This window comes from Felis catus, chromosome B1 (assembly GCF_018350175.1).
Source record: "Felis catus isolate Fca126 chromosome B1, F.catus_Fca126_mat1.0, whole genome shotgun sequence".
Taxonomy (NCBI): Eukaryota; Metazoa; Chordata; class Mammalia; order Carnivora; family Felidae; genus Felis; species Felis catus.
The window spans coordinates 10,001-80,549 of record NC_058371.1 but is presented as its reverse complement, the minus strand read 5'-3'; the positions used below and the strand labels follow the sequence as shown (position 1 = coordinate 80,549).

General features: G+C 42.9%; 2 long non-coding RNA genes across 3 annotated transcripts; both read right to left on the bottom strand.

Annotated features, from left to right (window-relative positions):
• Positions 1-13,763: 13,763 nt before the first annotated feature.
• On the bottom strand, positions 13,764-14,793 carry LOC123385194. The gene is made up of 3 exons (XR_006597388.1): positions 14,704-14,793; positions 14,223-14,379; positions 13,764-13,821 (listed from the first exon to the last, which is right to left on the bottom strand). It is a non-coding gene; the product is annotated as an uncharacterized LOC123385194 (long non-coding RNA).
• Positions 14,794-45,226: 30,433 nt separating this feature from the next.
• Positions 45,227-53,857, bottom strand: LOC123385193. Of its 2 annotated transcripts, XR_006597386.1 has the most exons (6): positions 53,838-53,857; positions 49,698-49,802; positions 47,880-47,980; positions 46,857-47,653; positions 46,635-46,729; positions 45,227-45,499 (listed from the first exon to the last, which is right to left on the bottom strand). It is a non-coding gene; the product is annotated as an uncharacterized LOC123385193 (long non-coding RNA). The 2 variants fall into 2 exon arrangements; XR_006597385.1 differs by having other exon boundaries at positions 46,635-47,653.
• Positions 53,858-70,549: the final 16,692 nt, after the last annotated feature.

Below are 70,549 nucleotides of genomic sequence, written 5' to 3'. Positions count from 1 at the left end.
ACCCCAAATATCATAAATCTCACTGCCTTATATGACAACTATTTTGAAATTTGAAGAGGATTGTGTGAGGTGACAGAGTATGGTGATTATATGTCTTAAAAATGTGTCATATCTGCCTGCATACTTTCTCTGCCCACCCTGCGCTCTCCACTTTGTTTTTCTTAGTATCCCTTAATACTACTTTCACTGTTCTGTCTTGTTTCAGTGTTTGCTTCCAGGAGGACCTACTCTCATCCCCCATCGAATGCACACAGTGCGGTTCCTATACACACAGGTAACAAACTAGCAGAAATTGTGGTGATGGAGGATAGCAGCAAGATCACCCTTTTTGTAGAGGAGCCCCAGAGAGTTTTCTGCACTGATGGTACTTGCTATATCTAGATGCATGGGGTGCTTGTGCTCATTTATTTTAGAAATATTCGGTGACTCCTGGTGCTTGGGGTCAGGCAGAGAGGTACCTGACCCTAGCATATGCTGATTTCTAATGGTGAGTAAGGATCAGGGACCAGCAGTGACTGTGGGAGATGAGTGAGAAGGCCACACATGGAGTCAGATCCGTCCCCAGAATGCCATGTATCCACGGACAGCAACCTTGTGCAGGAGGGCTCTGAGGATCACATATTTCTTGATCAATCCTGTGAACTGCATAATCCTACTCCAGATTTCTCACTGAGGGATGGACAGGGCAGAGGCCAGCAGGTGGAAGACACCCTGATCATGGCTGGAGTGGAACAGTGGGCCTGGGGGATTGAGTCAGAGAAAGGAAAAGGAAGAAGGTAGAGACAAGGATTTTGAGAGATAAAGGGAAGTGTAGAGAAGGTAATGTTTTCTACTGACTTCACCGACATTTCTCTGTGAACAAAAGGAGATTCTTGTCTTGCAGGGAAGAGAAGAGGGGTGGCAAAAAGACAGAGTGACATTCTTAGCTCAAGTGCTCAGGATATCTGCCTTGCTCTTGAATACTTATCACAGGAATCCTGTGCATTCTGTCATAAGTGGAACTGCAGCTCATACCATTTAATGAAAATTAAAACGATGATGAAGACCTCATCATTAAAGTAGTGCAACAAAAGTATGCGAACATACAGAGAGATGCAATAGAAGCAAAAGTCAAAAGGTAGACCGACTGCAATATTTATCGGAATATAGACTATCGGGAAAGGAGGTACCCCAATGCAGGCTTTCAGACACCTGGGCAATATCTGAAAATGTGGAGAAAAAAGTGTCCTTACTTCAAAAGCAACATTAGCATTAGACACAAAGGGATTGTGATGGAAAGTTTAGGGAGAAACCATGTGATTTCATGGTGCTGTACCCATGGTACTATACCCTCAAGTCTCATCAAATTATACCCTTTAACTTGAGGCTGTTATATGTAATTATACCTCATTAGAGAGCATTTCAAAACATAAAATACTAGAGGCAAATGTGGGAAAGTTCCTTTTTAATCCTGAATTGCATGGGTGATATGAGTCTGTCTGCCCATGTCTCAAAAATCCAAAATAATAAGACATTTTAAAAATTAATAATAGTAGAATAAGAGGACCCTGAGCGCACCCTGCCCCATGTTTTCAACTACATAACATCCACATCCAAGTCCATGAACCAGAGAGATCCAAAGACTGGCAGATGAAACTCCACACCTAAATAGAGAGAAGCTGCATCAGAAAGGTTAGGAAGGTCAGAAAGGTAGAGGCTGGCTGCCTACAGAAGGGGCAGAAAAAGTGAGCCCTCACACCAGGGAGCTCACACAGGGAAGACTAATCTCCATAACATTGGGCATTAAAACCTAGAGGGGCTCAAGTCCCTTGTGTTCAGATCCTGGAGGTTTGGAGGTCAGCTGACCCAGCACTGGGTGATCCAGGGGGTGAGTGATAGCCAGGTCCCTGCCTGTGTAGAGAGGCAATCTAAACATGGCATTTTACACAATGCCAAGGCAACAGGAGACAGATATATTCATGCTTATTCCTGAGTGTGTTGGAGGACTTCTCCAACAATGAGGGCGCTCACAGGCACCATTCTTCTCTCCCAGCCTCCCAGAATAAGCATAGAAGCACCCACCAGAGGGTGAGGCTTCACAGACACTTGCTACCTAACCCGTTAGCAGTGTGCCAGTCCAAGGGTTCACTAGGGGACTCACCAAACCAAGACTGCTGGTCTCAGGGCAAACATTCTTAAAACCACAAGGGCACCATGTGGAACAGGCTGCATGCATTGCTGCCACAACACACTGTGCACATCTGCATCTCACCCAGATGTGCATATCCAGGCACCCTCATCCGTCTCACCCAGCCACATGACCCCATGCACAGATATGCTCTGTGCATATCCTCAAGCCCCTAGCTTCCACCTCTGGTCCACAGCCCCCAGCCACCAAAGGACTTTGGGAAATCTGGCATAGGACTAGTCGCCCTGTGTTATTTTTCTAACACTCCGGCCCTGCTCCCAAGTTACCCAGAGGGCATACCAGCCCACAGCTGGCCTGCCTGGGTCCCACTAACACCAATGAGAGCAAGCACAGCCTACAACAGGCATGCAATTAGTGCAGACAACTGAACTAAAAGGAAAAGTAACCCAGACACAACAGCAGGCCATGAGCAATACCCATACGATATCCTCCTAAAGGTCCAGGTCCTATAAATGGAGACGTGCACTACAGAGGTCTCCAGGACCTCTTCTTCCTAATGTCATTAGTTTCAAGAGCAGAAGGCACAGCTGACTTTCTTAACACAGAGAAATAGAGCCACAGAGACAGACAAAATGGACACACAGAGATGTTTATCCACAATGAAAGACCTAGCCAAAGCCACAGCCAGAGATCTAAGCCAAAGGTATATAAGTAACATACCTGATACAGAATTGAAAGCAATGATCACAAGGATACTCATTAGAGTTGTGAAATGAGTGGAAGCGTGAGACCCCTTACTAGAGATAAGAAATAATACAGTAGACATTGAGGACACAATAAAGGAGAAACACACTTGCTAGAACAAACAGAGGGATGGAAGAAGCAGCGGAACAAACTAGTGACCTCAAAGACTGAGTGATGGAAATTTATCACATTGAACCAAAGAGAGAGCACAGAATTCTGCAATGTGAGATGAGACTAACAGAACTCAGTGACTACAGCAAACATAATAATATTCATATTGTCAGAGTCCCAGAAGAAAGAGAAAAGGGGGCAGAAAATTCATTTGTGGAAACAATAGCTGAAAACTTCCCTATTTGGGGGTGGGAAACAAACATCCACATCCGGGAGACTAGAGAATTCACATCAAAATCAACAAAATCAGGCCAACACCCAGACATATTGTAAGCAAACTTGCAAATTACAGTGACAATAAAGAAAAACTCTTAAAAGCAGCAAGACAAAGAGACCTTCACTTAGAAGGGAAGACCCATAAGGCTAGCTACCAGATTTCTGAACAGATACTTGGGAAGCCATAAGCGAGTGACATCACATATTCAAAGTACTGAATGGAAATATCAGCAGCCAAGAATACCCTATCCAGCAAGTCTATCATTGCGAATGGAAGGAGACACAGACTTTCCCAAACAAAAACTAAAGGAGTTTGTACCACTAAACCAGTCCTGCAAGAAATATTAAGGGGGATTCTTTGAGTGGAAAGGAGAGACCAACAGTGACAGTATAGAGGTAGAAGACACAAATCAAGTAAAGCATGAATATTTCTGTAAAAAATCAGTTAAGGAACTCAGAGAAATAGTTTTGAAATATAATAACATCTACTAAAAACCTAGGGAGGAGAAAATAATGGGTCCCAAGGTAAATGACCATCAGCTCAATACAAACTGCTAAATGCAGAAGAGGTTAATATAAACACCCAACAGTAACCATATATCAAAAACCAGTCACAAATACGCTAAAAATAAAGATATGGAAATTAAAATACATCACTAAAGAAAATAAGCAAAACATGAAAGATAGACAAGAAAGAATCGAGGAAATCATTTGAAACCACAAGAAAACAAGTAATAAAATGGCAATACCTACATACATATCAATCATTTCTTTGAAAGTAAATGCAATTAATGCTCCAATCTAGAGACAGAGGCTGTAAGAATGGATGAAAAAACAAAAGCTGGAGTAGCAATACTTGTATCAGAAAAAATACACTTAAAAAAAAAGTACATAACAAGAGACAGAGGAGGACACTATATAACAGTAAAGGGTACAATCCAAAACGAAGATCTAACAACTGTAAATATATCCCACAATTAAGTGGGATTTATTCCCAAACTGCAAGGGTGGTTCAGTATTCGCAAATCCATCAATGTGATACAATATATCAACAGGAGGAAGGATAAGAACCATATGATCAGGGCACCTGGGTGGCTCGATTCTTTAACAGTCCAACATCAGCTCAGGCCATGACCCCATGATTCGTGAGTTCAAGTCCCACATTGGACTCTGTGCTGAAAGCTCAGAGCCAAGAGCCTCCATCGAATTCTGTGTGTCCCACTCTCTTTCTGCCCCTCCCTTGCTCACGCTCTCTCTCAAAATTAATAAACGTTAAAAGAACCATACGGTCATTTCAATACATGAAGAAAAAGCATCTGACATAGTACAACATCCATTCATGATTATAACCCCCTAAAATATGTTTACAGGGAACATACATCAATGTAATAAATGCTTTCTTTGAAAAACCCACAGCTATAATCAACCTTAATGGAGAAAAGCTGAGAGCTTTTCCTATAAGGTCAGGAAGAAGACAAGGATGTTTACTCTTACCACTTTTAATAAACATAGCACTGGAAGTCCAAGTCACAGCCAGTAGATAAATGAAACAAAACGAAACGAAACAAAACGAAACAAAACAAAACAAAGCAAAGTAAAATAAAATTAAAATAAAATAAAATAGCATAACATAAAATAAAATAACATAAAATAACATAAAATAAGATAAAATAAAAACAAATCCAAATCTGGAAGAAGTGAAACCTTCATACTTTGCAGATTACATGACACTATATATAGAAAACCCTATAGAGTCCACCCAATAACTGCTAGAACTCATAAATGAATTCAGCAATGTCACAGGATACAAAATCATTGTACAGAAATCTGTTGCAATTCTAGACAACAATACTGAAGCAGTAGAAAGAGAAATTAAGAAAACAGTCCCATTTACACTGTACACCAAATAATAAGGTATCTATGAATAAATCTAACCAAAGTGATGAGCGACATATACTCTGAAAACTATAAAACAGTGATGAAAGAAATACAAGATGACACAAAAATATGGAAGGACATTCCATACTTATGGGTCGGAAGTACATGGGTCCTTAACATAAGTAACTCCATGATGGGCCCACACCCACACTGGCTGCCCAAGTTGCTTACACCAACCCCACCTTCCTGTGCTTTGGCAAGACTGGCCTTCTAGGTCAGTCAAGCTTGCCTCAGTCCCAATGGAGCTGGCCCCTTCCCCAGAAGACTAGTGGAAGCCCATGACCACACCACCTCTTTTGACCAGACAGTTCTGCAGGGCTTCACTTTGAGTGGCAGTCGTTTCAAGTCTCATTTAACAAGCAGATCAGAGAAGACCTAGATAAGTCTCACCACATTCTGGCCAAGGACCATATATTGCCCATACAACTGGCCTGAAGGATAGTGCAGCCAGAACACAAAACAATACATGCAACACACATCACAGACACTCCCTGATGTGCGAGTCCCTGGACACTAGATGACCTCCTCTTCATAAAGCCATTCATCTCACAGGCAGGTAACATAATGAGCTTTGGTAACACAGAGAAGGCAAATAGCCAAAATGCCAAGACAAGAGGAATGCATCCCAAATGAAAGAACAAGATAAGGTCATGGGCAGAGAAATGGAAGGAACATTTCCAAACTCATTCTATGAGGCCAGCATGGCCTTGAGTCCAAACTGGACAAAGACCCCACTAAAAAGGAAAACTACAGACCAATTTCCCTGATGACACTGGATGCAAAAATTCTCAACAGAAAGTAGCAAACCGGATCCAAAAATACATAAAAAGAATTATTCAGCACAATGAGGTGGAATTTATTCCTGGGATGCACAACAGATTCAATACCTGAAAATCAACTGATGTGATACCTCACATTGATAAAAGAAAGGATAACAACCACATGAGCCTCTCAATAGATGCAGAATAAACGTTTGAACAAAATGCAGCAGCATCCTTTCTTGATGAAAAAACAAAAAACAACCCTCATGAAAGGAGGGATAGAAGGATCGTTCCTCAACATGAGAATGTCCAGATACAAAAGTTCCACAGCTAATATCATCTTCAATGGGGAAAAACTGGGAGCTTTCCCCCTAAGGTCAGGAACATGACAGGGATGTCCACTCTCAGCACTGTTATTCACCATTCTGTTGGAAGTCCTAGCCTCAGCAATCAGACAACAAAAAGAAATACAAGGTGTCCAAGTTGACAAGGAGGGGTCAAAATTTCCCTGCTCAAAGACATGATACTCTCCGTGGAAAATCCAAAAGACTCCACAAAAAACACTTCTGGGATGGAGACAAGAATTCAGGAAAGTCTCAGAATATAAAATCAATATACAGAAATTGATTGCATTTCTATACACCAATAATGCATCAACAGAAAGAGAAAGCAAGGAATTGATCTCATTTACAACTGCACTGAAAACCATAAAATACCCAGGATAAGCCTAACCAAAGAGGTAAATGATCAGTACACTTAAAACAATAGAGGGGTGCCTGGGTGGCTTAGTCGGTTAAGTGCCAACTTCGGTTCAGGACATGATCCCGCATTTGTGGGTTTGAGTCCCGTGACGGGCTCTGTGCTGACAGCTCGGAGCCTGGAGCCTGCTTCAGATTCTGTGTTTCCCTCTCTCTCTCTGCCCCTCCCCTGCTCATGCACTCTCGCTCGCTCACTCTCTCAAAATTAAATAAACATTAAAAAATTAAAAGAACAAACCATACAACGTCTATGAAAGAAGTTGAAGAAGACACAAAGAAATGGAAAAACATACCATGCTCATGGATTAGAAGAACAAATATTGTTAAAATGTCAATACTACCCAAAGCAATCGACAAATTCAATGCAATTCCTATCAAAATAACACCAGCATTCTTCACAGAGCTAGAAGAGTCCTAAAATTTGTATGGAACCAGGAAAGACCCCAAAGATCGAAAGTAATGTTGAAAAAGAAAAATCAAACCTGAAGACATTACAATTCTGGACTTTATGGTGCATCAGAAAGCTGCAATCATCAAGACAGTGTGGTATGGGCACAAAAACGGACATATAGATGAAAGGAAGAGAAAAGGGAACCCAGAAATGGACCCTCAAACATATGGCTGAGTAATCTTTGACAAACCAGGAAAGAATATCCAAAGGAAAAAAAGAGTCTCTTCAGCACATGGTACTGGGAAAAATGGACAGTGTGAAGAATGAACCTGGACTATGTTCTTAAACCTCAATCTCTGTCTCTCTCTCTGTCTCTCTCTCTGACACACACACACACACACACACACACACACACACACACACCTCAAAATGGATGAAAAATCTAAATGTAAGACAGGAGACCATCAAAATCCTAGAAGAGAAAGGAGGCAACAGACCTCTCTGATCCTGACTGCGGCAACATCTTGCTTGTCAAGTCTCCAGAAACAAGGGCAATAAAAACCAAAATGAACTATTGGGACCTCAAGATAAAAAGCTTCTGCACAGGAGAGGACACATCAACAAAACTAAAAGGCTACTGAATGGAATGGGAGAAGATATTTGCAGGTGACACATCAGATAAAGGGTTAGTATCCAAAATCTATAAAGAACTTATCACACTCAACACCTAAAAACCAAATAACTCAGTGAAGAAATGGGCAAAAGACTTGAAGAGACACTTTAACAAAGATGACATCCAGATTGGTCACACAGGAAAATTGCTCAACCTCACTCGTCATAAGTGAAATACAAATCAAAACCACGATGAGATATCCCCTCACACCTTATTAGAATGGCTAATAATTAACATCTCTGGGAATTATAGATGTTGGCAAGGATGCAGAGAAAAAGAATGCTTTTGCAACACTGGTGGGAATGCAAAGTGGTGTAGCCACTCTGGAAAGTAGTATGGAGATTCATTACAAAAACCAAAAATAGAACTACACTAGGACCCAGCAATTGCACAACTAGGTATTTATCCAAAGGATAAACTAACGCTGACTCGAAGTGGCACATGCACTCCAATGTTTACAGCGGCATTATCAACAATAGCTAAATTATGCAAAGAGCCCAAGTGACTATTGACAGATGAATGGATAAAGAAGATGTGGTATATTCATACAATGGAATATTACTCGGCGATCAAAGGAATGAAATCTTGCTATTTGCAACAACGTGGATGGAACCGGACTTGATTATGCTAACCAAAATATGTCTGAGAAAGACACACATCATATGATTTCTCTCGTCTGTGGAATTTAATACACTGATGTATGTAGTGAAAGGAAAGAAAAATAACATACAAACAGAAGGAGTCAACCGATAAGAGACTGTCAAATGGAGGGAAGGAGCTCAGGGCTCCTGGAGGGTTGCTGAATAGGGGTATGGGCTAAATGGGTGATGGGAATTGGAGGGGCACTTGGGATGAGTACTGGATATATTTTGTAACTGATGACTAAATTCTAATCCTGAAACTGTATTCCACTATAAGGTAACTATCTTGGGCTTAAATTTTTAAAAAAGAACGAATATAAAAAAGAAGTAAAGAAATGTGCTACCAGTCAAAAGAAAAGAATATTTAAATCAGACTCTATGAGTGGAAATGAAAGACCAAAGGTGTTACAGACAAGAAAGGATCAGAGAAAACATCAAGAAACAATGGCAAAACAACTAGTAGAATGGCACTAAATATATACCTATCGATAATTACTCTGAATGTAAATCGACTAAATTCTCCAATCAAAAGACAAGGACAGGGTGTCAGAATGGACAAAAAAAAAAAAAAAAAAAAAAAAAAGAGGACAAGAGGACAAGAAACAAAACAAACAACAACAGAAAAAACAAGGCCTATCTAGATGCTGTCTACAAAGCCTTATTTGGACTTAAGTCATCTGCAGATTTAAATTGAGGGAACGAGAAAACATTTATCATGCCAGTAATGTCAAAAGAAAGCCAGTAGCAATACTTTTATGAGGCAAAATAAACTTTAAAACCGAGAGTGTAGTTCCTCGAAAGGAAGAGAGAGAGAGGGAGAGCGAGAGGGAGTTTGGGACCCTTTGGGTCAATACCGAGTAGTAAAATTGCATGCACCCAATATTTATAGCAGCATTATCAACAGTAGCCAAACTATGGAGAAAACCCAAGTATCTATCAACTGATGAAGGTATAAAGAACTTGTGGTGTGTGTGTGTGTGTGTGTGTGTGTGTGTGTGTGTGTGTGTGTGTGTATGTATATGCATATGCATATGTGTATATGTGTATACTCATATATACATACATATATACATACGTATATACAATGAAATATAACTCAGCTTCAAAAAGAATGAAATCCTGCCATTTGCAATGATGTGGATGGGCCTAGAATGTATTATGCAAGTGAAATATGTCAATCAGAGAAGACAAATATATGATTTCACTCACGTGGAATTTAAGAAACAATACAGATGAAAACATGGGAAGGGGGCAGGAGAAGAGAAGAGTGGTAACAAGCCACATGAGTCTCTTAATGATAGAGAAAAAAAGTAAAGCTTGATGGAGGGAGATAGGTCGGCGCTGGGCTAGATGGGGGACGAGTATTAAAGAGAGCACTTGTTGTGATGAGCACTGGGTGTTGTATGTAAGGGATGAATCACTGAATTCTACTCCCGAATCCGAGAATGCAGTGTATGTCAACTAAGACTTAAATTAAAAAAAAAAAAAAAATAAAGCTGTAACAAGAGATGAAGACGGACACTATCTCATACTAAACGGGACAGCCAAACAAGAAGATCCAATGATTGTAAATTTTGATGCACCCAACATGCAATCATCAAGTATATAAAACATTTAACAACAACCATAAAGAAATTCATTTATAATAATATATCGATAGTAGAGGACTTTAACACATCACTCACATCAATGGACAGAAACTGTAAACAGAAAATCAACAAGGAAACAATACTTTTGAATGACACACTGGACCAGATGGGTTTAACAGATATATTCAGAACACTCCATACTAAAATGGCAAAGTACGAATTCTTTTCAAGCACACGTGGGGAATTCTCTAGAATTGATCACATTCTAGGTCACAAATCAGGCCTCGAGAGGTACCCAAAGACAGAGATCAGACCAAGCATCTTTTCTGACCACAAGCTAGGAAACTTGAAGTTAACCACACACACACACACACACACACACACACACACACACACACACACAAAGGGGGAAAGGCCACAAATAAAGGGAGGTTAAATAACATGCTACTAAATGAATGGGTCAAACAGGAAATCAATGAGAAAATACACTGAAACAAATGAAAATGAAAATGAAAATACACCTGTAAAAACCTTTGGAATGCGGCAGAAGCAGTCTAAGATGGAAGTATATAGCAATACAAGCCTACATTAAAGAGCAAGAAAATCTCAAACAATCCTAACTGACAACTAAAGGAATGAGAAAAAGAACAGCAGAAGGAAGGAAATAATAGAGATTAAGGCAGAAATAAGGGATATAGAAACCAAAAAGACACTAGACCAACTCAATGAAACCAGGGGCTGGTTCTTTGAAAACAGTAATCAACATGAAAACCTCCTAGGTAGACTTTTCACAAAGAAGAGAGAAAGGACTCAAGTAAATAAAATCACAAATAAGAAAGGAGAAATAACAGTCAACACCACAAAATACAGTTAGAAGATAATATTATGATAATATATGCAACAAAATGGACACTCTGAGAAAAGTGGACAAATTCCTAGAAACACACAAACTACCAAAACTGAAACAGGAAGATACATAAAATCTGAAAACAGAAAGAAATCAAATCAGTAACAACAACAACAAAAAATCTCTCCCCAACACATGAGTTCAGGGCCAGATGGCTTCACTGATGAATTCTACCATCCATTTAAGGAAGAGTTAATATATATTCTCCTCGATTATTACAAAAAATAAAAAAGAAGGAAAACCTACAAATTCATCTTATGAGGCCATCATTACCCTGATACCAAAACAAGATACAGCCTCCACTAAAACAGAAAACTGCCAGGGTGCCTGTGTGGCTCAGTCGGTTTACTGTCCAACTCTTAATTTTGGATTAGGACATTATCTTGCGGTGAGTGGGTTCGAGTCCCACGTGGGACCCTGCGTTGACAGTGTGGAGCATGGCTAGTATTCTCTCTCTCCCTGTCTCTCTGCCCCTCCCTCACTTGTATGTACTCGATCTCTCTAAGTAAATAAATACGCATTTTAAATATGTTAAAAAAATTTTAAATAAAACTGCAGACCAATAGCTTGATGAGTACGTATGCAGAAATTCTCATTAAAATACCTTCAAATTAAAGTCAACAATACGTTAATAGAATCATTTACCATAATCAAGTGGGATATATTCCTGGGCTGCAAGGCTGATTCCACATTCACAGATCAATCAACATGATGCACCACAGCAATAGAAGAAAGGATAAGAACAGTATGATGCTTTCCACAGATGCAGGAAAACCATTTGACAAAATGTCACATCCATCCATGATAAAAACCCTCAGCAAAGTAGATTTGGACTCAACCTACCTGCACATAATAAAGGTCATCTAGGAAAAACTCAAAAGTCACCTCATCCTCAATGGGGAAAAATTGAAAGTTTTTCCTCCAAGGTCAGGGACAAGACAGGGATGACCCCTCTCACCACTGTTATTCCACATAGTACAGGAAGTCCTAGGCATAGCAATCAGACAAAAAAAGAAATAAGAGGCAACCAAATCGGCAAGGAAGAAGTAGCACTTTTGCTATTTGGAGCTGACATGATGCTCTCTATAAAAAACATGAAAGACTCCCATAAAAATTGCTGGAATTGATATATGAATTCGACAAATCACAGTATACAGAAATCAATGTACATAAATCCATTGCATTTCTATAGACGAATAGTGAATTAACAGAAAGAGGAAGTAAGGGATCAATCCCATTGACAGCTTCACAAATACCACAAGATACCAGGAATATACCTAACCAAAGAGGTGGAAGACCGGTACTCTAAAGGCTATGAAACACTGATGAAAGAAATGGAAGAGGACACAAAGAAAAGGAAATACGTTTCATGTTCATGGATGGGAAGCACAAAATACTCTTAAAATGTCTATACTCCTCAAAACAATCTACACATGTAACGAAATCCCTATCACACTAACAAAAACATTTGTCACAGAACTAGAACAAATCATCCCAAAATTTGTATGGAATGACAAAGACCTCAAACATCAAAAACAAAATTGAAGAAGAAAACTAAAGCTGGAGGCATCACAATTCCAGACTTTAGGTTATATTACAAAGCTGTGCTGAACAGAATAGTATGGTACTGGCAAAAAAACACCATCAACAACAACAACAACAAAACACAGACGCAGAGATCAATAGGATGGAAACCCAGAAATGAACTCACACCTATATGGTCAATTAATTCTCAACAAAGCAGGAAAGAATATCCAATGGAAAAAAAAAGATAGTGTTGGGACACATGGGTGGCTCCAAAGCGTGTGATTGTGGTTTCAGCTCAGGTCATGATCTCAGGGCAGTGCAGAGCATGTGTGGGATTCTCTCTCCCCATTTCTCTCTTCCCCTCTTCTGCATTCTCTCTTTCTCTCAAAAATAAATACATAAACTTAAAAAAGTCTCTTCAACATATGGTTTTGGAAAAACTAGACAGCAACTTGCAAAACAAGACCAACAACGGACCACTTTCTTACAACATACACAAAAATAAATCCAACATGGATAAAGATCTATGTGTGAAACCTGAAACCATAAAAATCCCAGAGGATAATTAACACAGGCAGTATCTTATTTGACATTGGCTGTACAAACGTCTTTGTAGATATATCTCCCGAGTTAAGGGAAACATGAGCAAAAATAATGGGACTTCGTAAAAATAAAAAGCTTCCGTCACCAAGGAAATCATCAACAAAACTAAAACACCTACAGAATACTATTTGCAAATGACATCTGAGAAAGGGTTAGTGTCCAAAACATGTAAAGCTATACAGTACCCAAAAAATGAGAAATCCGATTAAAAATGGGCAGAAGACATGAATAGACATTTTCCCAAGGAAGACATACACATGGCCAAGAGACACATGAAAAGATGTTCAACAATGCTGATCTTCAGGAAAATACAATTCAAAAGTACAATGAGATAACACATCACATCTGTCAGAATGACTAAAATCAATGAAGAATTAAACAGCAGGTGTTGCCAAGGATGTGGGGAAAGAGAAACACTCTTGCACTGTGGGTAGGAATGCAAACTGGTGCAGCCACTCTGGAAAACATCATGGAGATTTGTCAAAAGAAAAAAACCTGGAAATAGAACTACGTTTTGATCCAGAAATTTCACTACGAGGTATTTACAGAAAGAATACAAAAATAATTCTTCAAAGGGATACATGCACCCTGATGTTTAAAGCAGCATTTTATACAACAACCAAATTACAGAACCTGCCCAAGCATCCATCAACTGATGAATACATTGAGATGTAGTAAATGGAATGTAATATTATTTACCTGTAAAAACATGAAATCTTGTCATTTGTGACGAAGTGGATGGAGCGAGAGAATGTTATGCTGGGTGAAATAAGCCTGTCAAAGAAAGAAAAATACCAGATGATTTCACTAACACATGGCAATAAAACAAAACAAATGGGGGGGAGGACACAGTGACAAACAAAGAGACTGTTTACTAGGAAAAAAACTGAGGGGTTCCACAGTGAGGTGGGGAATGGGTGAAACAGCTGCTGGGGATTAGGAAGTGCACCTGGGATGAGCACCGGGTGACGTGTGGAAGGGTTGCTCTATATTGGACACCTGAAACTAATATTTGTGTCTTTACCCCACCCGAATTTAAATTAATAGATAACATAAGGTTAATGATACCTACCTACCAGGTTTTCTGTAGCATTCAATCACTTCACTAGTTTGGAAAAATAACCATTAAATATTTTAAAGCATGTATGATGTGGGGGGACAGTTTATAACCTTACCTCGGTCTCTGGTTCCAGCAGGACTCGGGAAGTGGGTCCTAGCTCATTCTTCTAGGAGGTCGTGAGATGAGCATTTCATGTATTCACGTCCTAACAGAATGCAGCTCCCGTTCTTCTGAACTTCTGTCAGGGTTTCTTCCCGGAAACAAACCTGAATCTGGAACAAACCATCCACTGCATCTATGAGGTGATGTCATGAGACCCCGCAATCCAAGAGTCCTTTAGTAAAATACGTCTTGTTAAAATACTGTCCAGGAAGGGGAGGAATGAAACACGGGAACAGCCCAAAAAATGCAAGTGCCTGTGCAGCTTAGCAACCAGCTTGCCCAGGGAAGCCACCCAGCGTCCCCTCCTCAGCACTCAGTACAACAAGACAACTTCTCTCTGGCGACTCAGGAGAAGCCAACTTGCTGCAAAACTCCCAAGGTCTCCTCTGGGGTGGGTGGCAGAAAGCATTGTAAATGCCGCTCTGCTCTCCCACCTGAGGCAGCAGCACAGGCCCTGCCTCCTCTGGGAGCAACAGAAGCCCTTCCTGCTCTGAGGTGCCCTGGTCAGAAAAGCAGATGGTGCGTCCTCTGCTGGCCACCATGGGAATTCCTGCAATGTTGAAGACCCTGGTCGCTCAGCTGAGGGACCAAATGTGCTCTGGGCAACTAAGCCTGTTTTCTACACTGGAAAAGGTCTTAGTGACAGGGCCTAGGACACAAAGAATTCTTTTCCTTCTCCTTTCTTGTGAGTGAAGCATGAAACCGAATTTATTAACGTAATGACACATTTGTAATGTTTTAAGCAATGGTCCCAGAAAAATAGACCGCCAATTTAAACATGCTGAACAAAAGGTAATTGTGTTTACCACCTAAGTGTTTAGGTTAGATAAGGAATGGACACCTTGAAGAGAGATATACAGGCTTCCAGCTATGGAATGAATGAGTCCTAGGGATACAAGGGACAGCCAATGGAATAGAGTCAATCCTGTAATAATACTGTTGCATGCTTTCACATGATAGCTACACTTGTGCTTAAATATAACATAATTTATAGACATATGGAATGACTACAATGTATGACTAAAACTAATACAACAAATGTGTGAAAAATATTTCAATTAAAAGTCGACATCCTTTACGTTATCTTTAATTTCTCTCTCTTTGCCAATAAACTATCATTCTTGCGGCGCTTGGGTGGCTTACTTGATTAAGCATCTGACTTCCACTCAGGTCATGATCTTGCAGCCCATGAGTTTGAGCACTGCGTCAGGCTCTGTCGTGAGAGCTCAGAGCCTGGAGCCTGCCTCAGATTCGGTATCTCCCACCCTCTCTCTCATTCCCAGCTCGGGCTCTCTCAAAAAAGGAAAAAAGAAACATTAAAAATGAAAAATCATTCCTAATTTAGAATCTGTGAAATTCCATTTATTCCAGATTCTCTAACATGACTATCTTGATGTGGAGAGCTTATCTGAAAAGTCACTAATAATATCTTTGATGACACATATGTGACAAGGTCAGAATGCACCTTACAGGGAACTACACATCTGTTAAGAATTTACGGCATGTATCCGTGGCTAATATTTCCAATCCATCAGTCATGTAGGTCAGTTTCCTACAGGACCATTATGCCTTCAATTAGTAATTGCCATATCTTCAAAATTAACAGAAAGCTGGGACAAGAAAATGTCTTTGAATTTGATGTAAGAGAAGACTATGGTGTTTTAAAGGGTTCACCTTTCTTCTGGAATCCTCAGATTGGCTGTGGACAGGAGGATAGCAACATACGATTTTCATTCACACCGCTAGTTCCAGAGGGAGAATATGGACCTTATTGTCAAATATTTTTTTATCAATATCAGCAGTCCAACTCTGCCAGGTCCAGACTGCAGAACCTGGGGACAACACAATGCCTGATGCTTGGGTTCAGAACATGAGGAATGCCAGCTGGTGGTGGGGAGGGGGAAATCCAACAGGGCCTGGGGCAGTGAGGGAGATGAACCCGGACACCTCCCCACAGGGCGGGCTCTGGAGTTTAACTGCCAAAGAGCAGCACACTCTCCCTGAAGACACCCTTCTCCATGACAAAACATAACGCTGAGCCCCACAATTCCAGGAGAAATGAGGGATACACATTTTTTCAATTGCAGAGGCCTCTGCAGAGCTTGGCCCCTGGGATATTGGAGTCTTAGAGTCATGAAACTATGATGCCCATGATACCAGCCCTTTCTGCCCCAGCACTCAGAGCCACTTCATACATCCCCTCTCCCCTGGCCTATCTCGCCCTTTCCACATACCTGGACCAGGTCTCTACTTTTCTCCTTGTACTTCCTCTTTGTCTCTGTTTCTCTCTAACCACGTATCTCTCTGTTTCTTACTTTCACTCTCTAGGTCTTGCCCAATTCCCCTATCACTCATCCAGTTTCTCTCTCCTTACCTGTCTCTTTCTCCACCTCTCCCCAGGCTTCAGGCTATCGGCTCTGTGCATGCAGCCCTGTCCAGGAGCACAGGGCACTCCTAAATCTCCCTCTCTCCTGTCATGTTTTGTCCCAGGCCCTGATCAAAATGGAGGAGAATCCCCCATACAGCAGCTGCCCATATTGACATTTGCTAAAGCAATGCTGGCAGCATGTGGACAGCCAGAAATTTATCCTTGGTGGCTGAGTCATGACCCAAAAGCTTCTGGAGGGCTGGCTGCTTCCCTAAGCTGGGAGGAAAAAGGGGCTCGCAGTGTTCAGGGTCCCTGGGGGCAAATTAGTTTGGATTCGCCAAAGTACAAGGAGCCATATGCTTATACCCAACTCTCCTGGGTGGTGTCAAAAGAACCTACCACAGACCATTGACCTCTGCCCTCCCCATGCCTCAATATGGCAACAGGGGGAACTTTTTGGGACATCATGTGACTCGCCACAAAAATCATTCCATTTGCTCCATTGGAGGCCACCTGGATTGGTGCTAATGGGGGCAGCTGGTTAGGTGCACAAGGGCACAAGAGCTGAATTAATGCAGGGCCTCCTTACTGGTCTCCTGAATCCATTCCTCACCATCAGAATAGAGCCTTTCCTGGAGACAGATACCTGCCCTGCTCATCAGCACAAACCCCATCAACTAGCACGTGTGGCATGTACTCATGAACATCAATCTATAGATTAACAACCATCACCAGAGCTCCCTAAAGGATGTATCCAAATCCTCAGATGGAACTATTGGTCCCCTCCAGGCAATACAACCCCCCAAAATGATCTGTCTCTTCCACTAATACTATACATTCTACCAGTTGGTTAACTGCATATACAGGAACCCCAAAGAGTACACTTGATGGGGAATGAGTGTCAATTTTCCTGGAGGCAAATGCTGACACAGAAACACAACTGTGACAAGTGTATTAGGGGACATTAGGAAGGACAACGTGGAGGGGATGGGGTGGATGGGGAAAACATTCAGACCAAGGGGCAGATTAGACACCGTTTCTAAATATATAATAAACACAGCTGGGTTTTTTTTTCACTTGTGCAATTTTTTTAGTTCTTTATTTGTTTAGCTGACTTTTTTGACTTTTGACTTTTTATTTTATTTGATACTAATTTTATTGTCAAATTGGTTTCCATACAACACCCAGTACTCATCCCAGAAGGTGCTCTCCTCAACACCCATCACCCACCCTCCCTTCCATCCCACCCCCCATCAACCCTCAGTTTGTTCTCAGTTTTTAAAAGTCTCTTATGCTTTGGCACTCTCCCTCTCTAATCTTTTTTTTTTCTTCCCTTCCCCTATAGACATCTTTTAAGTTTCTCATAATCCACATAAGAGTGAAAACATATGGTATCTGTCACTCTCTGAATGACTTATTTCCCTTAACATAACACTCTCCACTTCCATCCACGTTGCTACAAAGGGCCATATTTCATTCTTTCCCATTTTCACGTAGTATTCCATTGTGTATATAAACCACAATTTCTTTATCCATTCATCAATTGATGGACATTTAGACTCTTTCCACAATTTGGCTATTGTTGAGAGTGCTGTTATAAACATTGGGGTACAAGGGCCCCTGTGCATCAGCACTCCTGTATCCCTTGGGTAAATTCCTAGCAGTGCTATTGCTGGGTCATAGGGTAGGTCTATTTTTAATTTTTTGAGGAACCTGCACACTGTATTCCAGAGCGGCTGCACCAATTTGCATTCCCACCAACAGTGCAAGAAGGTTCCCCTTTCTCCACATCCTCTCCAGCATCTATAGTCTCCTGATTTGTTCATTTTAGCCACTCTGACTGGTGTGAGGTGATATCTGCGTGTGGTTTTGATTTGTATTTCCCTGATGAGGAGCAACGTTGAGCTTATTTTCATGTGCCTGTTGGCCATTCAGAAGTCTTCTTTAGAGAAGTGTCTATTCATGTTTTCTGCCCATTTCTTCACTGGATTATTTGTTTTTTGGGTGTGGAGTTTGATGAGCTCTTTATAGATTTTGGATACTAGCCCTTTGTCCGATATGTCACTTGCAAATATCTTTTCCCATTCCGTTGGTTGCAATTTAGTTTTGTTGATTGCTTCCTTTGCTGTGCAGAAGCTTTTTATCTTCATGAGGTCCCAATAGTTCATTTTTGCTTTTAATTCCCTTGCCTTTGGGGATGTGTCAAGTAAGAAATTACTACGGCTGGGGTTAGCGAGGTCTTTTCCTGTTTTCTCCCCTAGGGTTTTGATGGTTTCCTGTCTCACATTCAGGTCCTTTATCCATTTTGAGTTTGTTTTTGTGAATGGTGTGAGAAAGTGGTCTAGTGTCAATCTTCTGCATGTTGCTGTCCAGTTCTCCCAGCACCATTTGTTAAAGAGACTGTCTTTTTTCCATTGGATGTTCTTTCCTGCTTTGTCAAAGATGAGTTGCCATACTTTTGTGGGTCTAGTTCTGGGGTTTCTATTCTATTCCATTGGTCTATGTGTCTGTTTTTGGGCCAATACCATGCTGTCTTGATGATCACAGCTTTGTAGTAGAGGCTAAAGTCTGGGATTGTGATGCCTCCTGCTTTGGTCTTCTTCTTCAAAATTACTTTGCCTCTTCGGGGTCTTTTGTAGTTCCATACAAATTTTAGGATTGCTTGTTCTAGTTTCGAGAAGAATGCTAGTGCAATTTTGATTGGGATTGCATTGAATGTGTAGATAGCTTTGGGTAGTATTGACGTTTTAACAATATTTATTCTTCCAATCCATGAGCATGGAATGTTTTTCCATTTCTTTATATCTTCTTCAATTACCTTCATAAGCTTTCTATAGTTTTCAGCATACAGATCTTTTACATCTTTGGTTAGGTTTATTCCTAGGCATTTTATGCTTCTTGGTGCAATTGTGAATGGAATCAGTTTCTTTATTTGTCTTTCTGTTGCTTAATTATGAGTGTATAAGAATGCAACTCATTTCTTTACATTGATTTTGTATCCTGCGACTTTGCTGAATTCATGTATCAGTTCTAGCACACTTTTGGTGGAGTCTATCGGGTTTTCCATGTATAATATCATGTCATCTGCAAAAAGTGAAAGCTTAACTTCATCTTTGGCAATTTTGATGCCTTTGATTTTCCTTTTGTTGTCTGATTGCTGTTGCTAGAACTTCCAACACTATGTTAAACAACAGCGGTGAGAGTGGACATCCCTGTCGTGTTCTTGATCGCAGGGAGAATGCTCTCAGTTTTTCCCCATTGAGGATGATATTAACTGTGGGCTTTTCATATATGGCTTTTATGATGTTCAAGTATGTTCCTTCTATCCCGACTTTCTTGGGGGTTTTTATTAAGAAAGCATGTTGAATTTTGTCAAATGCTTTTTTCTGCATTGATTGACAGGATCATATGGTTCTCATATTTGTTTTATTAATGTGATGTATCACATTGATTGATTTATGAATGTTGAACCAGCACTGCATCCCAGGAATGAATCCCACTTGATCATGGTGTATGATTCTTCTTATATGTTGTTGAATTCGATTTGCTAGTATCTCACTGAGAATTTTTGCATCCATATTCATCAGGGATATTGGCCTGTAGTTCTCTTTGTTTTACTGGGTCTCTGGTTTAGGAATCAAAGTAATACTGGCTTCATAGAATGAGTCTGGAAGTTTTCCTTCCCTTTCTATTTTTTGGAATAGCTTGAGAAGGATAGGTATTATTTCTGCTTTAAATGTCTGGTGGAATTCCCCTGGGAAGCCATCTGGTCCTGGACTCTTAATTGTTAGATTTTTGATAACCGATTCAATTTCTTCAGTGGTTATGGGTCTGTTCAAGCTTTCGATTTCTTCCTGTTTGAGTTTTGGGAGTGTATGGGTGTTTAGGAATTTGTCCATTTCTTCCAGGTTGTCCAGTTTGTTGGCATATAACTTTTCATAGTATTCCCTGATAATTGCTTGTATTTCTGAGGAGTTGGTTGTAATAATTCCATTTTCATTCATGATTTTATCTATTTGGGTCCTCTCCCTTTTCTTTTTGAGGAGCCTGGCTAGAGGCTTATCAATTTTGCTTATTTCCTCAAAAAACCAACTCTTCGTTTCATTGATCTGCTCTACAGTTTTTTTTTTTTTTTAGATTCTATATTGTGTATTTCTGCTCTGTCCTTCATTATTTCTCTTTTTCTGCTGGGTTTGGGATGACTTTGCTGTTCTGCTTCTATTTCCTTTAGGTGTGCTGTGAGATTTTGTATTTGGGATTTTTCTTGTTTCTTGAGATAGGCCTGGATTGCAATGTATTTTCCTCTCAGGACTGCCTTCGCTGCGTCCCAAAGCATTTGGATTGTTGTATTTTCATTTTCATTTGTTTCCATATATTTCTTAATTTCTTCTCTAATTGGCTGCTTGACCCATTCATTCTTTAGTAGGGTGTTCTTTAACCTCCATGCTTTTAGAGGTTTTCCAGACTTTTCCTGTGGTGGATTTCAAGCTTCATAGCATTGTGGTCTGAAAGTATGCATGGTATGATCTCAATTCTTGTATACTTATGAAGAGCTGTTTTGTGACCCAGTATGTGATCTATCTTGGAGAAGGTTCCATGTGCACTCGAAAAGAAAGTATATTCTGTTGCTTTGGGATGCACAGTTCTAAATGTATCTGTCAAGTCCATGTTTTGATGTATCATTCAGGGGCTTTGTTGCTTTATTGATCCTGTGTCTAGATGATCTACCCATTGTTGTAAGTGGGGTATTAAAGTCCCCTGCAATTACCACATTCTTATCAATAAAGTTGCTTATGTTTGTGACTGACTGCTTTATCCATTTGGGGGATCCCGTATTTGGTGCGTAGACATTTAAATTGTTAGTTCTTCCTGATGGATAGACCCTGTAATTATTATATAATCCCCTTCTTCATCTCTTGGTACCACCTTTAATTTAAAGTCTATTTTGTCTGATATAGGTATGGCTACTCCAGCTTTCTTTTGACTTCCAGTAGCATGGTAGATAGTTTTCCATCCCCTCACTTTCAATCTGAAGGTGTCCTCAGGTCTAAAATGAGTCTCTTGTAGGCAGGAAATAGATGGGTCTTGTTTTTTTATTCATTCTGATACCCTATGTCTTTTGGTTGGAGCATTTAGTCCACTTACATTCAGTGTTATGATAGAAAGATATGGGTTTAGAGTCATCATGATGTTTGTAGGTTTCATGCCTGTAGTGATGTCTCTGGTACCTTGTCTCACAGGATCCCCCTTAGGATCTCTTGTAGGGCTGGTTTACTAGTGATGAATTCCTTCAGTTTTTGTTTGTTTGGGAAGACCTTTATCTCTCCTTCTATATTAAATGACAGACTTTCTGGATAAAGGACTCTTGGCTGCATATTTTTTCTGTTCATCACATTGAAGATTTTCTGCCATTCCTTTCTGGCCTGCCAAGTTTCAGTAGATAAATCTGTCACTAATCTTATCGGTCTCCCTTTATATTTTAGAGCATGTTTATCCCTAGCTGCTTTGAGAATTTTCTCTTTATCCTAGTATTTTGCCAGTTTGACGATGATATGTCATGCAGAATATCAATTCAAGGTACGTCTGAAGGGAGTTCTCTGTGCCTATTGGATTTCAATGCCTTTTTCCTTCCCTAGTTCAGGGAACCTCTCAGCTATGATTTCTTCAAGTACACCTTCAGCACCTTTCCCTGTCCCTTCCACCTCTGGAATCCCAATTATGTGTATGTTATTACGTTTAATTGTGTCACTTCATTCTCTAATTCTTCCCTCATACTCCTGGATTTTTTATCTCTCTTTTTCTCAGCTTCCTCTTTTTCCATAATTTTGTCTTCTAATTCACCTATCCTCTCCTCTGTCTCTTCAATCTGAGCTGTGGTCACCTCTATTTTATTTTGCATCTCATTTATAGCATTTTTTAGCTCCTCCTGACTGTTTCTTAGTCCCTTGATCTCTGTAACAATGGATTCTCTGTTGTTCTCTATACTTTTTTCAAGCCCAGCGATTGATTTTATGACTATTATTTTAAATTCATTTTCCGTTACATTGCTTAAATCCTTTTTGATCAATTCGTTAGCTGTCGCTACTTCCTGGAGTTTCTTTTGAGGAGAATTCTTCTGTTGCATCATTTTGGATATTGCCTGGAGTGGCGCGGAACTGCAGGGCTCTTCCTGTGTGCTGTCTGTAGTGACTTGTGTTGGTTGGCGGGGCCGCAGTCAGACCTGATGTCTGCCCCCAGCCCACCACTGGGGCCACAGTCAGACTGGTGTGTGCCTTATCTTCCCCTCTCCCAGGGGCAGGACTCACTGTGGAGTGGTGTGGCCCCTGTCTGGGTTACTTGCACACTGCCAATCTTTTGGTGCTGCTCTGATGGGATCTGGCGTATTAGCCGGGGTGGATCTGCAAGGTGCACAGGGGCAGGAGGGGCAGACTCAGCTTGCTTTGCCTTCAGTGGTCCACTTCGGGAGGGGCACTGAGGCACCGGGAGGGAGGCAGACCCATTGGAGGGATGGATGCGCAGAGGCACCATGTTGGGTGTTTGTGCATTGCAAGCAAGCTCCATGCTGGGAACTGGTTCCCTTTGGGATATTGGCTGGGGGATGGGCGAGGGAGATGGTGCTGGCAAGTGCCTTTGTTCCCCGCCAAGCTGAGCTCTGTCCTCTGGGGCTCAACAACTCTCCCTCCCGTTGTCCTCTAGCCCTCCCAGTCTCGGAGTAGAAATGTTGACTTGTAACATTCCAGATGTTAAGTCCCACTGGCTGTCAGAACACACCCTGTCTGGCCCTTCTGCTTTTGCAAGCCAGATTCAGGGGCTCTGCCTTGGCAGGCGGGCTGCTCCTCCACCGCCCCGGCTACCTCCTGCCAGTCCGTGTCGTAGGCACCGCCTCTCCACCCTTCCTACCCTCTTCCGTGGGCCCCTCGTCTATACTTGGCTCTGGAGAGTCGGTTATGCTAGTCTTCTGGCAGTTTTCTGGGTTATTTAGGCAGGTGTGGGTGGAATCTAAGTGGTCAATAGGACACGGTGAGCCCAGCGTCCTCCTACGCTGCCATCTTCTGAAATCTGTCTCAACCACAGCTCCTTTGTAATTGTTCAGTGTCCTCTTCAAATTTCAAACTGATTGCCTCTATGTCAAAGTGATTTTGAGTTATTGCAAAGGGATCTTCTGTTCTCCTCTATGCTTTTTTTCTTCTACAATACATCTGTGGCCTTGGATGAGCACATATTTGTGTGGCTGCATTTGTGTGTCTCCCTGTAATGGAAGAGGATTATCTTCATCTCCATAAACGTCCATATTCTCTTATTTATCTTTTCCTTCTTTGTAAAGTATCACCTGAATTTTAATAGAAAACACACAGGGGTCTTTGTTGTATCTTGTGAAACAGGAATTGCCAATCTCTCAGCCTCAGGCATTATACACTTAGTTTCATGAAATTGAATGAACATCTGTTGATGATCTTCTGTGTGCAGATACATTCATTTCCACGATGAGAAGGGTGAGTGCCCTGTCATCCCATATATTTTACAAATTTCTTATGTGCTTAACCACCTCTTCATCGCACTGACCTCAGAGATCAACATTATCCATGCTTCTCAGATCATAAAGCTGATGCTCTGAGTTGAGGCTCTCCGCACTAAGAGCTGGCATTAGGTCTGAGACAACAGGAACAAATACAAAGCCTAAGGAAATTGTGAGGTAAGTTTTGGAGATGCAAACCTTCAGGCAGGGTGGTGAAAGCAGGTTCAGGGTTGCGGTGACAGGAGTTCAGCAGGGGCGTTTTCTGGTCAACCGTGAATTCCCCGCTAAGAGTCTGACTCAGGCTGAAGGCCAAGCAAGCCACACAGCTGATCTACAATTTTTGTCGCATTTAGTCTCACAGAGATACACAAACTTAGGCAGACAAGCCTCCCATAAGAACCAAGTTAAATTACAATTCTCCAGGGCATTCTTTCACACAGATCCAAAACATTCAGAAAACCAAGGGAAACAACAGTCTTTATTTAGATAATGAACTAGGTGCACTTTGGCCACAATGACATTTCAGATATGATACCTGCATGAACTGTTCTTGAACCCATGCAGCAGTTCTGTGTGGACCTCACGCTGTGCTCACTCTCCCTGCCCAGGTTGTGGACCCTGACAGAAATGACCTACAACTCCATCTCACTGAGTCCAACATGCTCCCCTCTGCACCATCTCAGCTCTTCCTCTAATTCATTCTCATGAGATTCCTGTCTCTGTTTCTTGTACTTGAGAACCCATTAGTGGAGCTCCCACTATTGTAGCTCAGAAGCTCCGTGTCATTTAATGCATGTTACTCTCTCCTCATTAGGACACTTGAAGCCCCTGAGGGGAGTGTGCCTCATCTCTCACAGAGCCAGGAACATGGACTCTGAACAAGGCATGTCTACACAACCGATATGCCTGCTTTTCTATGAAAAGACTCTCTCCTTCTCCAAAAGAGACACCTTCAGCCCAGCTCAGTAATGGAAAATGACAGAGCCCAACATATGTATGTCCTGAGAAACTTGAGGCATCTTAACAGTGTCCTTAGCCAGCAGCACCCTTGCATTGCAAAGCCTGTAAGGCCATCTCTACATCTTCTCAAAGACTCAACAAGAGAGAAGATGAACATGCTGAACATGTCAACTTATACTGTTCAGATCATCTTACAAATAGTCGAGGTGGAGGTCACTGAGGACACCAACGAGCTAGTGGTGGCTTATAGAGTCCATGAACAGTGATAAAGGGGATCTGTGGGGAAGGGCCTGCAGGGTGGACCTGGTAAAAGAGGAGGTCCTCTTTCATCCATAGGGACCTGCAGAACAGAAGTGACAGGTATGCTGGTATGACAGACAGAAGCAGAATGCCCACAGGAGCTGAAACACAATGAAGCAGGTGTCGGCACCTGGCCCCTTCTTCATTCACGGGTAGTAGAACACAGCACCAGTGTCAGAAAACTCTACCCTACCACAAGGTCCCACCTACAGCCTGAAGGTCCCAGGCAGACCTCCTACAAGGTCCCACTTACAGCCTAACTGTACCAGATGCCACAAGGAGAAATTACTATCTCCACACATCACTGGCCATGTTTACAAAAGCAAAGAGCCAAAGAATCCTATTCTAGAAGATTGATGGCAGTAATGCCAGTCTAATAAAGGAGCGTATTCCAGAGAGGCAGGCATCTGTGTCCTGGATCCCTCTGGTGTCCTCTTCCACCAGATCTGCAGATTTCTTTTTTGCACATTGAGAACAGAGAGAACATGAAGGAATGAAAGAAAAGCCCAGCACCACACAGAGAATAGGGCCACCCCAGGGTCCAAGCTCAACTTGCCATCCCATGCCTGTCCTAACTCTGCTTCCCTCCCTGACAAAGACATCTTCTGCACAACGCCACAGAGACCTCTGAGGAGATGGAGACTCCCGAAGTCCTACAGTGGGCCAGGAAATGTGTTTTCTGAGAGAAACACATTACCTGTGCACATTCATTGGTCTCATGTATGTTTATCTTAATTCACAGGTAATTCAGCTTTTAAATACAATATGAGTTGCAGAGCTATTTTGTCCAGTTGTAAAAGGGTGATAGAAATTCCACACAAAAGACTGAACAGAAACATGTCTCAATTTCAGGTGTAAAACTCCCATAAGGCATCATGAGACAAAGTACCCTTTACAACTTCTCCTGGGACACAAGCGAATCTGCTCATATAAACACACCTGAAGACCTCTGTGAGGTACTGGCCCTGCAGGTAATCAATGATTCTCTCCCTTCATGACTGCAGTTCCTCGTACATTTTCGAGTACACATGCTGCTTCTGAAAATTTAGAGTATTTCCACTAGGGGACAACTGGAGAAATTCTCTATCACACATTTACCAACACAGAAGGATCAATAATGAATTCTGAAATTTATGTAAGAACACTCAGCACTGCACAAAGCACACAACATAATGTTGGAAAGAGTTTTCATTTTTTCCAGTCACGAGGTTCATCGCAGATTCTGAACAAGTTCATCGCCTACACTGAAATAGGAAAAAATGAAAATAATAATCCTAATCCCATGTAAAGTAGGTGAGGAAGGAGTCAGACGCTCCAGAAGACATGAGGGTATGGTGAAGTGTCATCCTCCTCAAATTATTTCCACAAAGTGAGAGCCACATGGTCCTCAGCCTCCACACACTTGTGGCTTCGAGAGCCACTAGCTAACATGATGATCTTAAACTGGAGAAGCCTGGAGGTTTGTGAGGATGTAAATAAACAGTAAAGATACCAGAGGACATAGAGAACCAGACAAGTCCAGATAAAAGTTCCCAGAAAGCATTGCAACTGAAATGGGCAACAGAATTTACCTTGTCTTTCTCTGCATCCGTGGTAGAGACACAACTGATATTCCCCATGGGAGTTGCACCACGTCCTAGGTCTCATAAAAGATGGAGGAGGATGGAAGTTGATTCTGACTTGCATAGACTGTGTGGAAGAAAAACAAACCATCCGACACATGTTTCATTATATTCAACTCTTTCACACTCTCACATCCCATAACAGGGGCAGAGGGTTTTTCAGGTGCCTCAGGTGACCCTTGACGACAAGAGGGCGATGTGATCCTGTCCTTTGAGGAAGGTCTACATGACCCTGGTTCAGGTGTTTTTATAACTAATCAAGCAGCTGCAAACAGTTCAGGTCTCAACTAGCTAGAAATAAAGCCAGGGGTGTGTCTCTTACCTCAGAGAGCCCAGCACATGGTCTCTGTACAAGCTACATCGTAGGGAGTGCTGTGTCTGTCAGCCTGTATAAGGCATCTTTCCTTCTCTATCAGAGACACGTGTTGCCCAGCTCACTACGTGGAAATGACTGCCCATTTCATGCATGTCCTGAGAAACTTGAAGCACATTACAACGTCCTCATTCAGGCTGACCTGGAAGCCCTGTGGGGCCATCACTGCATCTTCTCCAAACACTCAACAAGAAAAAAAAGAAAAAAACAAAAAAACGTGTTTTATAAGTCAACCCATACTGTTTCAATCATCTTTCCAGATGGTGGAGGTGGAGGGTGAGGTCCCAGAGGCCACCAGGTTGGAGAAGTTGGGGGTGGCCCAAAGCCCATGGATGGTGATAAAGGGGTAAAGCCCATGGGCTATGACATGGAGGGCACTTCTGGGAAAGGAGGAAATGTTCTGGAAGCCAGTTTGACATGCAGGACAGAAATTAAACTTTTGAGATTTGGTAGGGTAAAAGGTGAAAAATCCAATACCAACACCAACACTAACATACCTGAACCCCAATAAAGCTGGAATTGTACCTGTCTCCTTCCCCTCCACCTGGTTTCAACAGGGCAGCATCAGTGCCACTAAACTCCACCCTTCCCACTGGGTCTCACCTAGAACTTCTAGGAGTTGGAGGAGACAAAGCAGTGCATTGCTGGCAGCATGCAGGGTACTAACTGTGCCTGAAAATGTAGGGAAGGAAATGGCTAGTCTTAAAGGATCAGAGGGATAATTCCAGACTACTGAAGAAAGTCTGTTTCACACACACAGGCTTCTATTTCCAGGACTACTCCCCATCCAGCCCTTCACCACCTCAACAGCTCCGTCTTGGCATAATAAGAGCTGAAATGATGAGGAAGAATTTTGTGTCTGTACCATTCATTTACATCTTTAATCCATTTCAAGTTAATTCTTGGAGTGGTATAACATAAGGTGCTAAGCTTTAATCTTATACATTGGAATATCCAATTTTCCCAGCACCAGTTATTCAAGAGACTACTCTTCTCCACTGTGTATTCTTGACTCCCTTGTCAAATAGTTGACTGTGCATGCGTGGCTTTAGTTTGGGCTCTCAATTTCTGGTCCATTGTGTTGTGTGTGTGCTTATCCCAGTGACATAACTGATTTCTCTGTGTTACAATTCAGCTTGAAATCAAGGTGTGTGATGTCTCTTGTTTTGTTCTTTCTTGCATTGGCTACTTGGGGTCTTTTTGTGGTTCCAAATACATTTTAGGATATGTGTTTCTAATTGTATAAAAATTACATTGGAGCCTTGATACAGATTGCACTGAATCTCTAGAGGACTTTTAGTATGGCCATTGTATCTATATTAATTCCTCTGAAAGATGGACATGGGGTGGCTTTTCACTGACTTGTGTGTTCTCCTGTTTCTTTCATCCAAATTGAATTTCTTCCATTTCTGCACAGAGGTATTATAATTTTCTGTAGAGAGATCTTTCACTTCCTTGGATAAATTTATTCCTATAAGGTTTATTGTTTTTGATGCTATTGTAAGTGGGATTGTTTTCTTTCCTTCTTAGATAATTTGGTTAGTGTATAGAAATGCTATAGAATTTGATATGGTGACTTTCTATTTTGGAACTTTACTGCATTTCTGGATTAGATATTAACAGGTTCTTTTACATTAAACTTTTTATTTCATTCATTTATCTTATTTAAAAAAACATGTTATTGGGAATAGCTACCACACTATGTTACATTAGTTTCAGATGAACAACATAGTGATTGGACAAGTGTATACATTCTGCTACGCTAACACAGGTATAGTATCGTCTCTCACCATGCATCACTATTCCAGTACTATTCTCTATGTTCCCTATGCTATATCTTCTATCTGTGATTTATTCATTGCATAACCAGAGCCTTCATGACCCAATCCCCTTCACATATCTAGGGCATCCTTGTCTTGTGCCTGATTTTAGTGGAAAATCTTTCACAATTTCACTGAGTATGATATTAGCAGTGGGGCTTCACATACATGGCCTTTCTTATGTTGAGATATGTTCCTTCTACACTGAATTTTTGAAGAGTTTTTTAGCACAAATGAATACCACATTTTCTCAGAACTTTTCTTCTGTGTCTATTGACATCATCACATGAATTTTCTTTTTATTTTTTAAAATATATTATTTATTTTAGTTTAAATTTATGTATTTCTTTACTATTTATTTTTTCAAGTTTTTATTTAAATTCCAATTGGTTAACATACAGTGTAATGTTAGTTTTAAGTATAGAATGTAGTCATCCATCACTTACATACAACACCCAGTGATCCTCAGTACTAGCGCCCTCCTTAGTCCATCACCCATTTACCCAATCCCCCTGCCCACCTCCCTTCTAGTAACCCTCCCTTTGCCATTTATAGTTAAAAGTCTGGTTTCTGGTTGATTTTTCTTTCATTCAATTATGTGAGGGGTCACATTTATTGATTTGCATCTTTGAAACATCCTTCCTTTACAGGGAAAAAAAACCCCTTCATCACGGTCAATGATCCTTTTAATGTGATGCTGAACTTGGTTTGCCTGTATATTATTGAGAATTATTCATCCATATTCATCACAGGGATACTGGCCTATAGTTTTCTGTTCAGGTAGTATCCTTTTCTGGCTTCCTACCAGGGTATTCCAGTCCCATGAAATGAGTTTGGAGGTGTTTATTCCTTTTTTTTTTTTTTAAATGTCTTACTTTTTGATTTTTATTTTATTTTTTTATATGAAATTTATTGACAAATTAGTTTCCATACAACACCCAGTGCTCATCCCAAAAGGTGCCCTCCTCAATACCCATCACCCACCCTCTCCTCCCTCCCACCCCCCATCAACCCTCAGTTTGTTCTCAGTTTTTAACAGTCTCTTATGTTTTGGCTCTCTCCCACTCTAACCTGTTTTTTTTTTTTTTCCTTCCCCTCCCCCATGGGTTCCTGTTAATTTCTCAGGGTCCACATAAGAGTGAAACCATATGGTATCTGTCTTTCTCTGTATGGCTTATTTCACTTAGCATCACACTCTCCAGTTCCATCCACGTTGCTACAAAAGGCCATATTTCATTTTTTCTCATTGCCACGTAATATTCCATTGTGTATATAAACCACAATTTCTTTATCCATTCATCAGTTGATGGACATTTAGGCTCTTTCCATAATTTGGCTATTGTTGAGAGTGCTGCTATGAACATTGGGGTACAAGTGGCCCTATGCATCAGTACTCCTGTATCCCTTGGATAAATTCCTAGCAGTGCTATTGCTGGGTCATAGGGTAGGTCTATTTTTAATTTTCTGAGGAACCTCCACACTGCTTTCCAGAGCGGCTGCACCAATTTGCATTCCCACCAACAGTGCAAGAGGGTTCCCGTTTCTCCACATCCTCTCCAGCATCTAGAGTCTCCTGATTTGTTCATTTTAGCCACTCTGACTGGCGTGAGGTGATACCTGAGTGTGGTTTTGATTTGTATTTCCCTGATAAGGAGCGACGCTGAACATCTTTTCATGTGCCTGTTGGCCATCCGGATGTCTTCTTTAGAGAAGTGTCTATTCATGTTTTCTGCCCATTTCTTCACTGGGTTATTTGTTTTTCGGGTGTGGAGTTTGGTGAGCTCTTTATAGATTTTGGATACTAGCCCTTTGTCCGATATGTCATTTGCGAATATCTTTTCCCATTCCGTTGGTTGCCTTTTAGTTTTGTTGGTTGTTTCCTTTGCTGTGCAGAAGCTTTTTATCTTCATAAGGTCCCAGTAATTCACTTTTGCTTTTAATTCCCTTGCCTTTGGGGATGTGTCGAGTAAGAGATGGCTACGGCTGAGGTCAGAGAGGTCTTTTCCTGCTTTCTCCTCTAAGGTTTTGATGGTTTCCTGTCTCACATTCAGGTCCTTTATCCATTTGGAGTTTATTTTTGTGAATGGTGTGAGAAAGTGGTCTAGTTTCAACCTTCTGCATGTTGCTGTCCAGTTCTCCCAGCACCATTTGTTAAAGAGACTGTCTTTTTTCCATTGGATGTTCTTTCCTGCTTTGTCAAAGATGAGTTGGCCATACGTTTGTGGGTCTAGTTCTGGGGTTTCTATTCTATTCCATTGGTCTATGTGTCTGTTTCTGTGCCAATACCATGCTGTCTTGATGATGACAGCTTTGTAGTAGAGGCTAAAGTCTGGGATTGTGATGCCTCCTGCTTTGGTCTTCTTCTTCAAAATTCCTTTGGCTATTCGGGGCCTTTTGTGGTTCCATATGAATTTTAGGATTGCTTGTTCTAGTTTCGAGAAGAATGCTGGTGCAATTTTGATTGGGATTGCATTGAATGTGTAGATAGCTTTGGGTAGTATTGACATTTTGACAATATTTATTTTTCCAATCCATGAGCAGGGAATGTCTTTCCATTTCTTTAAATCTTCTTCAATTTCCTTCATAAGCTTTCTATAGTTTTCAGCATACAGATCCTTTACATCTTTGGTTAGATTTATTCCTAGGTATTTTATGCTTCTTGGTGCAATTGTGAATGGGATCAGTTTCTTTATTTGTCTTTCTGTTGCTTCATTGTTAGTGTATAAGAATGCAACTGATTTCTGTACATTGATTTTGTATCCTGCAACTTTGCTGAATTCATGTATCAGTTCTAGTAGACTTTTGGTGGAGTCTATCGGATTTTCCATGTATAATATCATGTCATCTGCAAAAAGCGAAAGCTTGACTTCGTCTTTGCCAATTTTGATGCCTTTGATTTCCTTTTGTTGTCTGATTGCTGATGCTAGAACTTCCAGCACTATGTTAAACAGCAGCGGTGAGAGTGGGCATCCTTCTCGTGTTCCTGATCTCAGGGAAAAAGCTCTCAGTTTTTCCCCGTTGAGGATGATGTTAGCTGTGGGCTTTTCATAAATGGCTTTTATGATCTTTAAGTATGTTACTTCTATCCCGACTTTCTCAAGGGTTTTTATTAAGAAAGGGTGCTGGATTTTGTCAAAGGCCTTTTCTGCATCGATTGACAGGATCATATGGTTCTTCTCTTTTTTTTTGTTAATGTGATGTATCACATTGATTGATTTGCGAATGTTGAACCAGCCCTGCATCCCAGGAATGAATCCCACTTGATCATGGTGAATAATTCTTTTTATATGCCGTTGAATTCGATTTGCTAGTATCTTATTGAGAATTTTTGCATCCATATTCATCAGGGATATTGGCCTGTAGTTCTCTTTTTTTACTGGGTCTCTGTCTGGTTTAGGAATCAAAGTAATACTGGCTTCATAGAATGAGTCTGGAAGTTTTCCTTCCCTTTCTATTTCTTGGAATAGCTTGAGAAGGATAGGTATTATCTCTGCTTTAAACGTCTGGTAGAACTCCCCTGGGAAGCCATCTGGTCCTGGACTCTTATTTGTTGGGAGATTTTTGATAACCGATTCAATTTCTTCGCTGGTTATGGGTCTGTTCAAGCTTTCTATTTCCTCCTGATTGAGTTTTGGAAGAGTGTGGGTGTTCAGGAATTTGTCCATTTCTTCCAGGTTGTCCAATTTGTTGGCATATAATTTTTCATAGTATTCCCTGATAATTGTTTGTATCTCTGAGGGATTGGTTGTAATAATTCCATTTTCATTCATGATTTTATCTATTTGGGTCATTTCCCTTTTCTTTTTGAGAAGCCTGGCTAGAGGTTTGTCAATTTTGTTTATTTTTTCAAAAAACCAACTCTTGGTTTTGTTGATCTGCTCTACAGTTTTTTTAGATTCTATATTGTTTATTTCTGCTCTGATCTTTATTATTTCTCTTCTTCTGCTGGGTTTAGGCTGCCTTTGCTGTTCTGCTTCTAGTTCCTTTAGGTGTGCTGTTAGATTTTGTATTTGGGATTTTTCTTGTTTCTTGAGCTAGGCCTGGATTGCAATGTATTTTCCTCTCAGGACTGCCTTCGCTGCGTCCCAAAGCGTTTGGATTGTTGTATTTTCATTTTCGTTTGTTTCCATATATTTTTTAACTTCTTCTCTAATTGCCTGGTTGACCCACTCATTCGTTAGTAGGGTGTTCTTTAACCTCCATGCCTTTGGAGGTTTTCCAGACTTTTTCCTGTGGTTGATTTCAAGCTTCATAGCATTGTGGTCTGAAAGTATGCATGGTATAATTTCAATTCTTGTAAACTTATGAAGGGCTGTTTTGTGACCCAGTATATGATCTATCTTGGAGAATGTTCCACGTGCACTCGAGAAGAAAGTATATTCTGTTGCTTTGGGATGCAGCGTTCTAAATATATCTGTCAAGTCCATCTGATCCAATGTCTCATTCAGGGCCCTTGTTTCTTTATTGACCGTGTGTCTAGATGATCTGTCCATTTCTGTAAGTGGGGTGTTAAAGTCCCCTGCAATTACCACATTCTTATCAATAAGGTTGCTTATGTTTATGAGTAATTGTTTTATATATTTGGGGGCTCCGGTATTCGGCGCATAGACATTTATAATTGTTAGCTCTTCCTGATGGATAGACCCTGTAACTATTATATAATGTCCTTCTTCATCTCTTGTTACAGCCTTTAATTTAAAGTCTAGTTTGTCTGATATAAGTATGGCTACTCCAGCTTTCTTTTGGCTTCCAGTCGCATGATAAATAGTTCTCCATCCCCTCACTCTCAATCTAAAGGTGTCCTCAGGTCTAAAATGAGTCTCTTGTAGACAGCAAATAGATGGGTCTTGTTTTTTTATCCATTCTGATACCCTATGTCTTTTGGTTGGTGCATTTAATCCATTTACATTCAGTGTTATTATAGAAAGATACGGGTTGAGAGTCATTGTGGTGTCTGTATGTTTTATGCTTGTAGTGATGTCTCTGGGACTTTGTCTCACAGGGTCCCCCTTAGGATCTCTTGTAGGGCTGGTTTAGTGGTGACAAATTCCTTCAGTTTTTGCTTGTTTGGGAAGACCTTTATCTCTCCTTCTATTCTAAATGACAGACTTGCTGGATAAAGGATTCTCGGCTGCATATTTTTTCTGTCTAGCACCCTGAAAATCTCGTGCCAATTCTTTCTGGCCTGCCAAGTTTCAAAAGAGAGATCAGTCACGAGTCTTATAGGTCTCCCTTTATATGTGAGGGCACGTTTACCCCTTGCTGCTTTCAGAATTTTCTCTTTATCCTTGTATTTTGCCAGTTTCACTATGATATGTCGTGCAGAAGTTCGATTCAAGTTACGTCTGAAGGGAGTTCTCTGTGCCTCTTGGATTTCAATGCCTTTTTCCTTCCCCAGTTCAGGGAAGTTCTCAGCTATGATTTCTTCAAGTACCCCTTCAGCACCTTTCCCTCTCTCTTCCTCCTCTGGGATACCAATTATGCGTATATTATTTCTTTTTAGTGTATCACTTAGTTCTCTAATTTTCCCCTCATACTCCTGGATTTTTTTATCTCTCTTTTTCTCAGCTTCCTCTTTTTCCATAACTTTATCCTCTAGTTCACCTATTCTCTCCTCTGCCTCTTCAAGCCGAGCTGTGGTGGTTTCCATTTTGTTATGCATTTCGTTTAAAGCGTTTTTCAGCTCCTCGTGACTGTTCCTTAGTCCCTTGATCTCTGTAGCAAGAGATTCTCTGCTGTCCTGTATACTGTTTTCAAGCCCAGCGATTAATTTTATGACTATTATTCTAAATTCACTTTCTGTTATATTATTTAAATCCTTTTTGATCAGCTCATAAGCTGTTGTTATTTCCTGGAGATTCTTCTGAGGGGAATTCTTCCGCTTGGTCATTTTGGATAGTCCCTGGCATGGTGAGGACCTGCAGGGCCCTTCCCCTGTGTTGTGGTGTATAACTGGAGTTGGTGGGCGGGGCCGCAGTCAGACCTGATGTCTGCCCCCAGCCCACCGCTGGGGCCACAGTCAGACTGGTGTGTGCCTTCTCTTCCCCTCTCCTAGGGGCGGGATTCACTGTGGGGTGGTGTGGCCTGTCTGGGCTACTTGCACACTGCCAGGCTTGTGATGCTGGGGATCTGGCGTATTAGCTGGGGTGGGTAGGCAAGGTGCATGGGGGCAGGAGGGGCAGGCTTAGATCGCTTCTCCTTAGGTGATCCTCTTCAGGAGGGGCCCTGTGGCAGCGGGAGGGAGTCAGATCCGCTGCCGGAGGTTTGGCTCCGCAGCAGCACAGAGTTGGGTGTTTGCGCGGAGCGAGCAAGTTCCCTGGCAGGAACTGGTTCTCTTTGGGATTTTGGCTGGGGGATGGGCGGGGGAGATGGCGCTGGCGAGCGCCTTTGTTCCCCACCAAGCTGAGCTCTGTCATCAGGGGGCTCAGCAGCTCTCCCTCCCTTTGTCCTCCAGCCTTCCCGCTTTCTAAGCAGAGCTGTTAACTTATGACCTCCCAGACGCTAAGTCGCGCTTGTTGTGGGAACACAGTCCGTCAGGCCCCTCCGCTTTTGCCAGCCAGACTCGGGGGCTCTGCTTGGCCAGCGAGCCGCCCCTCCGCCCCGGCTCCCTCCCGCCAGTCCGTGGAGCGCGCACCGCCTCGCCGCCCTTCCTACCCTCTTCCGTGGGCCTCTCGTCTGCGTTTGGCTCCGGCAACTCCGTTCTGCTAATCCTCTGGCGGTTTTCTGGGTTATTTAGGCAGGTGTAGGTGGAATCTAAGTGATCCGCAGGACGCGCGGTGAGCCCAGCGTCCTCCTAAGCCGCCATCTTGCTGCTTCTCTGTTTATTCCTTTTTAATCAGTTAGAGGACTGCTGTTATTTTCTCCTACAACGTTTGTTAAAATTCAACAGTGAATGCACCTGGTCCTGGGCTTTTCTTCCCTGAGAGAATTTCGATTAAGGTTCAATTTACTTGCATTGGTTATCTTCTTGTTTTCATACAATCTTCCTTTAATGGGTCTGTGCAAACCTTCTATTTCTTCCTGATACAGTCTTGGCAGGTTGTGTGTTTCTAAGAACCTATCCATTTCTTCTAGAAACGTAGTTTGCTGGCATCTAATTTGGCCATAGTAGCCTCCTCGTCTCCTTTATGTTTCTTTGGTATCAGGTGTAATGTCTTCTCTTTTATTTATAGTTTTTTTGAATTGGGTCCTCTCTCTGTTTTAGCATAGTCTATGTATAGTCTTGACAATTTTGTTTCACTGTTCAGAAAACCTACTTTAGGTCTTCTTTATATTTCCTATTGATTTCATGGTCTCAGTTTCATTGGTTTCCACTCTCATATGTATTACTTTCTCCCTTTTGAGAACATTGGACATTGGTAGATTGTTGTTTTTTTCTAGTTCTTTGAAGTTAAATGTAGGTTGTTCATTTGAGTCCCATGCATCCTCCATGCACGCAAATCCAGGGACTCATCAGAGAACCTTAAATAGGTCTTTCCTGTCCTATTTCTCATTCTCAGAACTCTGAGAAATAGAACCAGAAAATTTATTTGAAGACACAATAGATGAAAACCTCCCTAATGCAGAGAAGGAAACAGATCCAGAGCAGGAGGCACTAAGAACCCCAATATATTCAACAGAAGCAGATCCACAGCATGTTGTACAGTAATTAAAACACAAAATGCCATGATAAAGAAAAAATTTAACAGTAAGGAAACAAAAGATGCCAGTTACCTACAAGAGAAACCCCATAAGTTTATTAGTTAATGTTTTTCAGAAGCAACTTTGAAACTGTAAGTGAGCAGCACAGTATGGTAAAGTTGCTGAATGGAAAACATCTGCAGCCAAAGAGAGTCTATCCACAACACTATCATTCAGATGGAAGGAGAGATCAAGAGGTTCCCAAATAAATACTCAGGGAGTTCACAACCAACAAACCACACCTGTAAGAAATGTTAAAGGGGACTATTTAAGTGGAAAAGAAACACCTAAAGTGACAGTATTAAAGTGTGAAACACAAAAGAAATAAAAGTGAGTATATCTGTAAAACATCAGCCAAGGTATTCACGATATGAAAGGTTTTGAAATATGACACTACATAGCTACAACACGGGGAGGAGAGGAGTAAAGAACTGGTTCAAACTTAAACAACTATCAATATAGACTCCTATATGCAGAAGTGGTTAGGTACAAATCTAATAATAATCACAAATCAAACACCACTAGTACATATGCAGAGTATAAAGTCAAGCAATTTCTTTTTTTTTTTTAAAATCTTTTAAACGTTTTATTTATTTCTGAGACAGGGAGAGACAGAGCATTAACAGGGGAGGGTCAGAGAGAGGGAGACACAGAATCTGAAACAGGCTCCAGGCTCTGAGCTGTCAGCACAGAGCCCGATGCGGGGCTTGAATTCACGGACCGAGAGATCATGACCTGAGCCGAAGTCGGCCACTTAACCGACTGAGCCACCCAGGTGCCCCAAAGACAAGCAATTTCAATTGTGCTACTAAAGAAACCCAGCAAACCATTAAAAGAGAAAGAGAAGAAAGGATCAGAAAGATTCAGAAACAACCCACATCAAGTAATAAAAGGACAAGGATAGGTCTATCAATTACTTTAAATGGAAACAGACAAAATGCTCAAATCAAAGGCACTGGGTGACAGATAGGGGCACCTGGATGGCTCAATCGCTTGAGATTTTGACTCTTGATTTCGGCTCAGGGTATGATTGCAGGATCCTGGGATTGAGCCCCAACTGGGCTCTGCACTGAGCTTGGAATTTGCTTAAGATACATTCTCACTCTCATTCTTTCTTGCTCTCCTTCTATCTTTCCCCATTCCCCCACCCCGCCATCCCATGCCTGTACTCTCTCTCTTCATAATAAAAGACACTGGGTGATAGAATGAATAAAATACAGGACCCATCTATCTTCTCCCTACAAGAGACTAATTATAGAACTAAAGTATCAAAAGAAAAATGCAGTAGCCATACCTATATCAGAAAAAATAGATTTAAAAAGAAAACTGTAACAAGAGACAAAGAAGGACACGATAATAATAAAAGGTACAATCCAAAAAAATATAGAACAATTGTAAATATATATATGCTCAATCTGAGAGCATCCAAATACACAAAACTGTCCAAAACTAAAGAATTGATAGTCATACAATCATAGTAGGGCACTTTAAAACCCCAATGACATCAATGGAGAGATCATTCCATCAGAAAATCAATAAGGAAGTAGTGACTTTGAATGATAGAGTACACAAGATGGACTTCACCGATATATTTAGGACATTCCATCCTAAAACAGCACAATACACATTCTTTTCACGTGCACATGGAACATTCCCCACACTCGATAAAATATTAGGTCATAAAACAAGCCAAATCAAAATCAAACCGATGAAAGTCATAGCATTGTGTCTTTTCAGACCACCATGCTATGAAAGTAGAAATCTACAACAAGAAAAAAATCTGGAAAAGGCACAAAAACATGGAAATTTAATAACACGCTCATAGACAATCAGTGGGTCAACCAAGAAATCAAAGACAAAATCCAAAATGACATGGAAACAAATAAAAATGAAAACACAAAAATCCAAACTTCTGTAAAGAAAGAAAACTGGTTCTAACAGGGAAGCTTATAGCAATACAGGTCTGCCTCAGGAAAAAAAGAAAAAACAAAAAACCCTGAAGTAAACTCCATAACCTTATAACTGTAAAAGCCAGACAAAGGACAACAAACAAAACCCCCAAACAGCAGAATGAAGAAAATAATTAAAAGCAGAGGATAAATAAATGATTTAGAAATTAAAACTACAGTAGAACAAGGTAAGTGAAATTAGGAGCTGCTTCCATGAAAAGAACATTAAAATTGATAAGCCCTAGCCAGACTAATCAGAAAACAGAAATGACGCATATAAATAACAATGACAGAGAAGAACAACCAACACCACAGAAATACAAACAATTGTAAGAGAATATTATGAGAAACTATATGCCAACAAGCTGGACAAACTGGATTCTATGGATCAATTCCTAGAAGCATGGAACCTACCAAAACTGAAGCAGAATGAAACCGAAAATTTGAACAGATGGTTTATTAGCAAGGAGACAGACTCAATAATCAAAAATCACCTAACAGACCAGGACCGGACGACTTCACAAGCACATTCTATCAAACATCTGAAGAAAAGTTGATGCCTATACTTGTCAAACTATTTCAGAAAATAGAACAGGAAGGTTAATATCCAAATTAATTTAGCATTACCCTGATACCAAAACCAGATAAACACGAAAAAACAAAACTACAGGTCCATATCGTTCAAGCACACAGATGCAAATGTCCTCAACCAAGATTTGGCAAACAGAATCTAACAACGTATTCAAAATATAGTCAACCAGCATAAAGTGGGTGGTGAATGTAAAACTGAGGCAGGTCTACGAATCTCTGAATGAGAAAATGGGCAAAAACAGAAACTACATAAAGACAATCTATCTTCAGGCTTTTTCTTCTAAAATTGATTCACAATGCTTGCTTAGTACAATCTTGCCCACACTGAGAAGTGGCCTTGTTCTTCGACCAGCAGCAGCCTCAGAGGGATGCTGTGAATCAGCTTTTAGTAAACTCTGCAATCAATTTAAAAGTATTTCACTTTTTCACGCGTTCATGAGAAATTAGAAAACATGCCAAATCTCAACTGAAAAACAGATAAGGTAACTAGTATGTTTTTAAGATATTGATGAGATTCCTTCCAATGAAGACAAGAAAGGATAACTGTAACAAATTCTGTTGTAGGAATAATATTGAACATTCAAATAATGGGAGGTGCCTGACAAAAGGCACCTGTCAGGTTTTCAGTTGTTTTCAGCGACTACAACACTGTTGGGGAAAAAATGCCCACTGAAAATTAATAAAAGCATGTATGATGTCGAGGGCACATTGTGTTTTTACCTCTGGCTCTGGTTCCAGCAGGACTCAGAGAGTGGGTCCCAGCTGATTCTTCTAGAAGGTCCCGAGAGTCAACATTTGGTGTCTTTACTTCCAAACTGAATGCGACTCCTGTTCTTCTGAATTTGTGACAGGATTTCTCCCCGCAAACAATCCTGAACCTGGAACAAAAAAACCCAGCCTCTCTGATGTGGCATCGCAGGACCTCCTGAATCCACAGATCCTTGAGTGAAATACATCTTGTTCACATACCGGCATGGGAAATGAGGAACAAACCACGGAACAGCCCTGAAAATGCAAGGGACTGTGTTGCTCACTGACCATCCAGTGTTTCCTGGAAGTTGCCCAGCACCCCTCCCCAGTACTCAGCCCCACCACTGAGGAGACATCAAGTGGCTGGGAAGCCTCCAGAGTCTCCCCCAGGCCTGGGCGCGGAGTCTGCTGGAAACCCAGCTCTGGTTCTTTGCCCACACTCAGAGGCACTGGGTCCTCAGGAGCAAGGGAGCATTTCCAGCTCTGAGGCACCCTGGATCAGAAAAGCCTAATGGGTGCCTTCTCTGGCCATCGCTGAGCCTGCAGAGGAACGGCCCCTCCATGGGCATGCTGTGTGCGCTCCCTCTGCTGGCCACCGTGGGAATTCCTGCAATGCTCAAGGCCATGGCCGCTCAGCTGGAGGTACTGAGGGTGTAGCTTGTCCAGTTAACCCTGTCCTCCAGATTGGGAAGGGTCTTAGTGACAGGGCCTGGGACACAAAGAAATCTTTTCCTTCTCCTTTTTACTGAATGAAGGATGAAACCGAATTTATTGATATAATGATATAATTTGTAACGCCTTAAGCAGCATTCCCAGAAATACAGACTGGAAATTGACACATGCTGAATGAACCACAGGCAGTGGTGTTTACCATGAAAATACTTGGGTTGAATAAAAAATTGACACCCTTGAGAAAGAGATACAGGCTTCCAGCTATGGAATGAATACGTCATTGGGATACAAGGTACAGATTATGGAATATACTCAATCCTGTAAGAAAGTGTTGCATGCTTTCCACGATCACTACGCTTCTCTAGGTATATGGAGAGCACATTGTGTACACACGGAATCACTGTGATATATGCCTGAAACTAATACAACATGGTGTGTCTACTATATGTCGATAAAATTTGACAAAACTTTAACTTTCTCCTTCACCATTAAAATTTATTTCTAATTGAGAACAAATGAAATTCCTTTGACACCATATTCTCTAATGTCACCATCTTGATGTTGAGAGCTTATTTTTCATGTTGTCAGTAATGTGTTTGATGACACAAATGTGACAAGGTCAGAATGCATACCTAGAGGGAGCTACACATCTGTTATGAATTTCCTGCCTCTATAGGGGTAATATTTTCTATGAAAAGTGCTTTAGGGCTGAAGATGGATGGAATAATTTCCATCAGACTCATAGGTAGATAATTGTGCCTTCGAATAATAATTGCCATGTCTTCACAATCAGAGGAAGTCTGGGTGAAGACATAGGTTTCTCTTTTCATGTAAGAGAAGGCGGTGGTGTTTTAAACTGCTCGCTTACAACCCAGAATCCAGAGATCAGTAGTAGATGTAAGAATAGTAATGCACTATCATGTTGCACATAACTAGTTCTGTTGGGGAAGTGGAGAAAGTACACTAAAGATGGCTGATTGGACTAAAACAAACTCTGGTCTCTAGCTTAGAGACCCCCTCCTCTGGGTTCTTCTTCCCTTGTTTGCTGCACATTTGAAAACCACCCCTCCACACTCACAAATATGGAGGCTGATACCTATAAATTACTTTTCCTGCTCGCATTTGGGGCTCACATCTTTGGAGAAATACGGTCTCCTCTGAGCCCGTTGGTGTTAAATAAATCTCCAATCCCCCACATCTCTGAGGGCCACTTGGTTTTTCCACCAGCATTCCAACCTGGTTCTGTAACAAATTTGGTTCCCTAAGCAGGAAACCCAACCACGCTGGCTCATTGTTGCCACCGGTTTGGGAGAACAGCGAGTCGGTGATGGAATGAGGGATCACAAGGTAGAGTGAGCAACCTGCCTAAATATCGGCAGTCTCCTTCTCTGTCCCATTCAGGCCAGCACCGCTCCGCCATTCCCACCGGACTCAAGGACACTTGGCAGGTTAGGTACTGGACCCGAGGGTCGGAACCGGTAAGGCTGGGGCCTAATCCAGTCAGGGTCATTCGCAACAGTGGAAGGATGACCTGATCACTCCCCAAGACTTCAGAAGTCTCACAGGTAGGGAATATAGTAACCTCTGGTGTGTATGTGAATGTGAATGTGCAATTCGGTCTAGCTTGCCTGCTGAGTAAGATTCTGTGACTCCAAATACAGGTACCCTTGGGGTCCCCAGGGGCCCATGGAGACTGAGTGGGCCTGTCTGAGATTCCATAATGAATGGAGCTTGGTCTGTGGTGATATCAGAATGGTTTCTGATCATGTGTCACAAGACTGGGACCTGTGGGGCTGAGCTTCACCTGGGTTCCTTCAGGACATAGCCAGGCAGGCATCTGCTGGTCTCCTCATTGGAGGGGGCGCCCCAGTCCCTGTGTCTTTGTGACTCTGCCTCATGGGAGAATTGTGGAGTCGGGATGGAGCAAGGAGAGCCAGGCAAAAGTTTTACTGCTTTATCCAGAGACTCACCCAAAGAACCAAAGAAACGACAGGCTGCTCCCCTAATGTTCCCCTCTTCATGACACTTTAGGCCCCCCACTCCCCTGAGCTTGAAACTTCTCCTCTGGTGGGCTGGCTGCTGCCACTGCTGCCACTGCTGCAGCTTCCCCAGCCAGGGCGCTGCCACAGCAGCCGTCTATTTTCCTCCCCTTCCATTCCAGACAACCCTCCCCCCAAGGTCCTGTGGCCAGATTGTGCCCTCGGCCTGGCGCAGGTGCTCTCCAGATACAGGACCACATCTGCTGATATCAAGAGGGTCTCAGGGAGATCACAACAGGGGGCTTATAAGGCCATAAATATTCCCAGTAGCAAGGGAGGAGGCCGAGAAACTCCTTAGCAAGGGGTCAATGATCCTACTGCAAGGGGAAAGGACATTGGAAAGAATAAGTGTCCCAACCAGGGAAAGTCCCAAAAACCCAGTAGATATCAGGAGGAACCTCCAGAAGAGGACTTTATTGGTCTAGCCGAGATAGAACCCGACTAAAAGTGGACACTGACTCTCTCTCCCTGTTCCTCTGCTTAATAGATGTGAGGGATTCTCCCTCATTTCCCAGGTTAACAGCTATAATTGGAGTGTGCCATGGGGCACACTCTGGACGTTACCTGCTAACGAGCTGCACACTCTTCCTCAACCCATTTCTATCCATGACTGATACTGAGACTGGGCCCCAACACGCCAGGCAAAATGAGGGGCACCCATCTCCCCAAGGGCAATGGCCTGCACAGAGGTTGCCCCAGTGAGGTTGGAGCCTTGCACTCAGGGAACTGTCATTCCCAGGGTTCCTACACTTTCTGCCTCCAACACTAAGAGCATCATCACAGAGCCCCTTCTGCATGGCCCATCACCCCCTCCACACTCTGTGACCAGCTCCATCTTTTCCTCCTTGCCTCCTCTTTGTCTCTTCTTCTCTCTACTTCTGTCTCCCTCAGTTTCTTCCTCTCGCTCCTTCAGACATGCCCAATTCCCCCATCACTGACTCAGTGTCTCTCTCCCTACCTGTCTATTTCTCTTCTTCTCCCCAGGCCCTTGTCCTTCTGCTCTATGCAGCCCTGTCCATGAAGCGTGGCACCACATGTCCTGTGCCCTCCTCTCTCCTGACATCATTTAGCTCAGGCCCTGATCGCAGTGTATGAGAATCCTGTTTACAGAAGCTGCTCATGCTGACCTGTACTGCAACATTGCTGTTCCAAGACACTCCTGGAAGCCTCTGGACAGCCAGACCTTGATGGCCCAGCCATGACCCCAAAGTTGCTGGAGGGCTGGTTGCCTCCATAACCTGGGAGGAAGGAGGGCCCTGCAGGCATCAGGGGCTCAAGGGCAGAATGCATGGGCTTTGAAGACCTGGACAGAGCCCGATGCTTACAACAAACCCCGCCTTGGTGGTGAGGGAGGAAAGGATATCATGTCTTCGACCTCTGCCTTGCCCATCCATCACTAAGAAAACAGTGGGAGGAGGGGCACCTGGGTGGCTCAGTCGGGTAAGTCTCTGACTTTGGCTTAGGTTGGGATCTCATGGGTTATGAGTTTGAGCCTCTCATCAGGTTCTGGGCTGACAGCTCAGAGCCTGGAAACTGCTTTGGATTCTGTGTCTCCCTCTCTCTCTCTCTGCCCCTCTCTCGCTTGTGTTCTGTCTCTCTTTCTCTCCTGCTCACTAAATAAACAACCATTGCAAGAAAAATAAAAGAAAAAATAAAGAAAACACTGGGAGGAATATGAGACCTCATAAGTCTCACCCCAAAGACTACTACCATAAGTCTACCTCAGCAACCACCTGGATTGGTGCTACTGTGAGGTAGCTGGTAGTTGGGAAAAGTCCACAACATCTGGATTAATGCATGGTTTCCTCACTGCAAACATTGCAGTGTTCTACTGCAAATATGTCTCCCCTGAGAATTCATAATATTTTTACTACATGAACAGCTGCAGTGACTCTGCAAAAGCACATTTCCCAGAGATGGGAAAACTGATGAATTATGAAATTTGGAAAAAAATAACCTTTGACTAAAAGCATTCAAAATTGATAAGCACATCTCAGAAAGTAGGACTTTTCATGTTTTCAGTTAGTGAGGATTACAACCAAAGTTCTAACCAGGTTAATGACTAACTATGTACAGAAAAGGAGTAAAATGACAACAATTAAACTGTTTCAGTTTTCAGGAATATTCCCATGAAGGGAGGTCTGGAAGAAGGAAGCCAGGCCAGGAGACATAAGTGTGGAGTGAGATGTCATCCTCCTCATGTTATTTCCACAAACACACAGTTACTGCCCTGTGATCCTCAGCCTCTAAACAGTAATGGCTTCTGGAGGCACCACCAAAGATGACAAACAAGCTAAGAACAGAGAGGCCTGTAGGCTCTTGGGAAAGAGTTTTACTCTTTGTAAAATAAATAACACCATAGATATATGTCAGAACACATAACCTAAAGACAACTCCAGGAGAGACTGCTGTATAAAGAGACAAAAGATTCCAGAGAGAGAGTTACAACTGAAAATTGTCACATCATTTCCGTTGATCTTCTCTGTGTCCATAGTAGGAACTGAATTCTTGTTCCTCACCGAAGCTGCTCCAGGTTCTGCATTTGATAGAGGCCAAAGAAGGGATGGAGGTTTATTCCGGGTTGCATAGACTGCATGGAAAAAAACAAACAAAACAAAAGAAAACAAAACCTCTGTGCCTTCCTCCACCATCTTTCACTGCTTCCTACAATCAGGTCCCTTACCAGAAACAGAGGGTTTTCCACATGGCAAAGGTGACCCGTGGGAACTCAGGGGAGCCTTGAGGAAGACACCAGAAGGTTTTGTTTGGATATTTTTAATAAGCCAACTGCAGACAGGTCAGGGCTGAATTCATTGGAAATCAACACTAAAAGAAGGGTTTCCTAATACACATTATGGGAAATGACAATTTATCACACATTAAAAATTAAAATATGAGTGGCTTAGTTAGGATAATGTCTGTAAATGTCAGCATGAACAGCACACTGTCCTTTTCTACAAGGCATGGGTGGGATTTTTCAAATGGTGTACTGTATATATCATCTGCCTTATATATCTGACAAGGGATTATGTAAGTATTCATGAAAATAAATGATCTTGAAGAGACTAATACTGTAGTAATAAGGAAGGGAAAGGTTAATGCTATGTGGAATGAGCTGCAAAGTTTCAGAGTTACAAAAATAAAATAACTTTAGAGGAGTGAAATTTCACAAGGATTTACTTTACTAATGGAGTACTACAGTTCACAATACAAAAAAAAATTAAAGAATAAAGGGACCTCTCAATAGAGGAAGAAATGTGTGCTTTCTTTATACAAAGCATATTTTCTATGGGGCATTTATCCAAAAGCCAATTCAAGAAAGCTCATCAGGACATACAGCCTCCAATTCATGCTGTTGTTCACGTTATTTATGTGAAACAAAAGAAACAGCCTTCAACATTGTCTCAAGGTGGAAGGAGCACTGACCCACGATCTTTCTAGCACCCTCTCTCCAGTTAAGTGTAACCGGGAGGTGGCAGGGGGACCCACAGTCAGTGGAGGGGTGGGAGCTTTAGTATACACAGGGACAGACCCAAAGAGCCCTGCTGGCTGGGGCATCTGAGGGAACTAGTGTCCTGCCACCACTGTGAGACAACCTGTGCCCTCTATAACCACCTGGGACTGTTTGCATGAGACCCAACAATGACACCCACTGGAACAAGAAGCCAATTGTGTGGATGTTGCTGCGGAAGTTAAGCTACTGCATTTCAAAATGTGCTCCATACCTCTCCATGGAGGGATCTCCTTGTCAGGTCCTCGTGCCATTGGTTTGTGCCTCCTGAATTCCTCTGGAAGCCTCTGTCTTTGGATGACTTCCAGTCTTAAAGATCGAGATGAGTCAATTTCACTAAGAGTTACCACAACCAGGCCTCCATTGGACACCAAATGGTTTAGCCTTTTTAAAAACGTCACAGCACCCTTAAAAGAAATATGTCAAAATCCTGTACCTGCATTTCAAGTAGGCGACCTCCCTGCTCTGCTCCACCACTGCCTTCTCCAGATCATGAGCCCCGAACTTGAGAGAGAAACACATCTACGTTTACTTGTGGCGGGGTGTGCACAAGAGGAGGAGAGGTAACATTCTTACCCAGTTGTCCTGAAATGCCTTCTCACAAAGAGCAATCAGAAACAGTCAGCACATCAATAAAACCCATGTGGAGAGATTCAGTGTCCCGTTATGATCATCTGCGTTAGGTGCTGAAGCACTTAGGAACTACTAGGCAGAGTTCAGGCTACCTGGTGTCTGAAGGTGAGCTCTGACTGTTGCAGCTGTTCTTGTGTTTCTTCTACTCTTCTCCTGGGTGTGCAATGGCTTTCATCAGATGAAGTACGATGTTGAGCGTGATGTTAATTAGCCAGGTTCCCATCACAAGAACTGAATTCTCATACATACGACCCAATCATAGAAGACACATTTCACATTAGGAGGACAGTACAGAAAGCTCAAAGCCATTGCTACATCATCTTGGATTTATTATTTAATGCCTGTGGGGCTCCACATTGACACGGTTTCCTTAACTGTGGTGACAGCTCTCTAATTCTGCAGTGAGGATCTTTCATTGTAAAGTTCAAATCTTCTTTTCCTTGTATCCTTATCATATTTCTCATGGTTACAACAAGTGCGTCTCTAAAATGGGATCTTCATACTTGTTGATGTGATTTCTCCTTGACCAAACTGCTTCCTGAGGTGTGTAATCATTTCCAGGACCTCGAGAAACATGTTCAGGAACCATTTCCACATAGTCTGGCCAGGATCGAGGATCAGGAAATCTTTAGTTACTTAACTTGTTTAGATTAACAGTTTTAACTTATCATCTGGAAAATGTCACATCTCTCTTGAAGTCTCTATAAAAATGAATGTCTCCTGAATGTTTGTGTATATTTGTGTGCTACTTGGCTCTAAACACTGTACAAAGTTTCAAAGTAATACAGTGGCCGTCATGTGAGCTGCTGGTAGGAGCTGAACTCACTTGTAGTTCCGAAGCTCTTCTGCAGCTAATTTCACTTTCTCCTCTGTGGCTGACAGCTGCTTCTCCCCTTCCACTGCTCCCATTCTTTCAGTCCCAGCTTCCTATGAGGGGAAAGAAACATATATTTCCTGGTAACCCATGTAAAATTCTGCCTTTATTCCCTCCCTGAAATCTGAAGGCAGGACTCAAATGTCCCCTCTCCCCTTCCCCGTAAATGCACAGATCCACAAATTCAACCAGCGGGAAGCAATGACCCCCCCCCCCCCCATTAAGGGACTAAACAAACGCCAATTCCAGCATGCTTGCAAGTCTTTGGCAACCCTGAGCTCCTCTTCACAGCTCTCTATTCATACTCATCAATACACCACATAAATATAAAAAGCCCACCTGAGATGCACTAAGAGCCCTCCCAGTCTCAGGCTTTTGTTATTGGAACAGCAAAAGTGTATTTCTTTTCAATGTAGAAAACTAAGCCTGGCCAACTCATCCCAACTAAACACATAAGGATGATGCAGGGGTTTCTGACTTGACTGATTTCTCCCAAGAGCCCAGAACTTTCAATCAAGGCTCAGGCCATGACACTGCCATAGAGACATCTTTCTTGGACATGGTGTCATTATCACTGTACAATGACCTCCTGGATATTTTTACAGTTCATGAGGGAACTCCTGCCACCTACCTTAAAGACACCAGTTGAGAAGAATGTAAAATACACTGATGAAAAGAAAATTATGTGAATTGCCCACCTTTATAATATTGTCTCCTGGAAAAGGAATGCGGGGAAGGGAAGGGAAGGGAAGGGAAGGGAAAGAGGGAAAGGAAGGAATACTGAGTTCACAGGTTTCAGTATTGCTGGCACTCCTGATCTCCTACCAGACATAACTCCCATATCATCTGCAGCAAGATACCATCACAGTACACCTGAATTTTCCTCCCAATATTTCCTACCTAATGTCTAGAGTGTAAACAAAAATATATACACATATGGCAGTCATGTCGCTACGATGGGGCTGAAATGTAAAGGACAATGAAAATGAACCCTGAGGTTTTCACAAAGTGAAGGAAGGTGCAGATCACAGAAATTAAGGCAGAAGGGAGGATCACAATTCTTTACTGATTACTACGGTAAAAGTATGGTTGGTGTTAAATGTGCTCAACGAAAGAAAATTATCCCCACTGTCTGACACAATCATTCTTACAATGGTGTTTGTAACAATTAACTCCTGAAAATCTTACTTACTTCTGTGAGCTTCTGTGTTTGTCCACACATTCTATCACAAACGTCAACTTTCTTCTTCGGCGTGTCCCATTTTGCATCCTTTGCCCCTTTCACACTACTAAGTCCATCACAGTTGCCCCCAGTTCCTTTTTGCTGTCTGTCAAGCATAAAACAGTTTCCTTGAGTGTGCACACCTGTTTATACGAGTGTGGCCATGAGGGGGTAGAGGAGAAAGGACAAGATTACTAAGACAGGAAGCCACTTTTTACCTTCCCAGAGCAAACTCATTCTACCAAGTGCAGTTTGCTCCCCTCCAAAGCAACACCTATTTCAGGTTACATTATTAGACATCAAGTCTCCCTGCATCAAATCCTTGATGCGTGCAGTAGTATCTCCTGACTTTAAGACAGATTTGAGAAAGGTGGAATGACTATAGAAGAACGTACAGTATAGTGAATATACTTACAAATACTAAAATTTTATGATGGGAATCTTTCTAATGCATGTATTTTACCACAGTTAAAGAAGAGAAACTTAAAAAGAAAGTAATGATGTTCAGTTCTCTGATTTATATAACACTTGATAGTAAATTATGTTACCTGATTCTTTTGGATCTTAAGCTGAGCATTTTCTTTCTGCAGAGGCTGTTTTTCGGACTTTGATTTCACTCCGTTGGTATCAACTTCATTAAGGGAGAGGTGAACCTGAGCAAAATATTCAATCTAGTGATTTCTTCCCAAGAAGAAGATCACTCAGTAGATAACATATAAATTGAATATTCTAAGACATGAAGATGTGTTTTTCTTCAAAGCTAAAGTGTTCAATGGAAATCCTGCAGGTAATAGAGGGAATTTACGTCTGAAACTTCTGAAGTGTTTACTAAATTAGCACCTTTCAAGTTCTTTGTAGATTTTACCTTTCCCTGATTTGCAAGAAGATAGAAACAGAACGTGTACGAGGCTTTCCAAACATACACTGGACAATGTGTCACGAAGAAGCATTGTCAATAGAACATACCCCGCAGTCAGTCTCTGTATCATTAAAAATCCAGTTTGGGACAAAGGGAAAAGCCAGACACATAAAGAAATGAAGGCTAAGGAGAATGGTGGAAGGGGTAAATGTTTCAGAGCAACTGTCTTGGTTTTGAGACAATGGAACTGTGACTGGATGACAATGAAAAAGCTAGGAAAGTGTAAAATCTTTCAAGACAAACAGCTCCAATGAATGACTTTTCTTTATGGAAAAGAAATATTGTCACCAGATTCACTTTCAAAATTCTCTGAATAAAGAGGAACACAACTGTTCAACATGGTGAGAAACCTCTAGTGCTCTCACCTGACACCACTGAATGATATAAAACTTAAGCCAGGGTTATGAAAACAAATTCTGCCTCACTCCTACCTAAAAGAGGTACTGTGGTGTTCCTGCTTGAAACAGAAGTTAACAGCATGGAAGGTTGAGGGGTTCAATTCACCCAATGACCAAAAGGGCTCAAACATCAAATTATGGTAACTCAGGAAGCCCCGATTCTTGACATTCTGATTTCTCTCAGACTGCAACGAAGCGTGTGCACTTGGAGCGATGTCCTAAAAAATTCATTAGTGTACTCAAGTGTCTCATGGTTGTTCTTCAACAAAACACATAGTCATCAGGAATACTTACTCCTTACTTTTACTTCCATTTTTAAAGGACAAAGAAGGGATTTTAATACTTTTTAAAATTTAGTTTTTGCGAGAGACAGAGCAAGCGAGCCGGGGAAGGGCAGACAGAGACAGAGGGAGAGTATCCCAAGCAGGCTCCCCACCATCAGCATGGAGCCTGATGCAGGGCTCAAACTCATGAACCATGAGATCATGACCAGAGCTGAAAGCAAGAGTTGGATGTTTAACCAACTGAGCCACCCAGGCACCCCAGGACAAAGAAGGGATTTTTGTCTTACATCTATGTGCTTCATAAGAGGGAAGATTATTTTGCCACAAGGTTTCTTGGGCACATTTCTTTGCTCCACTGATCTACACAAATATGTAATAAAGGATTCAGAATTCAAAAACATTAATTACACTGACGTGAAAACCTATCTCTTGTAGGTAAGTCACTACAGAAATAAAGGATGTGGTATTTTACATATTTGATGATTGCTTTGAATTTAGCCTGGTAGAGAATGGGATGAAATGGGACATCCGGATAAAAGAGGAGATGGCAAAATCAGTGAACCATAAGTGAATGCATTTCTAGATGAAATCATGAAAATGAAAAAAAATGGGGGGAATGATTATACCTGCTGTTCACAAATGGATATTTTTTTCTGAGCGTTTTGAATTTTCCTTCATGTAGTACTTAATCTTCTCAGAAATTTGATCTAAATTAACCAAAAAGATTAATAAAGCAATTTCTTAAGATTATTACCAAAATCAGTAAAATCAAATTACCCATTGTGTCTGGCACTTTGGTCACATGTAACATTTTGGCATTTCTATGGTCCCTGAAGAAAGTAAGTTTTAGTTACTGGCATTTTATTTTTCTTTCTCTCTTTCTCTCCTTTCTCTTCTCTCTCTCTCTCTCTCTCTCTCTCTCTCTCTCTCTCTCTCTCTCTCTCTGTTTCTCTCTCTCTCCTGTTTCTTTTTCTTTCAGAGAGAGAGAGAGAGAGAACACAGGAGTGGGTGAAGCGTAGGGAGAGAGAAATAATCTTAAGCATATTCCAGACTCAGCGGGAGTCCAAATCAGGGCTCGATCCCATGACCCTGTGATCATTTCCTGAGCCAAAATCAAAAGCCAGATACACAACCAACTGAGCCACACAGGTGTCCCCTAATATGCCATCATTAAGCAAGATTATTCTTGGGATATATGAACAGTTCAAATTTCCCTGACTTCACTGGAGGAGAAATGGAGAAAATCAAGTATCCTACATACTTATATTCTGTATTTCATGATCAAATAAACAGATCAGTGTAATTACTTTAAAACAAACGTCAAACAGAAAAAATAACCTACCTAATTTCATCCAGGTTTCCCCCCACTTTCACTCACACTTTAAAAATAAAGAAAGGGACTCCTGGGTGGCTCAGTCAGTTGAGATCCAACTTCAGTATGGTCATAATCTTACCATTCACCAGTTTCAGCCCATATCAGGGTCACTGCTATCAACACATAACCTGCTTCAGATCTTCTGTCCTACTCTCCCACTGCGCCCTCCTCACTTGCACCCTCACTCCCTCTCATAAATAAATAAATCTTTTAAATAAATGGATACATAAATAAATTAACTCTAACTCTAACTCTAACTCTAACTCTAACTCTAACTCTAACTCTAACTCTAACTCTAACTCTAACTCTAACTCTAACTCTATCTATAACAAGAACCTCGGGCTTCTGGGCGTGTGATCAGTTGATTTTGGCCCAGGTCATGATCTCACAGTCAGTGAGATTGAGCCCATGTGAGGCTCTATACTGAAAGCATAGAGGCTGCTTGCGATTCTCTATCTCTCCTTCTCTCTCTGCCCCTCCACCACTCGTGCACACACTCTCTTTTTCAAAATAAGTAAATAAACATTTAAACAAATACTGAGAGAGAAATTATTCTAAATGTCACTATTTTGGCACTAGAGGCCTCCAATGTCTTTCTGCTATTCCACATGGTCCCGTCCATGGCACCCAGGGTGGGATGCTCAGGTGCATATGGGCTTGGAATCAAACACACTTGGGTAAAAATCTCAGCTTTACTACTTAGTAGCTAGAACCCTGGATAACTCCTAATGTCCCCAAATCACAAGATGGTGAAAGCCCAAGATGCAAACCTTACCACCTGCATTATTGGTAAACACCATGCATGCAGGAAACACTCACCTTACACGTGGATAGCACATGGAAAGCACCTAGAACAGGGCCCAGTACTCCAGAATCTTCTGACAGGCATTGAATTCTATTGTTCGGTCCCAAGCTGCAAGCTTACCTTCTATTTGTACAATGTGAGAGCTCTGCTGCCCTGAGGTCACCCTTCTCTATACCAGCAGTGCTGTATTCCCCATAGCAACACCAGCATTTGAGGACCTACTATATGCCGGGTCACTTGATCAGCCCAGTCCCTGGAGCCCATACACAATCCATTAGCCCCATTTTGCATCTTGTTCACTTCCACTCACTCTCCACTGACATTAGAGGGTCTCTCCACCCAGGATTAATAACACATGTTTAAACCTCTCTAGTGACACACACATGGCCTGGCAATATCTGACCTCTTATGTAAGCCTTGAAATTCTTGACAGGCTCAGTACCTCAATCTGTACATTTCCCCCAGTAGGCAGGTCATGCCAAAATACTCCTGCCACTGGATTCTTAAACATTTCTGACCCAGTGTTAAATTCATCCACTTCTCTCTAATTGTCTGATTTTTTCCTCTACTTGGTCACCTATCTCAGTTGCCGGCAACTCAATCTGTGTTATCACATAGGATGCAAACAAGGAAAAGTCACTGTAAAGAGTTAAGGGACTAACTAGACCAGATAAGTCAATCTCTTTACTTCTAGCTGAATTAGAAACCACAGTGAACAGCTGTATATAAAAAAAAAAGTTTAAGGGGCACCTGGGTGGCTCAGTCGATTGAGTTTCCAACTCTTGATTGTGGCTCAGGTCATGATCTCATGGTTTGTGAGATCGAACCCCGCATCAGGCTTTTGAATCTTTTAAAAAGAAATTTAAAAACAATAGATTACAAGAAAAATAGAAGCCTGAAATCTTACCTTCATATACTTGATTCTACCTAGAAGAGGGATAAAGAAAATTAAATTTGATGTAGAGACAATATTTTTTATAAAATTATACCTCATGACAACAATGTCAAAATCATAATCCAATGTGGTATTATAATAAAGGGTGGTTCAGCAAAATAAATTATTTTTATAACTATTGCAATTCTGGTATAGTTAACATACAGTGTTATATTTGATTTGGATGCACATATCGGGATTCAACAATGCTGTACATTACTCAGGTCTCATCCTGGTAAGGGTACTCTTTAATCCCCATCACCCATGTTTCCCATCCCTCCACCATCCTCCGCTTTGGTAACCATCACTTTGTTCTATAAAGTTAGGAATCTGTTTCTTGGTTCGTCTCTCTCTTCCCCCTCCCCCCCCTTTGCTCATTTGTTCTGTTTCTTAGATTCCACATATGAGTGAAATCATATGGTATTTGTCTTTCCTTAGCATTATATCCTCTCTATCAATCTGTGTTGTTGCACATGGCAAGATTTCATTCCTTTTTTTGCTGAGTAATGTTCGAGTGTGTGTGTGTGTGTGTGTGTGTGTGTGTGTGTGTGTGTTAATGTATATATCACCTCTTCTTCATCCACTTATCTATGGATGGACACTTGGGCTGCTTCCACAATTTGGCTATTGTAAATAACGCTGCAGTAAACATAGGGGTGTGTCATAGACTCTAAGTCTAAAGTTCAATTTTGGCCAGCAAAAGAGCAGATCCAGGATTCAAACTAGAGATGGCTAATGTCCAGGAAAAGGACAAGAACCCTGAATAAGGGTCCTTGCCCCATATTTATTCAGATCAGAAGGCTTGCAAACGTGATGGGTGTGTACAAAGAGACAAAGAAACTAGGACCATTAACTTGTGGATGTGAAGGGAAAAAGGGGATTTTGAAGATATACAGTATTTGGGGTTTGGGTCAACATAAAACAAAATCCAGGCTTCGGACAGATGGGTAGATGGTTGTTAACAGCAGACAGGAGGTGCTGTGCCTATTTATCTTTGCCAGCCTAGGGGATGAGACAGATAGGGAGAATAACCTCAGGATTAATAAGCCACCTTTTCTTTTGTTAGCCATCTCCACTCTGGGCTGCTTTGCCTGCATCGCAGTGGTCCAAAGTCCAATTCACCAATGTACCCATCCTGGCCCTATTCTCCTATGAAAGCACCTTTCTGCTATGGTACTAAATTTGGGGTCTTTCACCCTGAATATCTAATCTTGTTATTTCTGTGTATTGGCCATCTTTCTGTCATTTCTATTTCAGTCCTTTGCCTCTCTATATATATTTTGGGGGCTCAGCACCCCCTCCCTACTTTGGGGACTTTTGTGCCTCCATATTCCCAGCACCTTTGTTCCTCCCTATTCTCAGAGTGTCTTTGCACCCCTCCCCATTCTTGGTGTGCCAATCTGGTTTACCCAAACTCGGTTGTGAGTATTATCTTGACTATGTATTTCTTTGTGCCTTGTGAACCCATTGGTGTAAGCCCAGGGGATTCCTAAGGTTATCCCACACAGGGGGTACTTACATCCTTTAGAAGTAGTTTTTTTTTTCTTTTGTATTCTTTGGGTAAATACCCAGTAGTGCAATTACTGCCTCACAAATTAGTTCTATAGTCAGTTATCTGAGGAAAGTCCATACTGTTTTCCAAAAGGGCAACAGCAATTTGCATTCCCAGCAGAAGTGCATGAGTGTTCCTTTTTCTCCACGTCCTCGCCAACACTAGTTTTTTTCTTGTCTTATTCATTTTAGCCATTCTGACAGGTGTAAGGTGATATCACGTGGTGGTTTTGACCTGGATTTCCCTGAGCATGAATGATGTTGAGCATGTTTTCATGTGTTTGTTGACCTTCTGAATGTCTTCTTCATGGAAATATCTGTTTGTGTATTTGGTCCATTTGTAAATTGTAGTATTTGCTTTCTGGATGTTGAGTTGTATAATTTATTCGTATATTTTGAGTACTAACCCTTTATCACCTATGTCATTTGTAAATATCATCTCACATTTAGTGGGTTGCCTTTCAGTTTTGTTGATTGTTTCTGTCTCTGAGCAGGAGCGATTTATTTTGATGTAGCCCCAATAGTTTAATTTTGTTTTTATTTCCTCTGCCTCAGGAAACACTCTAGAATAGTGTACCTGTGGCCTAGCATACTAAAACTTTAGAAGTAGCATAACCTATAGAAAGAATTTCCTTTCTACTTGCTGATATTTCAACAACCATTTCTATGGAAGAGAATTAAGGTAGATATCTTATTTTTGACCAAAAGCTCTGTTTCCATTCTATGAAACAAATACCAAACTACTAATTTTCAATAATGGAAATGGCAGACTTATTTTAATTTAATAACCAATGCCGCATTTACTTCCAATTCTTTTTTGTCAAGTCCAATAACCATAATAAACTCCAGAACCACAAATATCTCAGAGATTCAGACAAAACAAAAGTAAAGGTAAAATCTTTGGACTAAAAGATGCCTCTGACTCACCAGAAACACTGGAGAAATGTCTGCTGCAGTTGGCTATTTTCTGAACTGACAAACAATTCTGTCAAATCGGGTCCTATGATTTTTCCCCCATCACCAACCATAAAGGTTTTCAAATCAGAAAGGAAGGGGGAAATGGCTAGAGAAAACACACGAGCAACAACAGAAATGAAAACAAACGTTTCCAGAAAGTGCAAAAAGTGCTTCCTTGACGAGAGTAATTCCCTGAAGGCATTATAAAATTAGAGCAGGTACTTGAGACATTATAGAGAGATCTGAACAAAGTAAATCAAATCATAGGAAGTATGTTCTCAGAACACAAATCACTCAAACTAGACATCAAGAACAAAAATTTTTTAGTTGGAAAATGACAAAAAAAATGAAATTAAACAATAACTTTCTCAAAAAGACATCGACTCGATGGGAGTTGGGGGGGGGGAATGGCAGAAATAGGTGAAGTAGATCAAGAGTACACTTGTGATGAGCATGAGAAATGCATAAAATCACTGAATCATATGGAACACCTGAAACTGATATTGCACTGTATGTTAATTATAGTTGAATTTAAAAAAATCCATAGAGGTCAAAGAAGACATTTCTGCAGAAATTTTAGCATATTTAATCTAAATGATAATGAAAATTGAATGTATTAGAGGGAAATTTGTAATATTGAGTGCATATAAAAGGTCAAGCTATTATAAAATTTTCTGCTTACTTATGATTACAAGTTCATCTATAAGGTACTTTGGTATACACACAGCAAAACCAGTTCACCAGAGGAAAATTAGACAAGCATTAGTTCCCATGGAGGCAGGAATAATGCTATGTTTCCAGTGAATTTCAAACACATCACAGCCAAAAGGGAAATGGTCAGGCAAAATATTGACAGGCTGAAATAATATTGGAGATGATGAGGAATCTTAAAGACGTTTACAATATATGTCATAAATAATCATCCTTATAAACCCTCTACCAGCCTCCAGGAGTTTAATAAGCACTCCTCTCAAATGTCTCCTCATGGAAGAGCGAGAGGACAGATAGCTTACAAAGGAGCAGGAACAAACTTATGGGGGCGACGACTGTGCTCTCTTACTGTGGTCATGGTTTCATTGCTGCTTACCATTTGTCAAATACCAATGAATTGTATTCTTTAAAAAGGTATTGTTATTCTATACAAAGTATATGACACTGAAGCTGTAGGAAAAATATAATAGGCAACTCTGAGAAGTTTTATTTTGCTGACAAACATATTGCAACTGTGTTTTAATAGTAAGAATTTGTAAGCCAATGTAAAACAGAATAATTAAGAAAATGCAAATTTAGAGTAGATAAGAAGTCAATGACTTCTATTGTAGATTCATGAAGAACCTGGATAAAATCCTTTGGAATATCTCCAAACTATGCCCCAAATTCATGGAAGAATGGAAGAAAGTAAAAACACAAGATGTACTAGAGATACAAGTGAGATTGTTCTACAGAAAGATGTTTACAGATACAGATATATCTGAGAGAGATGGGCAACTGCTATTATACTAATATGCGATTATTTTCCAAGAAGAGGAATTACACATTAGCATTCACTTTTTTGATGTTTTCTTTCACTGTTCACTTTGATTCTGAATCACAGCTCAAAATGTCAGATTTCTGAGGTACAAAAAGATTTGCATAATCAGGTTGTATAGTTTGATAATATCTGTGGGATTTTAAGTTTCCTGAACACACATCTCCAAATAGCCAGTGAAAGGAATTCATGTTTCTATTTCATGGCATTGTGCCAAAATCAATCAATAGCAACTCTGAAAATTGATCTCTAAAAGAACACAGGGGTGCCTGGGTGGCTCAGTTGGTTCAGCAACTGACTTTGGCTCAGGTCATGATCTCGCAGTCCATGAGTTTGAGCACCACATCAGGCATTGTGTTGACAGCTCACAGCCTGGAGCCTGCTTCACATTCTGTGTCTCCTTCTCTCTCTGTCCCTCCCCTGCTCACATTCTGTCTCTTTCTCTCAAAAATAAATAAACATTAAAAAAATTTAAAATGAAAAATAAAGAAAGAATACAAAATTCTGGGATATGGTCACCAAAACAACAGAACACATATAATTCTACAAAAACTGGACTTAGAAGCACTTTAGGAACAAAACACTCACAATGCAATTCACACTAATTCACATAGCAAGCTTAATTTTGTGCAAATGAACATGTCTAGAAAGTAGCCTCTGAAATCTGTAACATTTTCATCTTCAGCTCTCACAGATGAGGTCACAAAAATGTGTAATGGTGGGAAATATACACTATCTTTGTCTAGCCACTGTCTGAAAGAAAGCAGTAGCTGTCAGCACAATGATTGGTCATGGGGCGCAAATGCACCAAAGACACAGGCCATCTTGTCACGACGGTAAAACATCTTCAGCTGTGGGCACTCTTGGTGCATCTGGCAGCTGTCTGCCTACTGATATCAGGAGTTGACGCTGAACTAGATTAGATCCATTGGGGCCAACAACACTAGGTTCTCACAGTCAGTGGCCATGAGTAGGTGGAGGTGGGAAATGCAAGACAAGTTAGTTGGTGGAAGAATGCAGAGATGAGGTAAGGAGAGAGAGTTGAACCTATCCGTGAGAGGCAGGTAAAGGGGGGAAATTCTATAAAGACGATCAAGAATTTTCCTCCTTCGCAGTCTCAAAAGAAAGAGAATTGATTCTATTTAGATTGGAGGCATTCATGTGGAATGATTCTGCCTCAGTGCTAGGGTTATTCCTGACTACTGGGACTTTTCAAGTCCCTCTCTAAAGATCTGGTACATTCCAATCTAAAGAAATCTACTTATCTCTATGGTGTTCCCTGTCTGTCTGCCACTCTCACTCTCCTAGGGGTATGAGTTTTGATTAGTCACACTGGGAACCTGGTATTTCGTTTTATTTGGACAATCCCAAGGATATTCAAAACCCTTCTTGTTTTGAATAAATCAACACTCTGCACATACTTAGCTAAAGAAAGGACAACAGGGCTGCCTGGGTGGCTCAGTTGGTTAAGCGTCCGACTTTGGCTCACGTCATGATCTTGCAGTCTGTGAGTTCAAGCCCCGCGTCAGGCTCTGTGCTGACAGCTCAGAGCCTGGAGCCTATTTCAGATTCTGTGTCTCCCTCTCTCTCTGACCCTCCCCCATTCATGCTCTGTCTCTGTCTCAAAAAAAAAAAAAGTTAAAAAATTTTAAAAAAAAGGACAACAATTTATTCACTTCCTGATCATGTTGCTCCTAATGATTTTCCTATCGTAAATGTGCAAGGAAGATGCAGTCACTTAGTTTCTGCTGGGCTTATGAGGTTTCCAATGACACAGTTGGACACAGAGTCCCTGGAGGAAGCTTCCAAGACCAGAGGCAAAGGGATGCCTCAGAAGTTGTTAAAAGTCATCAAACCAGGACATACAGAGTCCAAAGTCATTACACTTTTTAACACTCTAGTACTAACACCAATCCAGTTATCACTGTTCCCAGGCCTACCAAACATCACAAATATGAACACTGTGCTGATACGAAAATGAACTACATATAAGATGGACCCTAAGATTACAAAGCTTGAAGCAGGATCTTAACAGGGCTTCCAGGAGCCAGTCTCATACCCATAGTTCCTATTAAATAAGAGTGTGTGACATTTTTAAAAACAACTTTAGTGAAATAATTCACACATCATAGAAACACCTATTTTAGTCAATCAGCTCAATAGCTTTTAGTATCTTCACGAATCCTTCCTTCTTGACACTATAGACCTACTATATTCAGGTTTACATCCTGTCCACACCGCTCTTTTTGGACCAAGCAGCACAGACAGGACCCAGAATTTGATGTGGACAGCTGTGGCCACAATGACTTCAGGCTTGTGGAGAAGCCTGCCCTGTGGTCCTCAGTCTTCAGGAAGAAATGAAGTTCTTCTGAAGTTCCCATCAAAAGCCCCATAGAAAAGCTGTTGTTTAACCAGTGTGAAAGAACCCAATTGGAAGGAAGAATCCACCGATGTCCCATGTTTACTCACATTTGTGTTTCGGGAACCGGGACACCCAAGTACAAGCAGCTAGAAACACAGCCTCTGTCCCTTCCTGTCCCTGTCCTTTAAGGGGACTCTAGGGTTCCAGGAAGGAGGTGGACATGGGGGATGGGGTGTAGGTGGGAAAGGGAGGAGTGGGGAGGGGTGGGACACAGGGGAGGGTGGTAATTGAGGTTGTGGGAGGAGTGTAAAAACAGGGTGGGGTTAGGGAAGGGGAGTGTCAGGAGAAGAAGGGGGTCAGAGACAGTACCAGGATCAGATCAAGTACAAGAGGGGAGGGAGGAGGGTTCAAACAGGTTAGTAGGTTAGCAGGTCAGTAAATCACTAGGTGAGCAGGACACAAACAGCAGGTGAAGTGGACTCTCAAAAGCAGGTAGAGCAGTGGAAGATCCTTGTTCTTCCAAGCCCTCGCCTGTCTGGGTGTTGCCATAGCAACCCGGAACCTTTATACTCTCTCTGGACAAACCTGGTAGAGCAATATAGACAGCCCATGTGACCTCATTTTTAAAAAGCCGCTTCCCACCTGGTGCAGCACCACGTGCCATCCCAACGACCGTTTCTCTCTGGAAACTTGGCTGACCTTCTGGTTTCTGGGCCCTGCTAACCCAGCTCCCTGTCACCTCTTCTGAGTGCTCTCTCCTTCCTATCTGAACTCCCATCTCCCTTGGGCAATTGCTGAACAACCGAAGAACAGAACTGCAAGAACAATCAAATACGCAAACAGACAGGAAGGTTTAACACTCTCTCAGTAAGTCAAAGCAGATAGAACATCCATAAGACAGAGATCTTGATAGAAAACCATCTGAATCCCACAGCTATATCCATATATGTGTCCACATGGACATAACACTGCAGAGGACACATTCACTTTAGGCACAGAGGATACAGTTACAAATATTCACCCTACTTATTACGGCCATAAGGGAAATTTCAAAGGAATGAAATTTTTTGAGAGGAATAAAATCACACAAGGCATGGTTTGGTATTAGAATGTGCTAGAAATCGCTAATAAAGAGGTAACTAGAAATTCCCATATGTTTAGAAATTGAGAAATTCCTCTAGAAGTAGAATATGAGTCAAGAAATCCCAAAGAAACAGACCTATATTTGACCTGAATGATAGAAGCATGATAAAATTGTAATCCAAAATGTCTCCTGGCCTGCAATATCCTGGAATATTGGTGGGAGAATATTGTCTGATCCCCAAATCATCTCTAACTGACCTAGACATTTTAACACCACAGTGGTAGATCTGTTATTTATCTGTGGGACCGTCCTACCTATTGGCATGGGCTGTACATTATGAACTTACGGGGAGGGGGGCGGTCATAAGAGAAGAAATCCAGCTGACTCAATAGGGATCTCCTGCGAACTCCAGGAATGACAGAATTTTAAGAGAAATAGTTCATCCGCATCTCTCCTGGGGGACCCGCAACAACACCGATTGTTGGCAGCACCAGGTGTGCTGGGTGGGGAGGGCCAAGCAGGTGGGCAGGGTCCAGGGACCCTGGGGACTAGACAAACCTACTGTATTCATCTCTCCTGGGCTCTGTTCTGAGCTGAGCTTCCTAGTTTCTCTACATGATCAACTCAATGATTACCCATCTGAAAATCATTGTTCTAAATCCCTTCACTTTTATTTTTCGGTAAATTAGTTGTAACACGAACCACTTTGGCACTGCTAAAAGAGCAAAGCAAGGTCTCCAACCTAAGTATAAAGAAACCATACAAAACAACGAAAACCAAGCCCAAAACAAAACAAGAATGAAAAACTAATAGTTACATTCCGTTAAGATCCTGCTGCTTGCCTAAAGAACCCCAGTGTTGGGCTTTCCTGGTTATACATGGAGAGGTCAGCTCCAGAGGGGGTGGAGACTGACTGGCCCAAAAGTGAATGGGAGAGAGGCCCTGATTATAAGGGGCCCCAGGGAATTCCAAGAAGGTGGCCGGTGTCACCCTGATTATAACTGGAGCAGAGATGAGGGAAAGTAGACGCAGTGAACAGAGTTTTGGAAGCCTTGAGCAAGTGAGATCATTCATTTAAGTGTCCCCAAAGCCAATATCAGCCTCCTATCTGGAGAGCCTCTCATTGCCCCTGACAGCAGAGCCAGGAGCCTAGAGTTTGAGATCCAGTGTGCTGCTTACCAGCTGTGTGAGCCTGGGCTGGTTTCCTTCAGTAAAATGGGAGTGTCCATGTCTGTGTCCAGAACTGTGCTGAGGACAAGATGAAGCCAGGGGCAGAGCACTGGAGGTTCTGTGCTCGCAGCACAGAGCCAGGAGGCTCTGTGATCCCACCACAGAGCCAGGAGAGGCTGCTTGCGATTCTGTATCTCCCTCTCTCTCTGACCTTCCCCGGGAGTTTCTGTGCTGAGACCACAGAGCCTGGACGCTGCTTGGAATTTTGTGTCTCCCTCTCTCTCTGTCCTTTCCATGCAGTTCCTTCAGGCACTGGGAGTGCCTACTTCAGGCACTGGCAGTGAAGACTTCAGTCACTGGGAGTGAGGACTGCAGTCACTAGGAGTAACTGCAGACACTGAGTGTGACTTTGACTTCAGTCCCTGGGAGTGACTTCTGGAGTGACTTTCCTCACTGGGAGTGACTTCCAGAGGGAATTCCTTCACTGGGAGTGACTTTGCCAGTGACTTCAGTCACTGGGAGTGATATCAGGAGTGACTTCCATCATGGGGAGTGACCACGGGAGAGGCTTCCCTCATTGGGAGTGACTTTGGGAGTAACTTCCTTCACTGGGAGTGACTTTGACTTCAGTCACTGGGAGTGACTTTGGGAGTGACTTCATTCACTGGGCATGACCTCAGTCATTGGGGGTGACTGACTTCAGTCACTGGGCATGCCCTCAGGCACTGGGCATGCCTGTGCCCTTCAGGCACAGGGCTAGCCTTCAGGCACAGGGTGAGAATTCAGGCATGGGGCAAGCCTTCAGGCATAGGGCTTGCCTTCAGGCAAGGGGTGTGCCTTCAGGCACTGGGCGGGGCTTCTTGCATGGAGCAAGGCTTCAGGCAGGGGGCTTACCTTCAGGTGTGGGTTTTGCCTTCAGGCAAGGGGCTTGAGTACAGGCACCTGGAGCTGTTTCAGGCAAGAGGCATGGCTTCAGCAACAGGGAGCGGCTTCAGGCACATGGAGCGTTTTCAGGCAGGGGCACACCTTCAACCATGGGGCTTGTCTTCAGGCACTGAGAGCACCTTCAGGTACAGTGAGCGGCTTCATGCACAGGGTGATACTTCAGGCACGGGGAGCCTCTGTGCTCTCCAGGCACTAGGCGCGCCATCAGGCACGGGTCTCCCTCAGGCAAGGGGTGCGCAGTCAGGCATGGTGTGCGCCTTCAGGGAGTGCTTGTGTCCTTCATTCAAGGGGAGCGCCTTCAGACATGGAACATGCCTTCAGTCACAGGGTGTGCCTTCAGGCACAGGGCGCGGCTTTATGCGTAGGGCGCTGCTTCAGTCAAGGGGCTTGCTTTCAGGCAGTGGTTTTACCTACAGGCACCTGGAGCTTTTTCACGCACAGGGCGTGCCTTCAGGAACAGGGAGTGGCTTCAGGCACAGTGAGCATCTTCAGAGAAGGGGTGCTCCTTTAGCCATGGGGCTTCTCTTCAGGCACTGGGAGTGCCTTCAGGTACAGGGAGCAGCTTCAAGCACGGGGAGCTCCTTCAGGCATGGGGAGCATCTGTGCTCTTCAGGTATGGGGCACGCAGTCAGGCCTGGGGTGAACCATCAGGCATAGGGAGTGGCTTCAGGCATGGTGCAGGGCTTCAGGCATGGGGCTAGGCTTCAGGCAAGAGGAGGTCCTGTGCCATTCAGGCAAGGGGAGCGTCTGTGCCTTTCAGGCAGGGAATGCCCCATCCTGCACAGGGAGCTCAGTCAGACTCAGTGCATGCCTTCAGGCATGGGGTGTGCCTTTAGGGTGTTCTCCTTCCTTTCAGGAAAGGGGAGTGCCTTCAGACAAGGGGAGTGCCTTCAGGCATTGGAGGCTCTGTCCTGTGAGCACAGAGCCTGGGGCTCTGTGCTGGGAGTACGGAGCCTGGAGGGGTTTCTTGGGATTCTATGTCTCCCTCTCTGTCCTTCCCCAGGAGGCTCTGTGGTGAGAGTACAGAGCCTGGAGCCTGCTTGGGATTCTGTGTCTCCCTCTCACTGTGTCCTTCCCCTGGAGTGTCTTTAGGCACTGCGAGTACCAATTTCAGGCACTGGGAGTGACGACTGGACTGCAGTCCCTGTGAGTGAAGACTGCAGCCACTGGGAGTCACTGCAGATACTGAGAGTGACTTTGACTTCAGTCTCTGGGAGTGACTATGATATCAGTCGCTGGGAATGACTTTGACTTCAGTGTCTGGGAGTGACTTCTGGAGTGACTTCAGTCACTGGGAGAGACATGTGGAGTGACTTCCTTCACTGGCAGTGACTTAGGGAGTGACTTTCATCACTGGGAGTGACTTCGGGAGAGACTTCTTTGCCTGGGAGTGACTTTGTCTTCAGTCACTGGGAGTGACTTTGGGAGTGACTTCATTCACTGGGCATGACTTCGGACATTGGGAGTGACTGACTTCAGTTACTGGGCATGCCCTCAGGCACTGGGCATGCCTAGCCCTTCAGGCATGGGGCGAGCCTTCAGGCATGGGGCCAGCCTTCAGGCAGGGGGAAGCCTTCAGTCAAGGGGCCAGCCTGCAGGCATGGGACCTGACTTCAGGCATGGGGAATGTCTTCATTTTTGGGGTGTGGCTTCAGGTAAGGGGCTTGTCTTTAGGTATGGGGTATGCCTTCAGGCCCTGGGCATGCCTTCAGGCACAGGGAGTGGCTTCAGATATGGGGAGCAGCTTCAGGCACAGGCGCGCCTTCAGGTACTGGGAGCATCTGTGTCCTTCAGGACACTTTCCATGGAATGTAATGCTGCACCACTTCTGGCCCCACATGTGTGTGGTCTTATCAGATTTAGGAATTTTGTCTTCATCAAGAGAGAGAGTCTTAGCTGGTGTTCGGGTTTGTGCCAGGGACTTAGATAGGGCTGAATGGACAGGAGATGCATGATTGCCCTGGAAGGCTGAAGTGAGGGCCCATGCACTAATGCGTGTAAGGTTTAGGATTATGGTTAGAGTTGGTGTGAACTTTAGATTGAGGGGTATGGTGAGGGTCAAGGTTACTGTTAGGTTTAGGTCCCAGGAGGTTCTAGGTGGTGAACCCCTAGCAGTGCAGTGGTCTCCACATAGGGTTGAATGGAGACTGCATGATAGCCACTAGTTCAGGCATAGTCTTTCCGTGCAGAGCCAGCCTCCTGTGTGTGCCACTCTTCAGTTGGGCCTCAGCACTCTCCTTGTGCAACTCCATGCCGGCAGTGGAATCGACATGATGATGTTCCAATTCCATACCGAATAATACTTCAGGGGTCTGGGCCCTATGGTGGTGGTGTTCTCAGAATTTGGAACTTGATCCCCATTGGGAGAGATCCATCGCTAGGGTTAGGGTATGTACAAGTGACATAAGCACGGCTGAAGCGACACCAGTCCTGTGAGCTACATGGAAGGCTGAATAGGGCGGGTGCAGTTCAGATGTAGGGTTACGGTTAGAGTTGGTGAGGTTGAGGTTGGTGTGTATAGTTATGTTCATTATTGGGTTTGGGGTTAAGTTCTAGGTGGCACCAAGTGATAAACGAAGAGCAATGCAGTGAGCTTCCCAGAGGGCTCAGTGGAGGGCATATTGCAGGTTTTCCATCATGCTTAGTCTTTGTTTGCCAGGGCAAGCCTCCATCGTGGGCCATTCTTTGATTGAGCCTCAGCAACCACTTCTGCAGCAACATCTGGGCTTTGGATTTACATGGTGATATTTCACATTCCACGCCAAGTAATACTCTTCCTCCTCTGGACTCCATGTGTGTGGTATCTTCAGACTAAAGAATTGGGTCACCATCAGGAGAGAGCCTTAGTTTCCGTTAGGGTTTGCTTCAGGGCCATAAGCAGCAATGAAGCAACACTACTCACCTTATCTACATGGGGTGTTGGATGAGGGACCATGCCCACGTGAGGGTCTGGTGTAGGATTAGCATTAGATTTGGAGTGAGGTTTACGTTGAGGAGTTCTGCAAGGGTCATGGTTAGGGTTAGGGTCCAGGAGGCCCTAGGTGCTGAAACCCAAGCAGTGCAGTGATCTCCCTGGAGGGCTGAGGGAGATCGCATTGGAGGGTGCCGGCTAGGCTTAGTCTTTCGGGGCTAGGGCCAGTATCGGATATGGACCACACTTGGTTTGGACTCAGCAACCCCCTTGTGCAGCTCCCTCTGGGCTTTGTCAATTACCTGGTCATGTTCCACGTTCCATGCCGAGGAATCCAGCTCCTCTTCTGAACCCCACGTGTGTGGTTTGCACCGAAGTAAGTATTGGGTCACCATGGAGAGACAGCCTAAAATGGAGTTCGGGTTCGGTCCAGGGACGTAAGCAGGGCCGAAGCGACAGCAGTCCCGTGATCTCCCTGGAAGGTTGAAGTGAGGGTCCCTGCGAGGGTGCGGGTCAGTTGCAGGTTATGTTTAGAATAGGGGAGATGTTAAGGTTGAGGGCTACTTTGAAGGTCATGGTTGTTAGGTCTCACGAGGCTCTAAGTGCAGCAGCCCTAGGAAGGATATGGTTTCCCAGAAGGCCTGAGTGGATCCCACATGGGATTGTGCTGATCAGGCTTTGTCTATGAGTGCCCGATCAAACCTCTCATGTGAGTCACTCTTCAGTTGGGCCTCAGGAACCCCCTTGTGCAGCTCCTTGTGGGTAACGGAAATCACACGATTATGCTCCAAGTCCATGCCGAGGAGTCCTGCAAAGCTGTGGGCCCCATGTGTGTGGTCTCTCAAAGTTAGGCATTGGATCCCCATCGGAATTCAGCCACAACTAGGGTTAGGGTTCAGTCCAGGGAGGTTAGCAAGGCCGAAGCAACAGCAATCCCATTACCTACACGGAGGTTTGAATGAGGGCCCATGCGCGGGTGAGGGTCAGGTGTAGGGTGTCAGGTGAAGCCTTAGAGTGGGGTGAGGTTGAGGTTGAGGAGTATGATGATGGTCATGGATATGGTTTGGGTTAGGTTCCAGGAGGTACGAGGTGCTTTACTCCAAGCAGTCCAATGGTCTCACTGGAGGAATCAGTGGAGGGTGCATGGTAGGTTGCCACTCAGGCTTAGTCTTTGGGTGCTGAAGCCAGCATCGGCAATCTTGTGGGGCAATCTTCGGTTGGGCCTCAGCAAACCCTTTTTGCAGCTTCCTCTGGGCTTTGGAAATTACCTGTCGATGTTCCACGTTCCATGCGAGTAATGCTGCATTGCTTCTGGGCCCCATATGCGTGGTGACTGAGACTTAGGAATTTGTTCCTCAATGGGAGAGAGCCATTACTAGGGTTGGCATCGACCCAGGGGTGTAGATAGGGCCAAATCGACATGAGTCCGTGATCATTCTGGAGGACTCATGGGCCCATGCTTGGGTGCAGGGCCCATGCTTGGGCATAGGGCCCATGCTTGGGTGCAGGTCATGTGTAGGGTTAGCATTAGAGTTGGTCTGAGGTTTAGGTTGAGGGGTATGGTGAGGGTCAAGTTTAGTGTCAGGGTTAGGTCCCAGGAGGTTCCAGGTGGTGAACCCATAGCAGTGCAGTGGTCTCCACAGAGGGCTGAGTGGAAGCTGCATGTAAGTCTACAGTTCAGACTAAGTCTTTGTGTGCCAGGGCAGCATCCTATGTGTGACACTCTTCAGTTGGGCCTCAGCAACCTCCTTGTGCAGCTCCTTACCAGCAGTGCAAATGAAATGATGATGTTCCAATTCCATCCTGAAGAATACTGCAGGGGTTGGACCCTATGTGCATGGTGTTCTCAGAGTTAGGATCTGTATCCCCATTGGGGGAGAGCCATAGCTAGGGTCAGGATTTGGTCCAGGGACATAAGCAGGGCCGAAGCGACACCAGTCCCATTATCTACATGGAGGGCTGAATGAGTGCCCATGCAGGGTTGCAGGTCAGGTGTAGTGTTACCTTTAGAGTTGGGGTGAGGTTGAGGATGATGTGTATGGTTTCGGTCAATATAATGTTTAGGTTTTGTACCAGGTCCTCCAGGCGCTGAAGCACCAGCAGTGCTGGTCTTCCTGGAGGGTTCAGTGGTGAGCACGTGGGAGGGTGTGGGTCATGCTTAGTCTTTGAGAGGCAGGGTGAGCCTCCTTTGTGGGCCACACTTTGGTTGAGCCTCAGGAACCGCTTCTGAAGCAACATCTGGGTTAGGGTTAGGGTTAGGGTTAGGGTTAGGGTTAGGGTTAGGGTTAGGGTTAGGGTTAGGGTTAGGGGTTAGGGGTTAGGGTTAGGGGTTAGGGTTAGGGTTAGGGGTTAGGGGTTAGGGGTTAGGGGTTAGGGGTTAGGGTTAGGGTTAGGGTTAGGGTTAGGGTTAGGGTTAGGGGTTAGGGGTTAGGGGTTAGGGTTAGGGTTAGGGTTAGGGTTAGGGTTAGGGTTAGGGTTAGGGTTTAGGGTTAGGGTTAGGGTTAGGGGTTAGGGTTAGGGTTAGGGTTAGGGTTAGGGTTAGGGTTAGGGTTAGGGGTTAGGGGTTAGGGGTTAGGGTTAGGGTTAGGGGTTAGGGGTTAGGGGTTAGGGGTTAGGGGTTAGGGTTAGGGTTAGGGTTAGGGTTAGGGGTTAGGGTTAGGGTTAGGGTTAGGGTTAGGGTTAGGGTTAGGGTTAGGGTTAGGGTTAGGGTTAGGGTTAGGGTTAGGGTTAGGGTTAGGGTTAGGGTTAGGGTTAGGGTTAGGGTTAGGGTTAGGGTTAGGGTTAGGGTTAGGGTTAGGGTTAGGGTTAGGGTTAGGGTTAGGGTTAGGGTTAGGGTTAGGGTTAGGGTTAGGGTTAGGGTTAGGGTTAGGGTTAGGGTTAGGGTTAGGGTTAGGGTTAGGGTTAGGGTTAGGGTTAGGGTTAGGGTTAGGGTTAGGGTTAGGGTTAGGGTTAGGGTTAGGGTTAGGGTTAGGGTTAGGGTTAGGGTTAGGGTTAGGGTTAGGGTTAGGGTTAGGGTTAGGGTTAGGGTTAGGGTTAGGGTTAGGGTTAGGGTTAGGGTTAGGGTTAGGGTTAGGGTTAGGGTTAGGGTTAGGGTTAGGGTTAGGGTTAGGGTTAGGGTTAGGGTTAGGGTTAGGGTTAGGGTTAGGTTAGGGTTAGGGTTAGGGTTAGGGTTAGGGTTAGGGTTAGGGTTAGGGTTAGGGTTAGGGTTAGGGTTAGGGTTAGGGTTAGGGTTAGGGTTAGGGTTAGGGTTAGGGTTAGGGTTAGGGTTAGGGTTAGGGTTAGGGTTAGGGTTAGGGTTAGGGTTAGGGTTAGGGTTAGGGGTTAGGGTTAGGGTTAGGGGTTAGGGGTTAGGGTTAGGGTTAGGGTTAGGGTTAGGGTTAGGGTTAGGGTTAGGGTTAGGGTTAGGGTTAGGGTTAGGGTTAGGGTTAGGGTTAGGGTTAGGGTTAGGGTTAGGGTTAGGGTTAGGGTTAGGGTTAGGGTTAGGGTTAGGGTTAGGGTTAGGGTTAGGGTTAGGGTTAGGGTTAGGGTTAGGGTTAGGGTTAGGGTTAGGGTTAGGGTTAGGGTTAGGGTTAGGGTTAGGGTTAGGGTTAGGGTTAGGGTTAGGGTTAGGGTTAGGGTTAGGGTTAGGGTTAGGGTTAGGGTTAGGGTTAGGGTTAGGGTTAGGGTTAGGGTTAGGGTTAGGGTTAGGGTTAGGGTTAGGGTTAGGGTTAGGGTTAGGGTTAGGGTTAGGGTTAGGGTTAGGGTTAGGGTTAGGGTTAGGGTTAGGGTTAGGGTTAGGGTTAGGGTTAGGGTTAGGGTTAGGGTTAGGGTTAGGGTTAGGGTTAGGGTTAGGGTTAGGGTTAGGGTTAGGGTTAGGGTTAGGGTTAGGGTTAGGGTTAGGGTTAGGGTTAGGGTTAGGGTTAGGGTTAGGGTTAGGGTTAGGGTTAGGGTTAGGGTTAGGGTTAGGGTTAGGGTTAGGGTTAGGGTTAGGGTTAGGGTTAGGGTTAGGGTTAGGGTTAGGGTTAGGGTTAGGGTTAGGGTTAGGGTTAGGGTTAGGGTTAGGGTTAGGGTTAGGGTTAGGGTTAGGGTTAGGGTTAGGGTTAGGGTTAGGGTTAGGGTTAGGGTTAGGGTTAGGGTTAGGGTTAGGGTTAGGGTTAGGGTTAGGGTTAGGGTTAGGGTTAGGGTTAGGGTTAGGGTT